The sequence below is a fragment of the Sus scrofa genome, chromosome 4 (genome assembly GCF_054392235.1).
Source record: "Sus scrofa isolate SSC_HxYL_T2T_F1_AM1 chromosome 4, Sscrofa_HxYL_maternal_Yorkshire_Landrace_v2.0, whole genome shotgun sequence".
Classification (NCBI taxonomy): domain Eukaryota; kingdom Metazoa; phylum Chordata; class Mammalia; order Artiodactyla; family Suidae; genus Sus; species Sus scrofa.
The window spans coordinates 17,637,991-17,710,079 of NC_139386.1; the positions used below are offsets into that span (position 1 = coordinate 17,637,991).

Here is a 72,089-nt window from a genome sequence, read left to right on the forward strand (position 1 = left end):
AAAAGAGGGGGAAATGATTTCTGCACCCATTCTGGTGAGTCCTGATTTAGAATTACATGTGTCCACATCTATCTTTCCCCTGGACTACAAGCTCTGAGAGATCCAGCACCCTGTCTTCTTTGCTTCTACAACCCCTGAGAGGGGAACGTTGTACATAGCAGATCTTCAGTATATTTTTGGTGATTGAGATGAAGGTGATGAAGTTCTTGAGGAGGAAGTGTGGGGAGATATGCCAGCTTTGCTAGAACTTTCACTATCCTTCATCTTCATAAAAAAATACCTCAGGCTTTATATCACCAAGGAAGCTTACATTAATAATTCATTCGAACATCTGTAATTCTGTAACCCTTAGAAGGTCTTCTTACTAATGGCTGATCTACTGTTTACTCATCTCAGTGGGCGGAACTTCCCCCTTCCCTCACTTGCACCCTCATTCTCTCCCCAGAGGGCTGAACTTGGCTAAGAACCTAAAAGACAGGCCAACTTTAAAATCAGAGTAGATCATAGGCTTTAAGTAGGTAAGGGCAGTGACTCAGAGTTGGAGAGACTATGACTTGTATCCTTTCACAGGACACAGCTCTTGGAATAGGTATGACTATAAGAACCAGCATTTGGACATGGATCATTGTCATAACTGATTCCCAGATGAATCACATTAGCTATTTCCGGATTTATGGGGTTATCTAAAGTTGAACATGGCAACTGCTACTTTACACCATCTAAAACCCAAACTAAGACAAATCCCAACCACCAGGGGAAATTTAAGAGCAGCTGCTAACACACCTTCTCCTATTTCATTCCATTTGTTTTAACGGGTCTGGGATTATACACCGAAAGCATGCCTCTGTGAGATGACTACTGGTTTACCCAGAAATGAAACCCAGGCTCTAACAGCTAGTTATCTTCCTGTTTGGTTTCGTATTCTCTTACTGAGAAATGACTGTCTGTGCATGCACACGTTAATTAAGGCAAAGCTGATGGAAACTTGGCAGCCATGTGGAGACACTGACTGAGCCTGGATCTGGCTGAAGATCTGGTCTAGCTTGACCCTCGATTATATCTTAGCCTTCTGAATGGCCACTTCCCACTTCCCAATTCCAAGCCGGCCTGATATAGGCATGCCGCCAGTTGCTTCACCTCTGGCATTTCTGCATTATTGGTTGAGTGTGGAGGAGAGAAAGCAGACTGCACCCCCTCAGCTGCTGCCTGGTAGATCTGAAGAGACGTGTTGGAATGCGGATTTCCGAGGCTTCTTAAGATGTGCTCTTAAGTGCTCTTCAATAGATGAGCTTCTTAGAACTTTTTCTTATCTCTTAGGAAAAAGAGATAATTCTCTCTGTTCCGTTTCCAGTTTTCACATGTGATGATTTGTGAGGGAGCTATAAAGCCATGGGCCCAACTTACTGTTAGGACAGTAGACCTATCAAACAGGGGGCACACTGATAATCTCACAAAGTTAGGTAACTTAACGATAACCAGGAGTAGAGTCCCCATTGTGGCTCAGTGGTAATGAACCGGACTAATATCCATGAGGATATGGGTTCAATCTCTGGCCTTGCTCAGTGGGTTAAGGATCCGGCATTGCCATGAACTATGGTGTAGGTCGTAGATGTAGCTTGGATCCAGCATTGCTGTGGCTGTGGTATAGACCGGCAGCTATAGCTCCATTTCCACCCCTAGCCTGGGAACTTCCATATGCTGCAGGTGCAGTCCTAAAAAGAAAAAAAAAAAAAAAGATAACCAAGAGTTTTTCCTGGAGTTCCCGTCATGGCGCAGTGGTTAACGAATCCGACTAGGAACCATGAGGTTGCGGGTTCGGTCCCTGCCCTTGCTCAGTGGGTTAACGATCTGGCGTTGCCGTGAGCTGTGGTGTAGGTTGCAGACGCGGCTCGGATCCCTTGTTGCTGTGGCTCTGGCGTAGGCCGGTGGCTACAGCTCCAATTCAACCCCTAGCCTGGGAATCTCCATATGCCGCGGGAGCGGCCCAAGAAATAGCAACAACAACAACAACAACAACGGAAAAAAAAAAAAAAAAAGAGTTTTTCCTTCATCTCTTCAGCCTGAGAAGCACTGTAAGCACAGCACCTCAGGGATAGAAGGAGAAAAAGTGTACTTGCAAACAGTGAAGTTCTCCTTTATTTACTCAGGTCTTCAGAAATCACAGGTCCAGAACCTAAAATCCAGAGCTTCCAATGGGTTGAGATGTTCAGTCCTGTGGGAAATGGAATATGACAGCCAGGAGTCAAAGCATCACAGAGCTGTCACAAACTTTAGATTTCGAACCCAAATCTCCTGTGTTACAGATGAGGAAACTAAGACAGAGAGAGGTAAAGTCAGAGGTTTAAAACCCAGTTCCAGGTCAACGATGTGTCCACAGATGAGCACAAGGAGAGAGATTGAACACCTATCTCAGTATCTCGGTAAACTCAATTTGTTCCCAACTTCAACAAACATAGAACTGCATGTTAACTGAAACCTAATTTATTTGCTTTTGACTAGAATGACATTAGCTCATTGTGGTTCATTAGTTTCTTACAAACTGAAGTAATAGTATATAATGCATGCAGGTGGCCTGGTGGAAATCTTCAGTTATTTGAACAAGTTACTGAAACTTTCTAAGCCATGGCTCTTTCATCTACAAAACAGAGACAATTCTCACTTTACAGGGTTGACAAAAAAGATTCCAGATAATGTACGGAAAGGATCCAACATGGTGTTTGGCACTGTTTGTGTTCAATACATAGTAATTAGCATTATTTTTGTCATTATTAAATATCAAGAAGACAAATGCCAAGTTGAGTGGGCAACTCATTGAATTGAGTATCTCTACAGGTAGTCGAAATACCCACGGCCAAATTTTGCAGAGAAACTTCTTTTCTGTTTCTAAGAAATCCTAGTTTTTCCATCTGGAAATTCATATTCAAGCCTCCACTTGTACTCTTGGATCCTCTAAGGAAGTACCTCTCAAACCTTCTTGTCCTGAATTATGCTGGGTTCTTGGACACATTTCCATCCCACATACATTCATTGTGTTCTGAATGTTTCCAGGGTTGCCATGGTTTCTAATACGTCATTTCTAATCTGCAGCAGAAATGTTTGAACTGAGAGGTTCCCAGAAAAGGGGAGGGAAGGTGTATGGTCATGTCAGACTTCAAGACTTTGTATAACGTGGTCTCGAATTACCCGTCAAAACCTTGTAATTTCCGTATTTATAAAATGGGGTCATTATACCTACTTCGCAAGTTGGTTGTGAGAATTGCATGGTCTTGTGCATGTCAGAGCATGTAGATGTTTAATGCATGTGTTTATTCTTTATCCCCCAGGATGACCCATCATAAATACGACAATTCAACCCGTCTGGTTAACTTACCCTACCCTTGACACCCAGACATCATTACCTCTTTCTGTTGCTTCCTTTTCCTTCCTTCTTCTCTCTATTAACCACTTAATTACACATAGTTGTTCCAAAGACCAAGGGACTTCTTATAACTGGCTTTTTGCTTATGGCTTTATTACTCCATCTAAACCGTCTGCTGAAATTTTTTGAGAAAGAAGAGGTCCCAGAGAAGATGAACTGTGCCACTCTTGGCTATGCCTGTGATTCCAGTGCTGAGCAACCATCCTGGCATGTAGTGGGCACTCTGTGTATCAGAGGTCAAGCATGTGGCACTGGAATCTGAATTTTTGATCTCAACGTGTCCTGCTACTTTTGGACATCAGGCAATTTACTTAACCTTTTTCAGCTCTGTTTCCTCATCTAGAAAATGGAGATGACAAGAACGCTTTCCTTTGTGCTCTGTTGAGGGTAAAATGAACAATGCATATATTAAGTGAGTACATTTCACATATTCATGGAGTTCCCATGGCTCATGGTTAACCAATCTGACTAGAAACCATGAGGTTGTGGGTTCGATCCCTGCCTTTGCTCAGTGGGTTAAGGATCTGGCGTTGCTGTGAGCTGTGGTGTAGGTCACAGACGTGGCTCAGATCTTGCGCTGCTGTGGCGCAGGCTGGTGGCTATAGCTCCGATTCAACCCCTAGACTGGGAACCTCCATATGCCGCGGGAGCAGCCCTAGAAAAGGCAAAAAACCAAAAAAAAAAAAAAAAAGTCATTAACAGTTATAAGTATAAAATAGCACATGGAGACAAAAACAACCAACCAAAAACGCCTGAGTAATTTGCTCTTATCTCACCTGTAGACTAAGAGCTGAATTAACAAAAGGTCTCAGGACCCTCTGACTCCTATTTAAGGGCACCCCAGTCAAACCACACATATCTATGTCCCCTTGTGTGTCCTTCATGCTGCGATTACAGTACCTTTTCATGTCCTTCCTTCCATTTTGAATGCCTCTTCCTTTTCAGGGTTTAGAAATCATGCATTTCTTTCCAGATACAAACTGAATCCAGAGAGCCCCCCATCCATCTTCTTGGATCCACAACCACCACCCATTTACCTTCCATCGTCCCCTTCCTGTCTTCCTTCCAGATACAATAGGGTGCCTGTCTCCCTAGCCTCCATCACTCCATGGAAGTCTGTTCACACCTTCCTCACAGCACAGCATATAATTGCCTGATTGGTTTTCATGGCTTGTCTCCATTAAGTTATGAACTTCTTGCCAGCAGCGTCATCTTCATTTTTTATCTCCCATTGTAGGGAACATGGCAGGCCTCTGTCCCATTCAATGAGATCCCATGGGATTGATTTAGTAGGAACTGATGGCAGCTCATGAAGTCATTTGCCTCTGCTGCTTCTCGAATCCCAGTGAACTGAACAACTTATTTGATTTACCTTTAACCAGAATTGTATCGTCAGTTTAGTGTCTTGAGATCCTCAGTTAAAACAGAAAACAGGATTAAGAGTTATTATGAGGGATTTAGAAGCAGAATGGTAGAGACATGCAAATCAGTACCGAGAATCTACCTCACCAAAAGCTCTGATTTTGTAAAGTTTCTATCCTTTTCTTTTAGGAGTCAACCTGATGAATTGAACACAAGCAGACTGGTTTAATCAACAAGCTCCTGGAATACATATGAACTCCCTAACTCTCTGGGTGCTTTTAATTCTGTAAGTGTCTTCTGGAAGAGCCTTGCCTTATCCACAAAAGCAAGCAGAATGAAAGAAGGCAGCAATTGCTCATGTGCGCTTAGTTCATGTGCTCTTAACAGTTTTTTTAAAGGGCTTTTTAAAGAGCTTTTAATATGGTAATCCTTTTCTGTAAAAGCATACTTAAAAAGAAAATGCTTAATGATTTTTTAAAAAGGTAGCAAATGGCTCTATCACATTTCTAGAAAGTATTTGTACACTAAAAATATTTCAGTGCAGATTGGTGTCATATTTTTTTCTTTGAAAAGCAGAGTGACCTCTTCATGATTTTTAATTGTCTTTAAAACAAAGAAACACAAAGTGATGTTCCAGACAAAGTAGTACTTTTACAATTGTGGATTCTCGTTAAGATCCATTTTGCATTGGGAAAATGATGAGCCACATTAAAATCATGTAAATAATTGTAAATAAATTCATCACACTATGAAAATGCTCCAGGTTTGGAAGGCAGGGGGACTTCATGGACTCTGTGCCTTTCCTTCCCTGTGGGTCCTTGGAAATACTTGTCTCACTAGGCTTCCGGTTCTCTGGGCCGGTCTTGGTTACTCTCAAGGGTGGATGTGAAGATTAAAACAGAAAATGCACATACAATCCTGAGTATAGTGCCTGATACCTAGAAATGCACAGTAAACATTTCTATTTATCGGTAAATATATACACATATAGTTCTGTTTCAGGTACTGTATCAGGCCATAATGACAAAAAAAGATAAGAAAAAGGATCCTGAGAGTTCTCTGATACCTCAGGCGGTTAAGAATCAGGTGTTGTCACTGCTGTGGCTCTATCTATGGCTGTGGTGCAGATTTGATCCCTAGCTGGGGAACTTTCATATACTGTGGGCACAGCCGAGAGAGAGAGAGAGAGAGAGAGAGAGAAAAGGAAGGAAGGAAGGAAGGAAGGAAGGAAGGAAGGAAGGAAGGAAGGAAGAAAGGAAGGAAAGGAAGAAAGAAAGGAAGAAAAGAAAGAAAGAAAGAAAGAAAGGAAGAAAGAAAGAAAGGAAGAAAAGAAAGAAAGAAAGAAAGAAAGAAAGAAAGAAAGAAAGAAAGAAAGAAAGAAAGAAAGAAAGAAAGAAAGGAAAGAAAAGAAAGAAAGGAAGGAAGAAAAATGAGGGAGGGAGGGAGGAAGGGAGAGAGAGAAAGAGAGAGAGAAAGAGGGAGGAAGGAAGGAAAAAGTATCCTGTCCTTACCCCTACTTTGTTTAGAGGAGGTCAAGAAAAGAATTAAAAGTATCTTCCAATGACTGGCAGCCAGGAAATGTAGACACTGGAAGCAAATATAAATCTTCATGACTCTGAAACTCCAGTTGATCAGAATACTCTCTTGATACTTAAAAAGCTGGAGATTCTAATTGCCAAAAGACGTTTGCAGCCTTATGCTAATCACCTAATTTCCAGTTTGGAGCTTCAGGTGGCCTGAAGTTTACCAACAAGGGAAGTGGATGCCTAATTTCTTTGACTGTGCTGTCCTGGATTGGTGACCTGAACAAACGTTTTTCTCAGGCCTCAGTGGGCTTTCTTCTTTGTCGTCAAAGCAACTCCTCTTTACTCTTTCAGAGTCAGTTCAAAAGTTACCTCCTCTCTGTTTTTCACTATTTACCCACACACGCTCAGCAGCATTAACTATACTGTTGTTAGTTTTTTCTTTTTTTTTTTTTCTTTTTGCTTTTTAGGGTCACACCCACGGCATATGGAAGTTCTCAGGCTAGGGGTACAATTGGAGCTGCAGCTGCCAGCCTACACCACAGCCACAGCAACACCAGATCCAAGCCACATCTGTGACCTACACCACAGCTCATAGCAATACTGCATCCCCACCAAGCGAGGCCAGGGATCAAACCCACATCCTCATGAATACTAGTCGGATTCATTTCTGCTTCCCCAAAATGGGAACTGTTGGAGGCATGAATATGCGACGTGTCAAAGAATGGAAAGAAAAGACTGGCTCCATAGCGTGGCTGTAGAGGTCAGTCTATACTTTACAAAGTCTTGTGACTGTCTCATGACCCTTGAGGCAAAACAAATGAGAACAACATCAAAGGATGGCATCTTGAAAACAAGATTGCGGGAGCATTGATGTTGCTGATGGAAAACCATCAGCTCTGACATTCTCAGGACTGGAGCCTTGGGGGATTTATGGGAGAGGCCTTAGAAGGCTTGAAGCAAACAATAAATTATGGCCTGAGAGGGCTGAAACATTTATGATTACTTTATGTGCTTAAGAATGACTGTCCTAGCATATCTTGCTTCCAATAAGTTTGAAGTAAAATAACTATGTATCCCCTGCACGTACAAGGAAGGAGAAAATAGTAAAGAAAAACCATGATTGGCTCAGAGGGTTGCTGTTGCCTCTTGAAGGCAGCAGCCCCCTGATCCCCACTCTATTTCTGTGTCTCTTTCTTCTTATTTCTGCGTCAGGCACCGCTGACTTTGGGACCTAGGTTAACGAGCAGGCCTCGTCAGGGAACTCCATTTTTGTTTTTGTTTTCAAATGGCACTCTATCATACACTTCCACTTAGTACGAATGGCAAATAGTGATAAACTAATGTGTGTATTATATATTCTCAAAACATGAAACATAGGCTACCATGTCCAACAGTATTGATAGGTGAATCCTCATTAGATACATGTTTTTTGTTTTTTCGTGTTTTTTTGTTTGTTTGGACATTCAGTAAGGATTTTCTCATGGGACCAGGTTTAAGTCTGTCACTCATTGTGTGAGCCTAAATTTCTAGAACTTTCTTTAGCTACAAATTGTTAATTGGGGCTATGTAACTAAATTCTGTGAATCCAGAACATCAAGTCAATTAAAATGTGCGGTTTTATGCTCCTTTTATTTCAAACATTAGAAAACCAGAGCTCAGAGAGTTTACAGGTTGTTAATAAGTGTTGAGGAGAAAGACCTTGGTGTTTCAGAGAACAGGCTTCAGGGACCAGGTGCTCAGGTTCGAATCTGGCCTCCACTGCTTGCTTGCTTGCTCTGCGCCTTAATGCAAGTTGTTTAAACTTTCTGCACTTTTAAAATCATCTACAATAATAATGTCTATGCATAACGTTGATATAAATATTCAATTCCTTAATATACATAAAGTGCTAAGGACAGTGCCGGATTCATAAGCTGCATTAACTGTCAGCTCCCATTCTTACAAATCACCTTAACACCAGTTAACAAGACAGAAGGTCCTGGCCACATAAACAGTGCTTTTAAAACTGTACCACCTGTCCTCTAATATAGTGGGTTATTAACAATCAACATACATGGATATATATACAGACATATTGGGTCTGCCATGTATTCTGTACTGTGCTAAGCACCCTACTACCTTTTCTCTTCAAGTGTCACAATGATCCTATAAGGTGAGTATTACAGCATGACCTTCCTGCAATTTCAAAATTAAAGAAGCTCTGAACACTGTGTCTCATAATTCAGTGGATAACTTAACTTGAACTCCTCCAGAGGCAGAATCTGACTTGAATTGACATAAGGCTATTTATAGGCTTTATTCCATTTAGTGTGAACATTTTTGTGACTCACTAGAGAAATTTAATATTTTTTATAATGGAATGCTGTTCCAGGTCCCCTCAGGATGCTAACAGTTAATATACATTATTAGGCTTTTAGTTAATATATAGTGATTTCACTTCATTGCCTTTTATCACTTGAAACTGCTGAATTCTATCAATTTTGGATGATGTAAATATTTTATACTTTTTTTTTTGTCTTTTTGTCTTTTTCTAGGGCCACACCTGCAGCATATGGAGGTTCCCAGGCTAGGGGTGTAATCAGAGCTATAGCCACCGGCCCATGCCAGAGCCACAGCAACGCAGGATCCCAGCCACGTCTGCAACCTACACCACAGCTCACGGCAATGCCGGATCCTTAACCCACAGAGCGAGGCCAGGGATCGAACCCCACAACCTCATGGTTCCTAGTCAGATTTGTTAACCACCGAGTAACGACGGGAACTCCCTATTTTATACCGATTGTGGTAACAGTTGTACAAACACTGTCAATTTACTAAAAATCATTGATTAATACACTTAAAACAGATCAATGTTACAGTATATAAATCATATCTTAATACAGCTATGCTCAAAAGGCCAGTTAAAGAAAAAAGAAAAGTTCCCATTGTGGTGAGTGGGTTAAGAGTCAAACATAGTGTCTGTGAATACGCAGTTTTGATCCCTGGCCTCTCTCAGTGGGTTAAGTATCCTGAGTTGGAGTTTCCATTGCAGCTCAGCAGGTTAAGAACCTGACAAGCATCCATGAGGATGCAGGTTTGATCCCTGGCCTCGCACAGTGTGTTAAGGATCTGGCCTTGCCATAAGTTGTGGTGTAGGTCATAGAGGTGGTTCAGATCTGGAATTGCTGTGGCTGTAGCATAGGCTGGCAGCTGTAGCTCCAATTCGTCCCCTGGCCTACGAACTTCTATATGCTACAGGTACAGCCCTAAAAACGAAAAAGAAAAAATATATCTCATTATCAGAAATAATAAAGTTAATAAAGAAACATCCATAATCTTTCAAGTTTAATATTGCCATTGACATGGTGTTCAGTGTTTTACTTGTGTGCTATCTTTATATGGTTTTATTTTATTTTATTTTATTTATTTTTTGTCTTTTGTCTTTTTTTAGGGCTGCAGCCTTGGCATATGGAGGTTCCCAAGCTAAGGGTCCAATTAGAGCTACAGCTGCTGGCCTTCACCACAGCAACAGCAACGTGGGAGCCAAGCCGCATCTGCAACCTACACCATAGCTCATGGCAACGCTGGATCCTTAACCCACTGAACGAGGCTAGGGATCGAACCCGCAACCTCATGGTTACTAGTTGGGTTTGTTAACCACTTAGCCACTATGGGAACTCCAGGGTTTTAGTTTATAATGATGTATTAAGGAGTTCTGCAACAGTTTTCACAAAAAAGGAAAGGAAACAACAAAAATGTACTGAAAAGAATAGTAAAGGGAATTCATGAAAAATCAATAAAATTGAAAAATAAGTCCAAATACCACCTTTTTAATAATTTTCCTGAGTTATCCCACTCCATCAGAATTTATTTTCTCCCTTTACGTTTCCATACTTTATGACTTTATAATAAAATTTAATAATATGTTCTAGTCATCTGCACCTGTCATATAGCATAGTCAGCCCTTTGACAGCAAAGACAGTTTTATTCATTTTTGTATTACTTGTGGCACATAAAGAATGCTTAAGTAGTGGTCAACTGAGTAACTGAATTATATTGAACTACTTCCTCAATAAAACTTATATACATAATTTTTTTTTCAAAATTCCAAAATACATCTGATCCTGGGTTTTGATTAAGGGATTATTGGTCATTATTGTCATACCAGTTTTATAAAAATAGAAACCAAAGGTTGGAAATGTTAAATTACTGCCTCAAGATGACACCACTATTAAATGGTGGAGCTGGTATTCCAATTCGCGTCTGGCAGATTTAGAACCCAAATCCTAGTCTGCTCCTTTTGAAGATCTTCAAAATTGTGGGTATATGGAGTTCCCATCGTGGCGCAGTGGGAGTTCCCATCGTGGCACAGTGGTTAACGAATCCCTGACTAGGAACCATGAGGTTGAGCGTTCGATCCCTGGCCTTGCTCAGTGGGTTGAGGATCTGGCGTTGCCTTGAGCTGTGGTGTAGGTTGCAGACACAGCTCCACAGCTCCGATTAGACCCCTAGCCTGGGAACCTCCACATGCCACGGGAGTGGCTCAAGAAATGGCAAAAAGACAAAAAAAAGAAAAAGAAAAGAAATTGTGGGTATAATATTAACAAATAAGTGATGTTGAGAAAGAAAATATATCCTGTAATTTACCTGTCAATGCTACAGAAATTAAACTTTTTCTAACAGAGTTGGGAATTTTCGTAATGTGGGGGGATTAGAACATTAATCAATCTCGCTTCTTCTCTTCAGAGTCTACTTGCTCTATAAGAATACTCACAACTCTGGTCTGTATTCCTCTCTTTGTCTATTCTTTTTAAATTGTAAGAATCACCCGGACTAAACTCAACAGCCAGAATCAGATAAGACAGTAAAGAACCAAAATGAAAACATTTATCACCAATTGGATTTTCTTTTTATCATCAAGCTCGTTAACAAATTATCTCCCAAAGCTCATCTTCTCCTGGTTGAATCGGAATATGATGAGGCCATGAGATGATCTGTCAGAGTTAAAAAGCAATAAATATAGTGCTGTTCAGTTTCCTGGGAAAGATCAAATATTTTGAGTTTGACTTCCTTTCTATCCCTAAAAAACATTTCAGAAGGAAAAGACTGATGGATTCCTCATTGGTCTTTTTCCTTTGTATGTTTTGTTAGTTTTTTTTTTTTTTTTTTTTTTTTTTTTAAGCCGGGCTGTGAAAAGTTGTTGTTCATTAATGAAACTCAGAAAGTAGTCAGATCCCTTTGAAGTTTAAGGCAGCATCTGTTCCACTGTCCAAAGACAGTAGAGAAATTAAAATCTCCATCACATGGGTTTCAATGTAATTCAAGATATTGCCACCCAGAAGCTGCAGGTGCAAGGATATAGTTAGAGTTTATCTTAGCAAGGAGGTCCTGCTGTGTAGCACTGGGGACCCCATCTAGTCACTTATGATGGAGCATGATAATGTGAGAAAAAAGAATGTATACATGTATGTGTGATGGGATCACCTTGCTGTACAGTAGAAAATGGCCAGAACGCTGTAAACCAGCCATAATAAAAAAATAAATAAATAAAACTCTTAAAAAAAAAAAAAAAAGGATAGAGTTTAGTCAATAATAATAAGGGCTTTTTTTTTTTTTTTTTTTTTTTTTTTTTGGTCTTCTTAGGGCCACAGTTGTGGCATATGGCAGTTCCCAAGCTAAGGGTTGAATCAGAGCTGTATCCACAACAGCCACAGCAATGCCAGATCCTTAACCCACCGAGCGAGGTCAGGGATCAAACCTGCGTCCTCATAGTTTCTAGTCAGATTCATTTCCACTGAGCCACAAGGGGAACTCTGAAATAGAAATACTCACATTTATAGTGAAAAACTTCAACATCTTTCAACAATTGAGAGAAACAGATAGAAAATCAGCAAACTAATAGCCCTCAATAACATCAACCAACAGAATCTAAGGAACATTTATAGAACATTACACCCACCAAGGAGTTCCTGTTGTTGCTCAGCAGAAACAAATCTGACTAGGAACCACGAGGTTGTGGGTTTGATCCCTGGCCTCGCCCAGTGGGTTAAGGATCCAGCTTTGCCTTGAGCTGTGGTGTAGTTCGCAGACAAGGCTCGGATCCTGTGTTGCTGTGACATAGGCTGGCATCCACAGCTCTGATTCAACCCCTAGCTTGGGAACATCCATGTGCCTCAGGTGCAGCCCTAGAAAGCAAAAAAACACCATAAAATTACACCCACCAAGAGCTTCAAGTACCCATAGAACACATTCCTGGATGGAATATACCATGAACCATAAAACAAATCTCAACAAAATGTAAAGAAGTGAAATCATAGAGTGTATTTTCTGGCCACGAAATACTCAAAACCAGAAGTTGATAACAGAAAGGGAAGAAAACCTCTAAATATGTGAAAACTAAACAACACGCTTTTATTTTTTTAAATTTTTTTTTTTTTTTTTTTTTGTCTTTTTGCTATTTCTTGGGCCGCTCTCGCGGCATATGGAGGTTCCCAGGCTAGGGGTCCAATTGGAGCTGTAGCCACCGGCCTACGCCAGAGCCACAGCAACGCGGGATCCGAGCCGCGTCTGCAACCTACACCACAGCCCACGGCAACGCCGGATCGTCAACCCACTGAGCAAGGGCAGGGACCGAACCCGCAACCTCATGGTTCCTAGTCGGATTCGTTAACCACTGCGCCACGACGGGAACTCCAACAACATGCTTTTAAACAATGCATGAGTCAAAGGGGTACTTTCAAGGTAAGTCAAAAAGTATACTTTAAAGAATGAAGAAAGTACAGTGTATCAAAATATGTGGGATATAATTAAAACAGTGCTGAGAGGGAAACACAGTTCTACATTCTTACATTAAAAAAGAAGAACAATCTTAACAATTATGAGAATTTTAAAAAACTCTAGCTATTAATTTTGATTAATCCATGTATTCTTATAATCATATCTGTTGTAATTCTTTTCTACAACTACTGTTATAAATTCATGTGACAAAGAGATCAAAAAGGGTTAATTGCCAAAACGAGTAACGCATCAAAAATGTAAGAAATATAGAAATACCTACAACTTAGCAGTAGTAAAATAGCAACATATTAAATTGGCTTTCATTTGCTGTATATTATTCATCATTTCCAAATTTCTATTAGTTTTTTTTTATTTCTTTTTTTGGTTTGGCTTTCTTTTTTGTTGAAAAATTGTTTAAGAAAAAAATATAGAATCTTGTATGTGTGCACGTATATTAGTCAGCATGGACATCTGTCTCTTTTTTTTGCTTTTTAGGGCCACATTGGCAGCACATGAAGGCTCCCAGGCTAGGGCTCAAATTGGAGCTACAGCTGCCAGTCTATGTCACATCCACAGCAACGTAGGAACCAAGCCACGTCTGCGACCTACACCACAGTTCACAGGCAATGCTGGATCCTTACCCCACTGAGTGAGGCCAGGGATCAAACCTGCAACCTCATGGTTACTAGTCGGATTCATTTCCGATGTGCCACAATGGGAACTCCAAAATCTGTCTTTTTTTATTCAAGTAAGCTGAATACTCTTATATCTGTTATATTGTCATTATAATTAGACTTATTTTTACCTCTGATTTCATATAGTCTCTCTCTCATACAATTATATTTGTGGAAAGAAAAATGACATTTTATATTCGTGCCCTTCGCCTATCTCACATTGGGTGGTTATATACGGAATTCATTTATGATTGAAAGACCTATTTATAAATACCGAGGGCCTGAAAGAGGAAATGGTAGGTGAGATAAAGAGGGGAGAATAAACTTGAGAAATAATTAGAAGGTAAAATTAAAACAATCTGAATGTTGGAGTTCCCGTTGAGGCTCAGCGATAACGAACCTGACTAGGGTATCCATGAGGATGAGGATTCGATCCATGGCCTCGCTCTGTGGGTTAAGCATCCAGCATTGCTGTGAGCTGTGGTGTAGGTCAAAGACGTGGCTCAGATCTGGCGTCGCTGTGGCTGTGGTGTAGACTGGCAGCTCCAGCTCCAATTCAACCCCTAGTGCAGCCCTGAAAAAACAAAAAAAGAACAACAACAAAGTATAATAATAATATTTTATAGCTATATTAACCTTTTTTATGTTTGCCTCTACAAAGGAAAGTAATATTTGTAAAAGTTCGACTAAGCACAATTTATGCCAATTTGTTTACACTCTTATTGTTACACCACAATTACTTTCCCCCACTGATTTTTACTGCTGCCATTTCAAAAAATAAAAAACAAAACCTCTTAGCCTTTTAGAATTTCAAAATATAAATAGGACAATTTGAAGAGAGGAAAAAGAACAAGGAAACTTTGAAGGCTGGTTTAACCTTAATTGTGTTCATTACTTGCAGAGGTTCTAGGATGGTTAAAATTTCATCTATCAAAATTTTAAAAAGGCCGTGACAGTCATTGTTAAAAAATAATATATTGTAGATGATATTAAACTCCCTTTCTCATTTCCTCCTCCCCCTTTTTGATTTTTTAAAAATTTTTAAAATGTATTTAATTGTTTATCTTTTTGGCCATGCCAGTGGCATGCAAAAGTTTCCTGGCCAGGAATCAAACCTGCGACACAGCTGTGGTTAGAGCCACAGCAGTGACAGTACTAGACCTTTAAGCCACTGAGCCACCAGGGAACTCCTCCTCTCCTCTCTTTGTGTACATATATATATACACAGAATCAAGCATGATTCAGGCAGTATACTTGGTGCTAAGGATTAATCCCAAAAATGGGGTAGGAGTTCCTACTGTGGCTCAGAAGGTTAAGAACCTAATGTTGTCTCTCTGAGGATGCAGGATCCCTGGCCTCCGTCAGTGGGTTAAGTACCCGGCATTGACACTAACTGTTGCGCAGGTTGTAGAAGCAGCTCAGATCTGTTCTTGCCATGGCTGTGACATAGGCCACAGCTGCAGCTTCAACTTGAGCCCTAGCCCTGGAGCTTCCATGTGCCACATTCTACAGGTGTGGCAATAAAAGAAACAAAAGTTGGGGTGGGTAGAATCTGTTCCCAAAGTGAACCACATGTGTTAGAGTAGGCAAGATATATTCCTTCCTCATCTAAACAAGGCAAAAATTTTTTAACAAATTTGCAATCTTCACCAACTGGGAAAAGGCAAAGCAGGTTTCTTAGAAAAATGCCTAGTCATGCTCAGGTGTAGCTGGTCAGTTAGAGGTCACTGCAGAAACAGAAGGTGTTAGTCTTCTCCAGTTTGTGTTTTCTGGTAAGAGGAGGGTCCTTCTGTACAAACAGCTATTCTAGGAAACCAATTCCTGACGCAGAGTTCTTTATTAAGATGAAATGGTGGAAAACAGTTATTTAGCTAATAGAGTGGCGTGTTTAAGAAAACACTGGACTTGTGGCAAGACAAAGTAGGAGGCACCTCCCCCAGGAGGAAGGAGGTCACAAGGTCACATGGCCTTGGCCTTGGGCAAGTATTTTTTCTGATTCTAAGATTCCCCATCTGCCAAATGGATGCAGTGATATCCGTTTTATCTTCTCAAAGCATTTCCAGGAAGGAAGAACAACTAAACACAGGTAATCTTCACTGCAAATGTCTCGAACTCTGTGTATTTCATGCCTTACCATTTCCTTTTTTTAAAAAATTTTTGTCTGTGTAAAGAAGTAGGCTAAATAGGGATTGCCTCCTCTGAGAACGTCCAACCACAGCACTGCATTAGGTCAGTTATGTAAATAAATACTAACTAACCAATCATAAATTTACTCTTGAATTTATTCATTCAGCCAATATTTATGACATAGCTGTTGTTTTTAAGGCTTTTAATCAGGTGCTCCAAGAGATATAAAAATCAGTGACAATTCCTTTGATATCACAGAAATTTTAGTTTTAAGAATTTATCTCAAGGGGGCAATTGTACATACCTAAAAAGACTTAAAATGAAGGTCATGTCTTCAGCACTTTTATAATAGGTAAGAAAGAACAAAATAAACTATCACGCAAAAGGGATTGGTTAGATACATTCTAAAGTATTCCTACTACAAAATAATAGGCAGTTTTTAAAAGGACTATGATGATCTCTGTATCATTAACAGAAAATATATAAAATATTCAGTTAAAGGAAGAAAAAAGTTACGAAAAGTAAAGGGTTCCTCTTTATGTAACTTCTGTATATCAATCCATGTGTTTTAATGAAAACATTGGCAACGTTTCTGAGTTTTTACTGTTTTTATACTCTTGTGGAGTGACTCATTTACAATGAATAAACACATCTTCTACAAAAACAATAAAGCTGAAAGAATGGAAAGGAAATAAATGGCACAAGCCTAGCTTTCAAAGATGCCGCAACCAAAACTAGAGAGATTGCATATGTAAACATGGCTATAAAATTAGCAAAGGATAAGTAGGATGGGAAAGATAGGCATGGGGTATCATGAGAAATAAGAAGACAGAGAGGGAGTTCCCGCTGTGGCACAGCGAAAAGGAATCTGACTAGCATCCCTGAGGATCCAGTTTAGATCCCTGGCCTCGCTCAGTGGGTTAAGGACCTGGCATTGCCATGAGCTGTGGTGTAGGTTGCAGACACGGCTCAGATCTGGTGTTGCTGTGGCTGTGGTGTAGGCCAGTGGTTACAGCTCTGATTTGACCCCTAGCCTGGGAATCTCCATATGCCATGAGTGTGGCCCTAAAAAAAAGAGACCAAAAAAAAAAAAAAAAAAAAGGAGGAGGGAGAGAGAAGAATACTGTTGCAGGCAGAGATGGGAAAAGCGTTTTTAAGCAGAAAGGACACAGGGATTAGGAGGTATGGAGATGGAAATGTGCTCTAAGTTGCTTAATAGTAAGTGTACTTTACATGGAAAGGTTTGCTATCAGGTTGGAATGTTTAGAGTCAGATCAAACTAAAGAACTGGGCCTTTGCTGCATTGACAATAAAAAGTGGTGATTTTTTAGAATTGAAGGACCACATGCTCGGGTTGCACAGTGGAACAATAGATGCCCTGGTACGGTGACTGGCAGTACCATCCTTGACCCAGGCATAAGGGGCCCCAGTTCTGAGTCTATTTTCAGGGGCAGCATAAGCTTCTACCCTGGGTTTGAAGGTCAGGGGTCCAAAGTATGGTACACTGGGTGACTGATTTGGGGAACTATGGATGTGCTTGGATGTGTAAATTGGTGTATTCAATGCATGTGTGTAGGGCTCATCACATTATGGGATATAGTCAGAGATGGGAAAAAAATATGGGTGGTATCAGGACCAGAGACAGGAGATTGGCAGCAGGAGATTGGTGGCAGGTGTTGGAACTCAAGCCACCACATATTTGCTCAAACACAAAACCTGAAGCTGATGCTTGTGGGGCCTAGCTCTCTTCCAAAAAAGAAGTAACCTGCCTTAGAAAGCTCTCCTTTTCTCCATAAAGGGATGGCTTACCCATGCAGGCGCTTATCAGGGATGAGGAGACTTTCAGATCCCCGGCAAAACCCCCCCACCCTTTCCCTGAATCTCTGGCCATAAAAAGAAGCGGCCAATTTCCACTGGAGTCACTCTCCCTGACCACCAGGAAGCTGTCCCGCTGTGCTAGCAGCACTTCTTATCTCAATAAACTCCTCTCTCTTCTCACTTTGCTCTGTGGCAGGAAATTCTAACCCACTCTAGGACCACAACAGCAGGTAATGTGTTTTTGCACTGTTATTCTGAGGCAGAATGCTGAGGTGTTTTTAGAATTCTAAAAACTGGCCCTGAAAGTTTGTATGAAGGTAAATTTTTTCAAGGCAGGAGGTGGAAATAACTTTATTGAATACTTTGCCAGCTTGATTTATAAATATTAAGCCTTTAGACATATGGCAGGTGAGCCTCTAGTAGTACTCTTGTGCTGAGTCCTGCAAGTGTTACCGGTAAGACTAGAATGGCCCATTCAATAAACATTTGGTGAATAGATACTGGCAATGATGAACACAATGACTCCAGACGAAGCAAGATGACAGAGAGTAGACCAAACTGCCTAGAATTTCTTTTCTTTTCTTTTTTTTCTTTCTTTTGTCTTTTTAGGGCTACACCTGTGGCATATGGAGGGTTCCCAGGCTAGGGATTGAATCAGAGTTGTAGCCGCTGGCCTTCAGTACAAGCCATGTCTATGACCTACACCACAGCTCACAGTTACGCCAGATCCTTAATTCACTGAGCGAGGCCAGGGATCCAACCCACGTCCTCATGGATACGAGTCGGATTCACTTCCCCACGCCACATGGGAACTCCCAGAATTTCTGAGATAAGCTCGTTTGCTATACTTTCAATTCGGTCAGTTAAACAGCATAATTGAACCAAATTCAGTTATTTGGAAAAGAATTGGGAAGTCATGTCCAAGTTGTTCTATTTAGAAATATCTTTTATTTTATTTAGAAATTTAAATTAAATAAAAGCATGAAAAAATAGCAAATACGTCCCTTCTCTTTGCTCTAAAAACAGAGGCATAAGGATTTATTTTCAGTTAACCATTTATTTTTGGACACTCCTACCAAAGAAGCTTGCTGCCAGAAGCCCCGGTAAAGAAATCCTTGATTCGATCTGGCCTGAATCACTGACTCATTGTGTATGACCTGGGGCAATTCCTTGACCTCTCTTCACCTCAGAGCTTTGAGCTGGAAACATAGATGTAAAGCAAGAATGTACTAAAAACCAGATGCTCCATCTAAGTGAGCTTCCCTGGGTAAATACATTTTGCAAGAAAAGGAACATTCGACTCTTTTCAAAGAAGTATTTTAAATTTGGCTTTGAATTCCTAAACATGGGCTTTTTATAATTCAGGTAAACTTAGTAAATGCCCATATATCAATAAAATAACTTCAGAACTATATATTTACTCCTGGTACCTGATGAGTACTCTGAAAGGATTTTCTTGAGGAACTGAAAAATCTCGGACCAGTTTTTAAAGTTTTTGAATTTGGAGCCTATTCTAGAAATACAGTAGCAGGAAGCCTACCAGAACAGGAGAAACTGAACATCCCAATGACAAGGGAGGAACAAGTTCTCAGGCACTTTCTTTTCCACACCACCAGTAATTATGGTTAATATTCATTGCACACTTATCATGGATAATTTTATTAGCGTCCAACATGAACTTCCAAGGTAAAGTTTTCCTACTATCATACCGTATAAACTGGGATAGTAGTGGTTTTACTACTATCCCAGGTTACATAGAAAATGAAACTTAGATAAGGCAATCTGCCCGAGACCACACAGGTCATAATTGTGTGGGTGCCCAAAACAGGTGGTTTGGGTCTAGAGCCCCAACTTGTACACTTTATAGCGCCTTACTTATGCTAGCAATTCCTAGATTGATGTGCCAGCTGATAACTTATTGGTTAAATTAACCTTGTTATGCTCAAGACAAACATCATTATTAAACAGAGAAATTATTTGTAATTCACAATTTATTTACATTTTGCAAGAGTTTTTACTCTTTTGTTTTCCAAGTCGAGACCAAAAATCTAACTTTAAAGAGCTATGTGTAAAAAGCCCAAGGAACTGATGTCTTCGTCTACAACATCGTTAAAGCAGAAGTTCCCAAGCTTCATGGAATTACCTGAGGGAGCTTTCAAGACAGGTATATTCCCAACACTCATCACTATAAATTCTGGTGAACTAGATCTGGGGTTTGGTCTAGGAATCCATATTTTTAAAAGCAGTCAGGTTTTGAGAAGTCTTTAAGTTTTTCATCTCTGACTCTTGGAGCTACATGGATTTTCATGATAAACAAAGAGGCAACTTCCCAAATTGCTTAATTAGGTGCAAACAAACAACAGGTGCTATCTGAAAGAGGTGACTCAGTATCAAAATATGTCCTGGTTCTTGACTGAAGCATAATATACAGATGGCACCATTGCTTACTAAGTTCTCAAATCCACGCAGATCTGCCTTGAACTTTGAAACTTTCAAATAATAGAAAGCAAGGCTAAAGGAGAGAACCTTGCTATAATCCAGGAGAATGTAAATTCCTTTGACTAGTGTGACAATGGCTTGCTTTCATCTTCAGGTTATCCTGAAGTTGACAGTAGGCAGGATGTGACTAAGGCAATGCAGGCAGTCACACTTCATAATGGCATTTTGAAGACAGAGAGCAGTGGTACCAGCCCTCAGGTGCCTTTGGAATGGTAATTCTGCTAATCGGGTTTTGGAGCTAACACCTCGCTTGGACAAAGGTAGGAAGTCTCACTTTACTGAACTGGTTCAGGATTTTCCTCCCAAGGATTTCAGCCACCTGTATTTGAAGTCAGGCTTCTTATCCAGAAAGCTTGAAGTAGAGTTTGGATTTTCTTGTTCTCCTGAAAGTATAAAACCAAGTGTCCACGCCCGAGGAAAGGGAAACGGATGGATTCTTTAAAAACCTTCTAATTTGAAAGCAATCTGTGAACCTCCTGAAATTGAAGGACATTTTTAATTGTGCTTTTCTGAGAACAGAGTCATTTTCTCCCTAACTATCAAAAAAAGTTCCTCTACCTAGAAAAATTCCAACTACCTGCGCTAATAAGAAATACATTAGTTTCCAGAAATTAATACATCTTTAAGGTCCTTAAGAGCGAGAAATCTTGTTAGGCTTTGCAGGTAAAAGGTTAAATGCCACCTAATCTTCAAAGGAGATGATTTAAATAATATATTTTTATTTTCACAATTACAGCTATTAGCAATTGCTTGTGGGCACTTCCACTTCAAAATTTTCTTCTTAGTCATTACAATTAAGACTATTAAAATATCAAAGGACAATTAGATTTCAGATTTCCCCTCTAGTAGCACCTTCTGCTTTTATTGATTTGTCATGTAAAATATAAACCCTTACTGACAGAAAATGTTGGCTTTTAAACCGAGAATAAGTAGTTCTGTCTTTTTCTATAATCTGGATCAGAAAAATGCAAATGACAAACTTATTATTTAAGCTATGTGAAATAATTTTGTCCCTCACTAATCTGAAACATCTATAAGCTTGGGGATTATTCTTAAAAGTTAAATAGTGCAATAATATGAAAGCAAAGCTCTCACGTATTCAGTGCTTTAAGGTAAAGTTTTAAAGTATAAGGTTTTCTTTCTGCTTCTTTTTAAAAAATAAATAATTCATTCAGATGGTTGTATTTGGGGATTTTAATGTCAATCAAATTACAATCATTAGTCTCAGATAATTTAAAGTATCCATCTTTTAGGGTTTAGACGAAGTCATATACTTTTTTTAAAGCTAGTTTTCTCACCCATGGAAAGGGATTTTGAAAGACTATTGTAAGAATTTGTGTGGTGGCTCAGGGGGTTAAGAACTCAACACTGTCTCTCTGATGGTGAGGGTTCAATCCCTGGCCTTGCTCAGTGGGTTAAGGATCCAGCTTTGCAGCAAGCTGTGGCATAGGTCACAGATGCGCCTTGGACCCTGCATTGCTGCAGTGGTAGCTCCGATTCGCCTGCTAGCCTGGGAACTTCCACATGCTGCAGGTATGGCCATAATAGAAAAAAAGTTGATTATAAAGCACCTGATGAGGAAAAGAATTTTTTGTCCCTTTCATTTGGGTAATCATGAAAGCACAGCTCTAATAATGTTCAGAATCTAATTCAAAATCATCGACAATTGATACATTATCTTCAAAAGCTATAATGAGATATAAAATCATCCTCTTTCTACCATATCAGTGAATCAATATATAAGTATTTGGATTGCTCCCAACCTGTTCATTCTCATTTCTTGGGTGTCTGATAGAGGCTTCATGACCTCCTTCTACCCATAAATGAAAAACACAGCCATACCTTCTTCAAAATTTGGTCTGAATTAACCCTAAAGTGTCAAGAGTTCAGCCTTGGAATTAACATTAAAAACAAGGAGTCCAAGTTCTATGTGCTCCTGGAAACCTGCACATCATCCAAACTGCGAACTGGGAGAGTAAACGCCAGAGCAACGTCTTTCCATTGTTGCACAACTCAGACTCTTACAAAATGCTTCCTTTTGTGAAGCTGAGATATAGTCTGTTTGAATCCCCACTGCATACGATCTGAGGCTCACTGAGACTATGTTAAATCTCACATGTCTGTGCCAGCACTGTAAAAGGTTTCCAATGTCTGTTAGGGTCTATGAATTTTTTACGTCATTCTAAGCATTTCTATTTCCTATAGTCAGGCTTCATACGACAGGATTTCTATCAATATTCCTCTTCCCCCTGTTAGACCCCATCTCAGTGTGAAACCGTTTGTCTGTCTTAGAGTAAAACACACAGATCTGTACACTGCTACACTTGGTTTTGCTTAATACAAACCGGTATTTTCCAAAGTGTGGTTCTAGACACTTGGGGATCCCAAGACGCTATCAGGAGACCAGCAAGATCAGCACTATTTTTGTAAGAAGATTAAGAAATTAGAGTTCTGTGGTGGCTCAGTGGCTTAAGGATCTGACATTACTGCACTGGCTCCAGTCACTACTGTGGTATATGTTCCATCCTTGGCCTGGGAACTTCCGCCAGCCTGGGGCATGGCCAAAAAAAAAAAAAAAAAAAAAAAAAAAAAAAAAAAAGACTAAGAAATTATTTGTATCGATTAGAGAACAAATCAAAACATCTTTCATGTTGTTGACATTTACACTGATGGTGCAAAAATAATGGTGAATAAAGCAGCTAATAACTTAGCATTTAACAGGGCACAGTGGCATTAAACTGTACTATCGTCTTTGTATTCTTTACCCCATTCACTGCACTTACAGGAAATAAAAGGCACATTTTGAAAAAGAATGTGCTTGATTGGAATTCCCTTGGAGCTTAGAGGTTAAGGATTTGGCATAGTCACTGCTGTGGCTCAGGTTTGATCCCTGGCATGCCACAGACACAGCCAAAAGAAAAAAGAAAAGAAAAGAAGAAGAAAATCCTTGATAAAGCAGTGACAATTACTAATTTCATTAAATGTCAATCCCTGAGTCTTTTTAATGTTCTGTGTGAAGAAATGGAAAACTCAGCTTGCTATACAATAAATTGCCATGTTTGTCTGGAGGAAAGCTTTCATGTGATTGAGTCATGAGTCGAGCTGTCCACTTTTATCCTGGAATACTATTTTGGGTTTTTTTGACTGCACCTCTGGCATTGGATGTTCCTGGGCCAGGGACAGAACCTGCACCTCAGCAGTGACCCTAGCCACCTGACGAGACACTAGTCCTTAACCACTATGCCAGAGCAGGAACTCCTAATAATTGTGATTTAAAAATATGAAGTAATGAAATATACCAACAGTTGGAAAATCTGCATAACTTAGTGAACGAGTATCTTTTAAATGGTTGATACATGATATCAAAAATTCATGAAGAGTTGTAAAAGATATATTTAAAGTATAAGATAAATCAACAGATTGTAATATGACAGAGCACACAAAGTTCATTCCTATTGTTTTAGATTCAACATTGCAACTTACCTTTAAAAACTAGTATTTGTCATGTTGATGTAGCATCAGGGAATAAAATCTAAAAAAGCTATTAAAATACTTCTCCATTTCCCAATTACATATCTGTTTGAAGCCAGATATATATTTTTAAATATACTTCTATCAAAACAGCAATTGGGAGTTCCTGGTTTGTTTGGTTTTATTGTTGTTTCTAGGGCCATACCCGCGGCATATGGAGGTTCCCAGGCTAGGGGTCTAATCAAAGCTGTAGCCACCAGCCTATGCCAGAGCCACAACAACACCAGATCTGAGCCACATCTGCCGAACTACACCACAGCTCACAGCGATGCCGGATCCCCAACACACTGAGCGAGGCCAGGAATCGAACCCGAAAACCTCATGCTTCCTAGTCAGATTCGTTAACCACTAAGCCATAACAGGAACTCCAGGGGTTCCTGTTTTTGAGGATCCAATGTTTTCTCTGTGAGCAAGTGGCTTCAATCCCTGTCCTTGCTCAGTGGGTTAAGGATCCAGTGTTTCCACAAGCTGTGGCATAGGTCACAAATGCAGCTTGTATTCCAGTGTTGCTACGGCCGTGGCATAGGCCTCAGCTTCAGCTCCAATTCAACCCCTGGCCTGGGAACGACCAAGCAATTGAACAATGAAGTAGATATGAGCATCCTTCTTCTTTCTATTAAGTCAGATAGTAGAGATTTGAAGACAAGGGAAGCAATGCCTCATTTCACAAGAATATGTTATTAAGTGGATAAGTCATTGTGTGTATTATTATTTTGAATGAATTAATAAATATTTTAAACTTTTATTTTTATTATGCTAAATATTGATGCCTATAAGCCACATACACAAGTTTTTTGAAGTCCTCAATAATTTTTAAGAGTGTATAGAGATCCAGAATTCCCCTCATGGTAGAACACAAACGAAGCCGACTAGGAACCATGAGGTGCAGGTTCAATCCCTGGCCTTGCTCAGTGGGTTAAGGATCCGGCATTGCCGTGAGCTGTGGTGTAGGTCGCAGACGCCGCTCGGATCTGGCGTTGCTGTGGCTGAGGCTGTGGTGTAGGCTGGTGGCTACAGCTCTGATTCGACCCCTAGCCTGGGAACTTCCATATGCTCCAGGTGTGGCCCTAAAAAAAGAAAAAGAAAAAAAAAAAAGAGTGTACAGAGATCCTTTACACCAAATAGTTCAAAAACCACTTATGCAGAGAATTAGGAAGGTACTAACTACTTGTTCTGGAAACTTTGTCTCTCAGACACATACACACTCTGTGTTGTGGTAGCGGGACCAGCCACAGCTCACACTGACTCCTCTAAATCTGCTTCTGAGGTTCTTTGCTACATGTCTTGAAATAGTTGAAAACATAAGAGATACAGGTTGGATAAGATAGGTCTTAGAATGTCAAAACCTGAAATATCTGTCATCTTCTGTTCCAAACAGCCCATGTTTGAAATACAAAGTTAAATTTTCAATTAATGATCACATGTTATTCAGTTGGTTGGTGCCCTAGCTTGTTTGTGAAATTGGACCTCACGTCTCTTACGGCTTACGAATCAGGGCTAGACGGCTGGTAGCCATAATTCAGGCTTGGGACTCAGAAAACGATTTCAGTTAAATGTGACGTTGCGGCGTGTATCCATGGGCACAGGGGATCATTTAATCTATGAGAGTCAGTGACGGGGACAGATGAAAGCCGAAATATGTCAAATAAGTGAGCATAGGATGACACTTTAGTTCATGCTTCTCAAGAAGAACCGAAAGACTAGAAAGCCAGGAGAAGGACACTAATGTTTTTTGAATGCCTACAGTGGTCATATTGGGAACCATTGGGTAACATTAGGAAGCTCTACTTAAAGTAGAGTTCAGGCACCACAATAACATCTTAATATAATTTTACATATGATGTTACATCATACAAACTCTGTAAAGCAAGTATTTTCTCCATTTATCAACTAGGAAATAAAGGTCTAGAGACCTGAAATACGATTCCAGGATAACCCAGATGGATCCCACATCATACAATTTCGCATCAAAGGCGGGATTTGTGACTTCCCACTGTGGCGCAGTGGGTTAAGGATCTGACATTGACATAGCTGTGGCTTGGATTTGATCCCTGGCCTGGGAATTTCTATATGCCGTGGGTGTGGCCTCTGCCACAGCCACGGCCATCCCAGACCTGAGCCACATCTGGGTAGCTTCAAGGCAACACCCAGAGAGGCCAGGGTTCGTAACCGTATCCTCATGGAGACGAGGTCTGGGTTCTTAACCCACTGAGCCACAATGGGAATTCCAAAAGATGGGATTTGTGACTTCAAGGCTTTCGTTATTATGAATCCTCTCCCTAAGAAAATCCAGTAGATAAAATATTCTGCTATCCAGGAACTTTCACCTCTGGCTTTAAATTGTGCTAGCTTCTTCCCCTCTTCTTTAAGGGAGTGGAGGTGGTGAGAAGAAACAGATGGAAATGTATGGATGTGTAGCTTTGACACTCATCTATAGTCAGGGGATTTTTTTGCTTTATGCACATGCACTAGGAGACAATACATGTGTTTTTGTTTAATAAAGACACCCAGCTTTGCAAAACAATTTCATTGCTTGAACTGTTAGCACAGAAAGAGTTAAATGCTGCCAAGCAAAAAGGCAATCCTGCATTACATACAGTATCCCTGGAAATTTAGAGCTGAGGTTAAGTGTCCCTGAGAGGTCCCACAGCTAGGCACTTGACATACCCCCATTTCCACCCTTGTCCACATTTAGTTTAATTCACACGTTAGGTAATATATTTTAAGTTATGACGTAGCATTTAAAAACCGTCATACCACTGAAAATCAAGAAGCAGGAATCTGATTCAGTTGGATGAAACCAGACTCTGAAATTTAAGCCATTTTCTCAAGAGTTGACCACCTAAGGCAGGGTTCAAACAAAGGCTGAAGGCTTCAAGGAGAAAATGAGTAAGTGGGTTTCCCCAGAGCGGTGTGAAGTCATCAGGCCAAGGTAATACTTCCCAGAGGTGTAACCGCTGTGGGGGGGAGGGCGATGGGGAGACAGAAATGCATGGTACTTTGCAGGTCGGCCCCTGGGGGCTGGGTTGGCTGACGCCTGATATTGCAGTAAAATTCTTGACCTCGAATCGCAGCCCCTAACACCGCTTTCTGTGCAACGTGTTGAAAAGCATCGCTCCCAGTTTACTGACGTTTCTGTTTTGACTTGTTTCTTATTGTACAAGATACATGATAAGGAGTAAGAACCCAGTTTTCAAGGCCTAGTCGAGTTCGAAGGAAGGCCACACCTCAGAGGAAGCTTGGAAGGGAAAGAAAAAGAGAAAAGAAAAGAAAAGAAAAGAAAAGAAAAGAAAAGAAAAGAAAAGAAAAGAAAGGAAATTTCTTTCGTCCTAACTTTGGCAGAATCTCCAAAAGCCGAAATAGTTAATTTGTAAGCTCTTTCATTTTTTCCTAAACAGTGCCACCTACTGTCCATTTGAAGTCATCGGGAGGCTTGTTGGCAAGGACCAAAGAAAAAGGGGAAAAAGGAACAGAGAAAACTAACAAGGGAAGAAAGATGAGAACGGGCCATCATGAAGCAACAAGTATTTTGACTCGTTATCTTCTTAAAAGGCTCGCAAGAAGCCGAAGCCACTTAATCCATTCCCTTAGAAATTGCTTTTCTTGAGCGCGCTATTTTGGAGTTCTCTAGAGGATGATTTTTATTTTGTTATATTTTATAATGCTCGCTATTTGAATATTTTTATGTTAGAGGATCAGGTTAAGCAAAAAACTTCTGAGTAAAGGGGACTTTTGACATGTGCCATCAGCTCCAAAACTTTCGAGTTGGCGGGAAGAAAGGGTTAACAAGTGAGAGACCAGTTGCTGATTTTTTTTGTTTCAGCCGACTTTTCGGAGGCTCCAGGTGTACACACACACACACACACACACACAGCCTAAGGGCACCATTTGGTCTTAAAGCAAATTATTTAAATAGTACTGGCAGTTCATCGCGAAGAGGGAATCCTTGTAACTCGGACGAGTCAGGGATGTCTACAAAGCTTGGCCTCCCGGCTGCACCGCGGGAGGAAGGGGGTAATCAGGTGGTGGCCAGCATGCGTGCACTTCTCTGCACACGTTAGCAATCAAGTTAATTGAATTCATTGGAGTTCAGAAGCGGCCTCTAGCTCAGAGAGAGCTTTGAATGGCCAATTTCTCTCTCCCTCTCCCCCTCCCCGCCTCCCGCCCGCCCGGCCGCCCGCGCTCCCAGTTCCCTCCCCTCCGGGTTCCCCAGTCCGCACCTCCCTTCTCCACTCCCCTCACCCCCCACTCCCTCCTCCGCCCTATTAAAACACCCACCAGCTCACTTATTAAGACCCCCTTAAGTTAGAGGAGGCAGAAAGGCAACAACCGCGAGGAAGGAGAAGTCAAGACGTCTGGAAAGAATTACCCAGTCCTGGCTTCCAGCAGCCCATTGAACCAGGGACTTGAACCAGCCCCAGCCAAAGACTTTCTCTCGATTCTACGCTTCCTGGGTTCTGCTGAGTTTTCACCAGGCCTTTTTTTTCCCCCTCTTTCTTCTGCTTTTTTTTTTTTTTTTAAATACAAAAAAGACTTTCCGATATTAGAAGAGGGGAACAAGAGCAAAAAATAAAGTTCATTTATTTTTAAAGCACAGACAAAATTTTCTTTTAAGAGTTAGAAGATTGAAGTGCAACGGAAATATTAAGAAAACATACCAGTGATTTTTTTTTTTAATTGGGGGGAACCTAAAGATTTAAGATTCCCCTATTCATTTTAAATGTTGTTTTTAAATTTTTTATTTTTTTTGGCCGGTCGCCTCAAATTCATCTGATCTCCTATTACCTCAGTTTTGGAAACTGCCCGCCACCGACCCTCCGGGACCACACAGACAGGCTGAGGACAACTTTATGACCAAGAACTGAACAAGGTACGTTGCACTGGCGCGATTCGGTGAACGCTGAGGGTCCTCGAACAGGCCAGGGACAGGGAGGACATTATTCACATAAGTGTTAAAAACAGTTAAGTCAGCTTTCGACAGAAAAGTTTGAGGTCTGAAAATTTCCATCACCCTGAAAACCAGACGACATTTCACATCGCTGTCAGCCTTAGCAACATAGCCGCTGTCTTCTCCCAGCCCTGCGCGCTCGCCAGAAATCCGTTGCCTTTCTGGGAACACAGGTAACTTCTTTGCCTGGGAAAGGCTGCCCGGCCCGGGATGTACTTTTCCATCCCACATCTTCCGGAGCTGCAGAGAGGCTCACGCGTTGGGAGACAAGAATTTCCACTGTGAAAAGAAAATGCATTCCACACAGCCGCCCCCTTACCCCTTCCAATCCCATCATTATTCTCCCCCCCCCCCATACACAGAGTGGGGAGGAAAACCCTGGACAGCCTAGAGAGTTTTCCTTCTCTTTGGGAAGCCCCTTTCTTACTTGGAATGCAAAGGGTTAAGGCGATCCGGGGTCCCAACTCCGGCCCTAGGGAAGGAGGGTCCTTCGCCACCTCCTTGCAGCTACCGGCCTCGCTCCGCCACTCCTCTTCTTTCCCTGGCCTCCCCTTCTTTGCACTCCTTGCACCCCATTAAAGTGTCAGCTGGGTCTGTCCCGGCTCAGCCCAGCTCGGGAAGCCTTACTGTGGCCAGGGGTCCCTGCCCTTGGAGACCCGAGCGGGAGGGAGGGCGCGCATCCCTGCTCTTGGCTCCTCCGCGGCTCGCGGGCCGCCCGGGGGCAGGGCGTGCGTGGGGACCACGAGGTCGCGCAGGCAGCTGCAGCGTCCCAGGAGCCAATTCCGACGTGGCACCGAGCACGCTGGCGCCTCTTTTCTGCAGCTGCAGAGCCGGGCATCAGTGGCGGGGGATTTGGGGGTGCCGTCCCAAGCGCCCTGCGGGGAATGGGGATGTGTGTGTTGGGGGGGCGCTGCAGGAGCCAGGGTGACTGCGGGAGGCGAGCCAGAGGCTAGGTTGGGATGGATAATCAACACCTTGGGCGGAATTCGTCACGGTGGTTCCCGCCCTGCGTGAGCGAGGGCTACGAAATGGGTCCCTGTGAACTGGAGGGCGGGTCTGAAAGGAGGGTCTGTGTGAGGGCGAGGACTGGGAGGCGAGAGGCTTTTCCTCCGGCCAAGGATACGCAGCCGAGGGGAAATGGCTCTGAAGGGATAATTAAGTCTGGAAAGAGGGGCTGGGAGCTGAGAGGCGGTGCCTGGGAAGGAGGGTTTACAAGACCCGGGTCCTATTACAGAGCTTTAGGTGCCAGCTTCCCGCGGCCACTCCCTCCATCCGCCAAACCCCCGCGCTAAGTACTTGAGAGTCACCGACCTCACGCGCCTCTGGCTCTAGCGAGCTGCTACAGCCCTGATCCCAGAAGGTGGGTGTAGGAGCTCTGTTGGCTCCACCCTGCCGGGTTCCACGCCCTTGGGGACCCTTGCTGCTGGGTGTCTCCCGTACACGCCTCCAACCCACGTGGTTGGCCTGGGATTGCCTTTGACGTCACACCCAGGGGGGAGTAGTGACGCAATAGATCGGGGAGTCCTGATTGGCCACCGAGGGCTTTCCCAACTGGAGGCTTTAGTATATATAAACTTTCAGCTCAGCCTTAAAACCAAGGAAGCTGGTAGCTGAGCTTTGGTGGAAAAGGGAGGCGACAGAGGAGAACAACTTAACTGCTCATTGTAGATTTCAAGGTTTCTCCGGCAGGGCAGGTTTCTTTTGAGTGAAGGCATGTGATAATGTACTTTTGGAGGTTTAAAACAGGATTATGATCTTTTTAAAAGGTCATTTTTAACAATGTAGTGTAAAGATCAGCACACAAACATGCCAATAATGAAAGGCTTAAAATTAAACTGTGTATTTTTATGGAATTGGCTAGAACAAATAGTTATGCCCATCAAGCTATTTGTAAATACAATTTAAAGTTTTACAGAATAGGGTTGTAAAGAACTCTTAAATTCTAAACTTTTTTTCCTTTCATTCCAATACGTGCAAGTGGACCATTCATTAAATTCGTTTTCAGTGCATTTTTCTAGAGGTTAGATAAGTTTACTGAGCCAGCTGAGATACTGATTTGGGGGGTTGGTTGTTTTTAATACTTATCGTATTCCACCAAAGGTCTTCCTAGTATTTTCGGCTATTCTATGCAATAGTTTTAAACTCTTTAAAGTACCTATTTTACTATGCGTATTATGCATGAAGGAATATTGGGACAAATAATTTAGAATTCTAGGTACTGACAAGTCTAGATTACAGCATTCTAATAAGGATAGCATTTTTACTGCTTTCTTTTTCTCATGTAATACCTGAGTTGGGTCAATAGAAAAACATAATGTGCAAGTACTGACAAATGTAAATTACTGGAGTTGCTTGTATCGTACCTAGAACTGAATCGTTACTTTCCAAACAAAAGCTATGGTGCTTATAAAAATTCAAGGTCTTAAGTCGGTGACTAGCATCAAATATGAGTGTCATGCTCAATGAAACAAAGATGATATTTAGTCAGCTACCTTCCTGGAAAACAAGAATTGTGCAACAAATGGGTAAGAGTCTTACTAGAAAGTAGGTTATATTGAAGCTAATCATTACGGTTAAGTCCGTGGAAAAGTTCCATGCTTTTGGATTTCATATATATTTTTTCACACAGGGTTTCCTTCTCAGCTAAGATTTTTTTGAAGCAATATTTCGTGAATTTTTAAACTCATACCTTTCACCGATTCATTTATTTTCTATTAGTGGCGCTGTGGGGAAAGGCCTTATCTATAGAACAATGTGGCGATCCCCTTTGGCAAAGCTCTATTACACAGTTACATTTTTAATCTAAGAATGAGTAGCCTGTTACTAACTTCTTGACTTTTATATAATGTGGGAGCTATGAGTTAAGGTAACTGGAGAATTAGAGCCTAGCCCCCTGTCACTTTTCTCTTTGTCCTTGCATGCCCATGCTTTGTTCCCTAAGAGGCTGTAAGGACAGAAGCTTTGTTCTCTAAGAGGCTGGTATGACAGCTGAAAGGGGGGACAGCTCCCTGCAGAAATATCATTACTATCACCCCAACTTGGTTTCAGTTCTTTCCTCTGTAGCAGCAATCTAAGTATCATCCCACTGTATATACCTTAAATTTTTCAATAATACTTGAGTGTCATCTGTGGGATTCATATATATACTGCATTGCCCTCAATCTAGAAAGGTATCACTGATATGTCAAAATCAACCCAACAAGGTTACACTCGTCAATATTTCTTTAATTTAAATAAATAGGATATTTATAAATGAATGTCTCCTAAATGCCTAGGTCTGTACTGCAATTTATTTAAAAAATGAAGATGTAGTGCATTTCTTAGTGGAATTCATCATACAAAAAGCATATCCAAGAGGTGTGTGTTTGTCTGTCTAATGGCTGTACCCATGGCATATGGAAGTTGCTGTGCCAGGGATCAAATCTGAGCCAAAGCTGTGGCTTCCGCAGCTACCTGAGCTGCTGCAGTCAGATTCCTAACCCACTGTGCCACAGTGGGAACTCCAGGAAGTCTTTGACCATAGGATAAGGCAAAATGTAATTTGGCCCATAAAAAAGTAAAAGAATTGGTATTATTTATCACATGTCTAATATGTCCCAGGCACTGAGGTGCATACCGGACATGCACCATGTGTAGTACCCCACCCCCCTCAACAAGGAAAACTGTGGAAAAAAAAAAAAAGAACCTTGTCTCAGAAAGGATAAGCAACCTACTCAAAGTCACAGTGTGAATAAGGAGAGTGGATGGAATGTAACCCAAGATTTCTTCGCTTTCTAATACCCTTGAGCCTAGACTATGCTGGGCTGTGCTGCAGCTGGATTAGTCAAGTTTTCTGAAGGCTCAAATTGAGGAGAAATCCCATCTGATGGAGAGAGATCAAGAAAGATTTCATGAAGAAACCTGGCCTTGTGGTTCCTATGGCCACCCAGGACATGACCTATAGAGACAGTGCCCCAAAGCTAATGGGGGAACATGTAAAACTCTGATGTCACGCCCAGTCTTTCCGTAATTCCCCCCTTTGGTGCAGTGAACTTTAGGATGAAGTTTAGGATAGCAACTTCTGGAACTGATAAGGCACTTGGGCATTTTAGGAAGTCACTGATCAATATTGATGGTGCAAGGGAAGAGAAATCTGAACCCGGAGGCTCTGCATCCTGACAGAGCTCCAGTTTCGAGGTCTTTGAGTGAAAGGCATAATACCCAACCCTGCAAACTTCACTTCAGGGTCTCTGCTAGAACAATTGCTGTGGGACTGGAAAGAAAAAGGCCACCTTCAAGCCAGAGAGGTAGAGAAGGTCAGAAAGAGAGAAGAGGAGGGTCAGGTGCTCCAAAGTGAAACCCACTGGGAGTCTTCATTTGGGTACTTCTGCTTGGATTTCCAGTTGAGGATGGTAGCAGAGGTAATACACGTAAGGACTCTGCAACCATGCAAACCAGATCATGAATGTTTTGTTAGACTTCATCCCAGTAATTGTGGAAATTTGTTGTAATTAGAATAGCTTAAGAAGAGTTTAAGCCTGATACTCTTGTAGCACTCCATCGCAAATAACTCAGAGCGTTGTAGGAACCACGCATCAGTAATTTGTACAGATTTCCTGGTGTTTGGATGTACATCAGTTTTTGTGAACCAACGCTTTTGGACCCTTTGTTCACCGTGCTTTCTAATCCACTGTTAGCAGGCAAATAGCCACAAGTAGAATGGATGTATCTTATTATGAAGAAGCAGTCTCCTTATACCTTGCATATGTCACCTGCCTAAGTTATTATTCCTAATTCTACTCATTCTACATATGATCTGAGCCCTAGAATCCCTCCTCCAAAACAATACCTGTTTAGGGATTAAAAAAAATCCTATTTTCTAATATTTCTGCCACTTATCAGGTGTGATCTAGAGCAATGCATTCACTAAACCAACATTTAAAACATATCTCTTATTGTCCTTTGTGTCTTTGTGGGTTTAAATATTGGCTATAAGTAAAAGGACACTGACTTGATCTTTATTAGATCTTGGACTCTAATGGCACACATCTTGTGTGATTAGTAGATCAATAGATCAATTTATTCCTTCAGTACAGCTGACTCAAAATATGTCTTCTAACACTTTGGCCTGTACTGAGAGGTCGTGTGTCATACTAGTCAAAAATCCAATGCCTTGCAGAAATAGGAAGTACAAATGCTCTTTATAACTTAAGCTACTATTCCTTTCTCTTAAGACACTGAAGCCATTAATGTCCATTGAAGCGGAAATTAATATATGTATTCCTTGGAGTTCCTGTTGTGGCTCAGCAGTAAAGAACCCAACTAGTATCCATGAGGATGCAGGTTCGATCCCTGGCCCTGCTCAAGGGGTTAAGGATCTGGCATTGCCTTCAGCTATGGTGAAAGTCTCAGACAAGGCTTGGATCTGGAGTTGCTGTGGCTGTGTCATAGGCCAGCAGCTGCAGCTACTATTTGACCCCTGGCTTGGGAACTTGCATATGTTGCAGGTGTGGCCTTAAAAAGCAAAGATACAGATAGATAGGTAAGTAGATAGATAGATTAGATAGATAGATAGACAGACAGACAGATTCCTTACCTACTTATGGTGAGCCTGCAAGAAGGTATCATTCCCACTTTGTAGACAGGCATGGAGACACAGACAAAATGAAGCTCAGAGAGTAGATACCAAAAGGAATTTGCTTTTTGTACTCCTCCTTCTTCAGGTGACTATGATGAGGAGCCTGCCCAGAGTGTGACCCACATCGGTCCTTCTTCTAGACCCCAGCTATGCGTGGTAGAAATAATAAAATGAATAAAGTCTCAATCCTCCTCCTAAAGTTCAGAGATATTAATTGTCCAAGGACACATGCTCATTCATAGAACACTTAAGTGATTTGTCTGAAGTCAGAGAGCTAATGGGAAACATAGCTTGAGCTTGAACCCACTGCTTCCCTGCCCTGCTATTCTTTCCGCTATGCCAGAATTATCCCTTGTTAAATAATGAATGACAGATTGAGGGGAAGCAAAGTCGGGCTGATTAGGTGGTTACTGGCAGGATGGTAACTGGCAGAGAGCTAACATCACTGAGCTCTAATTGTTGATAATTTCCTTTTAGGTATTCAAATGAGTTCCATCTTTTAATCTCATAATTAGGGGAAGTCAATATAATTAGCTCAATTTTATAGCTGAAAAAACCAAAGAAGGCAAATAGTATACAACTTGTTCAAAGTGGCTCAACCATTTAAAGAGACTATAGTCAAGATTCTTTCCCAATTCGGACTGGTTCCTGAGACCAATATATGTGGGTGTGCGCACACACACACACACACACACACACACACACACTCACAAGTCATTAGTTCTCAAACCACAAAGCAGTGTGTGATTAATAGACAATAAATATTGAAAGACTACTAGAGTTTAAATTGAAAAAAGTTCATCTCATTACCCCTCATGTCCCAACCTTGACCTCTGATTGCAACTGACATTTTCAGGAACCACTGTGGGGAACCATTTGTTCTTTCTAACTTTGATATGCAAAGATTTCTAGAGCTGGTATGATGCTCTCACAACTATTACCTTTAGATAGCTGGGCAGGAAATTATGGAACTGGTTTGTTTAAAAAAAAGAAAAAAGGAAAAAAAAACCCTGCTTCTTGAGGAATACCCTTACGGGTTCAGCATAAAGTCACTGCCCCTGCAGCAAAGAGGGGAGGGACCTGTGCTCTGTCACTCTGCATTGATTACTTGAGTCCACAGGCATATATTCACTTATTTAAAAGGTAAATACCTACTATGTGCCAGGCCCCGTCATTTGGTACAAGAATGGACAACTGATTGAGACACACAAGCCCCTATAGCCATAGAAGGTACTTAGTGCTGCTTAGGAAATCAAGCAGAGTGAGTGGAGACAGAGTGACAGGGAGTCAAGAGAAGGCAGGGTGGAGAGTGCTTTTAGAAGGAGTCGTAAGCAAAGGCCTCTCCAAAGATGTCTCCTGTGGCCCGTGTCTACAGCCTGTCCCAGAGGCTGACCTGACTCATTTGCGTTCACTTGAGCTTCTCCCAGATCCCAACAGAAGGACCCCTTCACGAAGGCTGTGGGAACTCAGTTCTTACCACTGCACCAGGGCTGGGAGAGCAGCTGTAATTCTCTCTCATGCCCAACATTTGCTCTCTGATTAATACAGGAGGGACAAGGGGGAGGAAAAGGCTCTGATGCCCAACGACCTGAATCCCGTTTTGGAGACACAAGCTAAGAGCAAGGCTTCTATCTGTTCTACTGGTAGAACTAGTGGAAAGTGAAGTGCCTTTTTAGTTGTTCAACAGGATTTTGGCTGTTGGCATTAAGAGCAGCACCACCGTTGTGTAGATGGAACCACCAGTCGGATCCCTTAGAGACAACACCACTTCAGGTCCCTTTCAGCTGTACTCACATGGAATGTATGTGAGCCCAGAAATCTCTGAGTAATGGCTAGTGTTGTATCTGTATATCATATCCATTTTTCTGTAACAGCAGGAAAATAGTCTTCCTTCAAAGTTTTTTTTTGTTTTTTGTTTTTTTTTTTTTGCTTTTTAGGGCCGCACCCATGGCATATGAAGATTCCTAGGCTAGGGGTCCAATCTGAGCTACAGGATCTGTAACCCACTGAACAAGGCCAGGGATTGAACCCACAACCTCATGGTTCCTAGTCGGATTCGTTTCCACCACACCATGATGGGAACTCCTCAAAGTTCTTTTCTTATCTTTCCTTACACATTATGTGTTATTAGCCAGACACAAAAGATGCTATTTATTTGTCATATATAATCTACTGACTTTGTGGAGTTTACATTCTGATGCACCGAGCTATTTTAACTCTTGGTTTGGCCCAGAAGTCTGTGAAGACTAGAACTTAGTGAATAAATGGCATCAGGGTCAATAGCAACTTAAAAATCAATGGGCAAAAAACCTAAGTTTTATGTTTTAAATACTTATGGAAGGCAGACTTCTAAATCATCATTCTATCTAGTAGTAAGTGCTTAGGGTCTGGGATGAAACAAAACATATTTTCCTCCAGTTTAACAGTGAACAAGGAGAGTTTGCTCATGAAGAAGAGTAGCTGAATTGGGGATTGTCTCAGAAGTTCTCACACATATGGCGCCCATATCTCTGAAATTATAAAGAAACCTATCCTGTGTGTCAGTCCCCAAGATCAATCCAGTCCCTCAGTAAAGCTGGTTCTGCATGTACCTTACCCTTTGGCCTGTGCTGAGATGCTGCATGTGTCGTGCTAAGCAACAGTGCAATACCTCGCAGAATTAGAAAACTTCTACAGCTACAGTTTCCTAGCAATTTTTCCCAGGCTTCAGAAGGACCTTCTGTAGACTCTTATGATGTAAGAGGGTGTTCCCACTTCAGCAGCGGCCAGCAGATGCTGTGCAAGCACCCTCTGTGTCCACATATGCTGATAAAAGCAAGGAAAATGTGAATAATGGAAAGGAATGGCAGGCCCTTCTTTTGCTGGCTATGGTGATTTGAAACACACTTTTAAGCTTCTCCCAGGCAGAGTGCTTTAGTCCCCTTGAAATTTTTCACTCCTGTGAGAATGACTCATGTCTTGGAAAGGACAAGCTCCAAGTCTGGTGCTCCCAGCAGCTTTAGGAATTGGTTTATGTACAATTTGGGAGTTCACAGCATCCGGTCAGCAATTTTAATTAACAAGGGATGTTGTTGTTTCTTGCCTTTCACTGAAAACTCAGTATATCACTACTATCCAGCACCTTGACCTTGTCATTTGTGTCATGTTTTGATGCTCACATGACACATACACACTACTGTGTCCCATAAAGTGCTAGAAGTGGAACACACGTTTGTTTTTTGTTTGCTTGTTTGTTTTAGCTTCTATGTTAGCTAATACTTTCAACTGTATTATGTTTCTGGTTTTTTAAAATACTTTTGGAAACAATTTGATTTTGTTCCTCCCTATGGTCCTGTCAAGAGTCATTGACAAGTACTATCATCTGCATTTAACAAGGAAAATAATATCCACAACCTAAAGTCCTGGTGTCCAGCCTGCATTGCATTGATTAGATTGTGAGTTAGATAAACTAAACCCCAAATGCATAATGGGCACACAAACACAAACTCAGAAATTACTTCTTGGGAGTTCCCTTCCTGGCTTAGCAGTTAATGAACCTGCCTAGTATCCATGAGGACGCAGGTTCCATCCCTGGCCTCACTCAGTGGGTTAAGGATCTGGCGTTGCCTGAGCTGTGGTATATAGGTCGCAGATGTGGCTCAGATCCTGTGTTGCTGTGGCTGTAGTGTAAGCTAGCAGCTGTGGCTCTGATTCAACCCCTAGCCTGAGAATTTCTATATGCCATGGGTGAGGCCCTAAAAAGCCAAAAAATATATATATATTTCTTGTTAACTTAAGAATCCAGGGCAGGTATCCTGATGGGTTGCATTGGTGGCTGGCTGCCTTCCATGTAGGAGTTTAAGCATAAATTTCCCTCCGTTTTTGGGTTTTGCAATCCCCAAGGACCTGTTGATATATACATCAAGACTGTGGAGAGAAGAGTTCCCTGGTGGCTCATCAGGTTAAGGATCGGACGCTGTCACTGCTGTGGCTCAGGTCACTCCTGTGGTGAAGGTTTGCTCCCCAGCCCTGGGAACTTCTGTATGCTGCAGACATGGCTGTAATAACAACCAAGATATTAATAGGTGTCCAGTGAACATTCAATTTTAAGTCTTCCTGTGGAATAGAAAAATAAAAACGTCCAGCAAGAGATTTTGCAGAGATAATTGCTTAGCTCAAGTTACCGTTTAAAATACACGAAATACATGTACTGGAGCTCCCATCATGGGTCAGCAGAAACGAATCCGACTAGTATCCATGAGGACGTAGGTTCCATCCCTGGCCTCGCTCAGTGGGTTAAGGATCCCGCATTGTCATGAACTGTGGTGTAGGTTGCATTTGGATCCCTCATGGCTGTGGCTGTCAAGTAGGCTGGTGATTATAGCTCCGATTCAACCCCTAGCCTGGGAACCTCCATATGCCACAGGTGTGGCCCTAAAAAGGGAAAAAAAAATGTTTACATCATTTTCAAAAGCTAGTTGAATTTAAGGTAAAGGTTAAGTATTAATTACATGTAAATGTGACAAATCCCCTCAAGTTGATATGAATGAAGATGGGGAGACTGCCACTCTACCAATTATGTTCCTTATTAGAGTTCATTCTTAGACGGGGAAGGAAAAAAACTTTAGAGCAGAAAAACTGTGACTTTGTGATTAATTATAATAAGAAATATGTGTTTGGTCTTTGGCTCTCAAAACCCTTAGAATCTCCTATAAGTTTAGGGATGTCTTTCATTGTGTTCATGAGGTGGCTTTTAGAACACACCTCAAGTTGAGACTGGTTGTCAGTGGAGCCAACCATGCGATTGGAGGGTTGGAACTTCCGTTTCCCTGCCAACTTCCATTTCCAGACAGGCTGGAGATGGAGTTCAACTGCCAATGGTCAATGATACAACAATTGTGTCTCGGTAATGAGTCTCCATAAAAAGCCCCAAGGAGAGGGTTCAAAGAGCTTAAGGATTAAGGACCATGTGGAGTTAATGGGGAGAGTAGTTGCCCTCGGAGAGAGCATGCAACTCATGCTCTTCCACCATTCCTTGCCCTTTGCATCTGCATCTGTTTCGTCTGGCTGTTCCTGAGTAACATTCTTTGATAACAAACCAGTAATCTTGGGAGTAGACATGTTCCTTGGCCCTGTGAGCCATTCTAGCAAATTTATTGAATACAGGAGGGGATCTTTCGAACCTCCCATTTTTAACCAGTGTGTCAGAATTACAGATAACAACCTGGGCTTGCAACTGGCATCTGAAAATTATGTGTGTGGAGGGGGGAGTAGGGGACAGTGTTTTAGGACTGAACTCTTAACCTGACGCTGTCAGGTATATGATGTCAAAATTTGATTTAATTCTAGGACACCCAGTAGGTGTCCAGAGAATTGTTTGTGGCATGGGTAGGAAATCCTCTGCCCTGCACATGTTGGAATTGGATCCAGGAAACCGAAAAGAAAACAAAATTAAAAGCTCTACCAAGGCACCTCTACTGTGCTCACATTTGGAGATACTTTGGGAAACAGAAAAATTATGATCCTCCTATACTTAGTTTAAAATATTTTTAGGGGATTCACGAACTGTATGGAGGAGTACAGAACTGGCCATTGTTAAGAACTGAAATATGTTTTATGTTTAATATGTTAAGCTCTTAAGACAATGGAAAACTTACCTGTTGAAATTAAGCATGATGCTATTTCATCCTTAAATTTTTTTTTCTTTTTAGGGCCACATCCATGGTATATAGAAATTCTCAGGCTAGGGGTCGAATCGGAGCTGTAGCTGCTGAAGTAAGTCCCAGCCACAGCAACGCGGGATCCAAGCCGTGTCTGCAACCTACATCACACTTCATGGCATCGCCAGATCCTTAACCCATTGAGCAAGGCCAGAGATCGAACCCACATCCTCGCAAGATACTAGTCAGATTCATTTCCACTGAGCCACAACAAGAACTCCCTCATCTTTAATTATGATTTATTTCTGCAAGCATCTATTGTGTCCTTACTGTGTTCCAATAAAGTTCCTGGTCACCAGGTTCTTCCTGGTGGTCACCAGGTTCTTCCTGGCTGCTGTTACTGGTGGTGAATGAGGGAGACGGCCAGATGAGCAAAGGAATGCAGTTGAGCATTTCAAGGGCTTTGATACATGTTTGTGTAGAATATTTATGTACAAAGAAGTTTTAATGGCAACAGAGACTTAGGAAACAATTGAGTCTACACACCCTCATTTAACAGATTTTTAAAACTGCAGCCCAGAGAGGGAAATGTGACTGGCTCAAGGTCCCACAGCTCACTGATGGAAGAGCTAGAGGAGTAGAATCTATGTGTCCTTATGTTCGATCTCAGCTAGCTGCATGGGAAAGGTGTGAGGTGAGGGATTTGCATTGGAGATGAGATAAAATTACACCTAAGAAATTTAGCAAAACCTGCAGATTTTTCACTGGCATTGGGGTTCTGGTGCAAAAAAACCCAGTGCATTGCTCACCAAAAAATTTAGATTCTATGCTTAGCCATGATCACGTATATAGAGTACATCCTTAGACATGATCTAACACACTAAAAAGAATGCACGTGTGTATTTGTTTGATGCCTTATGCTTTTCAGTGATACTGTTGCACCATCTCATTTGATTCTTGAGTCTTCAGAAGTGTGTCCAAAGGGCACCCTTGAAGTTCTTGTCTTGGCTCAGCCTTTAAAGAACCTGACTAGCATCCATGAGGACTTGGGTTTGATCCCTGGCCTCACGCAGTGGGTTAAGGATCTGGCGTTGCCATGAGCTGTGGTGTAGGTCACAGATACGGCTCAAATCTCACATTGCTGTGGCTGTGGCATAGGCTGGTGGCCACAGCTCCATTTGAACCCCTAGCCTGGGAACCTCCATATGCCGTGGGGCAGCCCTAAAGAGACAAAAAGATGAAAAAAAAAAGGGGGAAAAAATGGGTCCTTATTTATCTCTCTTTTGCATATGAACCAACCGAGGTGCAGAAGCTCACACAGCTATTTAAGTGAGAAGCTCAGGGTTAGAGCTACTGGAATGCTTCTAGTCCAGTGCTCTCCCTGTGATACTGTGAGTATGACAAGTATGGGACAAGAGTGATTAACCGAGTGTGTCGTGTGATTACTTTACAGATGCATTGTGAGAGGTTTCTATGTATCCTGAGAATAATTGGAACCACACTTTTTGGAGTTTCTCTCCTCCTTGGAATTACCGCTGCTTATATCGTTGGCTACCAATTTATCCAAACAGATAATTACTATTTCTCTTTTGGGCTATATGGTGCCTTTTTAGCATCACACCTCATCATCCAAAGCTTGTTTGCCTTTTTGGAGCACCGGAAAATGAAAAAATCTCTAGAAACCCCCATTAAATTGAACAAAACTGTCGCTCTTTGCATCGCGGCCTATCAAGAAGATCCAGACTACTTGCGAAAGTGTTTGCAATCTGTGAAAAGGCTAACCTACCCTGGAATTAAAGTGGTCATGGTCATAGATGGGAACTCGGAAGATGACCTTTACATGATGGACATCTTCAGTGAAGTCATGGGCAGGGACAATTCAGCCACTTATATCTGGAAGAACAACTTCCACGAAAAGGGCCCTGGTGAGACGGATGAGTCACATAAAGAAAGCTCCCAACATGTCACCCAACTGGTCTTGTCCAACAAAAGTATTTGCATCATGCAAAAATGGGGTGGAAAAAGAGAAGTCATGTACACGGCCTTCAGAGCTCTGGGACGAAGTGTGGATTATGTACAGGTAGGTTTCCAAATCTGCCAGGACAAACATACATTTAAATAAAGAACCTTTTGTATCTCTCCAGTCATATGCTATGGCCCATCCTTGTCCCTTCTGGACACAGTACTCCTTTCAGTTCATTTGAAAACAGTACGACTGTTGAAAGCACATTCTGAAAGAGAGGGAAAAAAAAATCTTGTAAAACGGTCTAAACTGTCTATGAAAATGCTTAACGTGTACAGTGTTACTGGTTGGGAATTAAGGTCATTTTGAACTGGAGACCCTTCTTTTCCCCTCCCTTACCTCCTCTGCCCCCTTGGTTCTGCCAAATCAATTCCAACGTCATTTTCCACACTCAAAATCTCCAGCGTTGTATGAAAATAGTATCTGCCCCAGCAGAAGGCGCTTGAGAAAATCTGCAGGACTGAGAGAAGCCTACAAAATATTTTTCACAGAGACTGGGCAAAATCAGGGTGGTGAAAACAATTTTGATTTAAAAGTGTAGGAATTCAAACCTGAGACACAAAGAAAAAGAAAAAAAGGGAAACAAAAACAAAAACTACAAAAACAAGGAAAAAAACCTCCCCAGAACAAAATCTAAGTAATGTTTATTTCATTCCCCAAACAGCATTACCTCACTCCCTGCAACTTGACCTTTGAAAGCATTTGTGATGCTGTTTGCTTGCATGAAAATTTGACAGGCTATGTCTCTCATTAGTTCCCTGACAGCTAACGCTAGGGTTTCTCCTCTTCTAGTGCTCACTGCTGCTTTTCTTTCTCCCTTCCTTCCTTCCTTCTCTTTTTGCTGCCCCTGCATCATATAGAGGTTTCCAGGTCAGGGATTGAATCTGAGCCACAGCAGAGACAATGACAGATCCCTAACTCATGATGCCACAGCAGGAACTTCCAGGAGGCTTTCTTCTTTAGAACTTGGGTTCCCGTGAGTTTGCTAGTTGTAATTTTCTGCAGATACTTTAGTTAGATTTTGTTCATGAAATATCAAGAAGGGAGAAATGTCTCTATCTTTGTATATCTGCTGGGCTCTCTTCCTCTTAAATGTGACGTCATTGTTCAGAAGACCCATTGTATGTTTTAGGGGCATTTATCAACACAGTGATGCCCAGTGGGTCTTTGTGTAATGGCACAGGAATAGACACTGGCTTCACAGTCAGTTGACTGAGGCTCTAATCACAGGTATTACTAGCTGGTGGACCTTGAGCATGACTACCTTCCAAACTTTGGTTACCTGGTTAGAAGAAACAAAGCTCACAAGGAGTTTGAGATAGTTATTTCAAATTATGTATCCAAAGGGACTTAACCAAAAGATGTTGATAATGATGTCACTGTTAATATTTTGAAAGTGATTGCTGTTAATAGTATGATTTTTTAAAAATATAATTATCTGGTTCTTGCTTAAAAACTAGTACCTGTCAATTGCCGCCACAGGGTAATTTAGCTAATATCTGCAGAATTTTGACATTTCTTCGGTTTATACCATATGCCTACTAATCTTTCTTTTAGGGAGTTGATTAGAGTTTTGCCCCCCAAGTGTCTCCTCATTTCTAGAACTTCCACGAAGAAGGTTGTTTCAGTTAACTCAGGATACTTTTACATATTTACATAGGCCCTGATGAGAGGATAAAATGAAACTTTTAAAGGGATGGATAGGGAACTTACAAAGGATTGAAGAATGAAGTTCTGGGTCTGAAATGAGAAAACATCTGTTTTCATGTTTTGCCTTTAATTCCAATTAAAACAATTGCTATGTTTGTCATTTCTAATCAAGACGTCATTGTGTGGTTTTTCTTCCTTTTTTTCTAACCCAATTCTCCCAAAGCCCCTTCTCCCATCATCTTGTTTTGAATTTTGTTTGTTTCCTTGACAACTTGGCTTGTGCCTATCCAGGAAAAAAATTAATACAAAATATGAAATGTTGGAGTAGGCTTTTTGCTAGTGCTCTAATGAGGCTTGAGAACTTTCTTTCCTTCAGGATGAAGCCTCCAGATAGAGGGACCCTAGTAATAGCTGTTAACTGGGCCCCGAATACTCTTGAGACTCTCAGCCCATTCAGAGCACCCAAAGCAAGGGTAGAAAAAAAAATCTTTTGGCATTCCAAAACCAGTAAATACTTTCCTGCAACGTCTTATTACACCCCTTGATATCTAACCATTCGTGTCATATATAAAAACAAATTTCATAAGGTCCAATCTAATATAGTATTCTCATCATTCTGACTGACACAGGGTCCAACAGAAAGACGGGGGGAGGTGGTTGAGGATACTGGCTCCTGAGCATTACAAGTGATTCGACATGGAGTTCAAGTCGATTAGGGATAGAAAGAAGCAAAATTCAGCTGCTAATACCCAAGACAGTGGGGGATGGGGATGAAATTAACCATCTGCTCATCCTTGCTAACCTGGTTGGAGACCACTGCTTAACTGTTCACAAAGATAGCCAGAATGATGGTTTCCAGTTGCAGCTGGGTCCTCTGCGATGGTCAGTGCTTTTTTCACTTGATCTTTTTTTTTCTATTTGTCTTTTTAGAGCCATACACATGGCACATGAAGGTTCCCAGGCCTACACCACAGCCACAGCAACGCAAGATCCAAGCCTCGTCTGCAACCTACACCACAGCTCCCGGAAATGCCGTATCCTTAACCCACTGAGCAAAGCCGGGGATCGAACCTGCAACATCATGGTTACTAGTCAGGTTCATTAACTGCTGAGCCACGACGGGAACTCCTCACTTGATCTTGAATAGATATCTTGCTTATTCCTCTCATGTCTATTATTTCATATCTTCACCACTCTCCTGGGACCTTAACCCCAAATCTTCCCTGCTTAACTGCTAACAGATGACCTTGCATCTCATAAAAGAGAACAGCAAAAGTAGAGCTCTGAAGGCTGTCATGATCTGACTCTTCTGCTTACAGTTTCAAGGGAACCCAACCTCACTTCCCATCTCAAGGTTTTAGCCTTTCTACGTACACTTCTTTTTTTTTAATGATTTTTTTCCCAGTATAGTTGGTTTGCAGTGTTCTGTCAATTTCTACTGTACAGCAAAGTGACCAAGTCACACACACACATATATATATATACATTCTTTTTCTCATGTTATCCTCCATCATGTTGCATCATAAGTGACTAGATATAGTTCACTGTGCTATACAGCAGGATCTCACTGCTTATCTACTCCAAATGCAACAGTTTGCATCTATGGCTACACACACTTCTGTGCTTTCTGGGATGGCTCCCTCTGATCTCTTGCTGAACAAGCCTTTATCAATTACCACCTCTCTCTCCCCTCTCATCCCTAGTCTTCTTTAGTAACTACTATTTCAACCTTGTAGCCACTCAATAAATGCTGACACAGACTCTGGAGGGAAGCTTTAGTCTAAGACAAAGCTAGTGTAGGAAATTCATACATGATGTGAGTGGCTGCTTCTAGAAATAAAGATGTAAAAACAGAAGAAAGATAAAGTGAGAAAATATGATATAGGGAATGAGAAGAAAGAAGGGGGGAGGATGAGGAAGATTTTCTTCATTGTGAATCAAAGTTTTTCTGGAGAAACTTTTTAAAGATGTACAAAATAAATGAGCGAAATTAAAATCATCTGCAGCAGAAGTGGGATGGATAAACTAGGAATCTGAGGTTAACAGATACAAACTACTATATATAAAATAGCACAGGGAACTATAGTCAATATCTTGTTTTTGTTTTTGTTTTTCTGTGCCCACAGCATGTGCAAGTTCCTGGGCCAGAAATAGAATCTGCACCATAGCCACAACCCAAGCAACTGCAGTAACAATGCTGCATCCTTAACCTGCTGTGCCACAAGGGAACTCTAGTCAATATCGTATAATAATCTATAACAGAAGATAATCTGAAAAAGAATAGAAGCATCGGTATAACTGAGTCACTTTGCTGTACATCTGAAACATTGTAGATCAATTATACTTCAATTAAAAAAAACCATCTGGGAGTTCCCCTTGTGGCTCAGTGGGTTAAGAACCTAATAGTGTCATGAGGATATGGATTCAATACCTGGCCTTACTCGGTGGGTTAAAGATCTGGCATTGCCACAAGCTGCAGTGTAGGTTGCAGATGTGGCTCGAATCCTGCTTTGCTTGGTTGTGGTATAGGCTGGCAGCTCTAGCTCCAGTATGACCCCTAGCTCGGGGAGTTTCCACATGCTGCAAGCACAGCCATAAAAAGAAAAAAAAAAATTTAAATCATCTGAGGAGTTCCACTGTGGTGCAGTGGGTTAAGAACCTGACTGTAGAGCATCTTGGGTCGCTTTGGAGGAGGAGAGGGTTAAAGGATCCAGCGTTGCTGCAGCTGCAGCATAGGTGACAGCTGTGGCTTGGATTCCATCCCTGGCTCAGGAACTAGTATCTTTTAATATGTAGATTACATAATTGCTTTATTCATATCTCTTCATTGAATGTTGATATTACAAGGGAAAAAAACAGTATTGTCTGATGTGTGCATTAAAAATTCCCCAGGTAAAAAATATAAATAAGTATGAATATTTTAGAAATGGTAATATTATAGGAGGCAAATTTATTGTGAATTTAAACTAGCAGTACTGTAGCTATCATTGAGCAGGAGAAATAAATGTAAGACTGAGTCATTCATAATAATAGATTTGACCCTCATTCATGGAATCTGTATTTGCAAATTAACCTACTGACTAAAATGCATTTAATAATCCAAAATCTATAATTGCAGTGCTTTTGCGATTATTTGCAGACATGTACAGAGTTGCCTGATGTGCATGTTCCCAGTTGAGGTCAAAGAAGATTTATGCTTTGCCTTTTTGTTCTAGCTTTTATATTGTAAATAAGTAACTCCTCATGTTTTTCATGTTTTTGTGCCTTTTGTTGCTGATGTACCTTTTTAAATGGTCTACAAGTGTAGCACTGAAGTGCTACATATTGTTTCTTAATACAAAAAGGCTGTGATTGCGTTATGGCAGAGTTTATTAGATGAGGCATGAGTTGCAGGGCTGTTGTATATGAATTCAGTGTTAATGAATTAACAATATCTGTTAAATAGGAGTTCCCGTCATGGAGCAGTGGTTAACGAATCCGACTAGGAACCATGAGGTTGCGGGTTCGGTCCCTGCCCTTGCTCAGTGGGTTAACAATCCGGCGTTGCCGTGAGCTGTGGTGTAGGTTGCAGACGCGGCTCGGATCCCGCGTTGCTGTGGCTCTGGCGTAGGCCGGTGGCTACAGCTCCGATTGGACCCCTAGCCTGGGAACCTCCATATGCCGCGGGAGCGGCCCAAGAAATAGCAACAACAACAACAAAAAGACAAAAAAACAAAAAAAAACAATATCTGTTAAATAAGTAAACACAAATAAAACAAGGTAAAGCCTTGATCACTAGACAAAAATGTGACCAGAGGCTTTGAGGAAGCTAACTCCATATTTCTGCTCGAAGCAATTTTTTGATATTTGCTAATTCCTGGTTTACGGAAACTTTAGTGCTACCATGAATAATGAGAATTGACTATGTAACATTTGATTGGTTTTTATTTTCTGAAAATTTCTGAAGTGTCATGTTGAGAATGGTAATGTGACTTCTTATCCTTCATTTCAGAGGATGAAATTAAGAGCATTTTTTAGAGGATTGAAATAAGAATGAGGAAATCAAATTTCTTGATTTAACTCTGTTTATTTGCCATGGGCCTCCACCGGTAGAACAGATGATTTTTGAGATCACTTCTAGCTCAAGACCTTAATTGAGTACTGTTTCCATTTCTTTCTAGCAACATACCTATGCTTTGCAAGAGTGGGATCAAAACAAGCAAACCAAAAAGGAGTATATCATCAGAATCTTCTTTTCATTTTTATCTCTCCTTTCCCCAAAAGTTGGGGTCTTGAAAGTAAACCTTGATTCAAGGCCACCATAAGGCAATTTCCTTATTCCCTTCTCTAGTATGAGAACTCTAATAATTGGAATAAGAGCGTTTCCTGGCTTAAACTTTAGAGGAGACAACATTTGTTTTCTCATTTTTCCAGCTGCCTTGTCACCTTTGCTTTGCACCTTCTATAACTCTCATTCATGTATAAGCCTCCCTGAAAAAGAACGAAGACTAAACAACTGACTCCTTTTTCACCCTAATGTCTCAAAAGAATTCTAGGTTGCCTGAAGGAAAACAATATTTTTTAACCATTTGGGTAACACAGTCTACTAAGGAAGGCATATATCTTCCTAATTCTCTTTAGAGTGACAACAAAGGGCTACCTTGTTTCGATGTCTGTGATTTACAGGCTTTCTATTGGCTAGATTTGAGATCCTATGTCATCATAAACCAAATTACTATAAGAGAGGACCATCCTCCCCATCCCCCATCTCCCCAAAGTTTCTTGTTTTTTATTTGAGGGCATTTGATTTTTCCTGTGATGGTTTTACTGATAAACTTCAAAAGATTTTTTTTAATCCAATTAAATTCTTAGATTTTATTATTTTGTTTTTACCACTCAATCTCTGAAAAACCATTCTCTAATATTTTTCCCTGGTAGAGAGCCCAAATGAAGAACTTTTACAGTGCATGCTTAATAATTCAACTTTTTAATTTAACTTTGTTGGGCATTGGACTAGGCATTAGTTTCTGTTGAATGAGTCATAGTTCATTTACAGTAATGAGAGAAAGGACCCCTTTCTTCATTGGACTAGTGTTCTTAGTTTGTACCTCTGGTTTTCATTGATCACTTCTTAGTATATTTGTCTTCCTTTAGTTGAGCATTTACTACAAGCTAGCTCTCATAAGTGCTATACATACATTGTCTAATTAATTTCTCAGACAATAAACTTATGAGGGAGATATAATTATCCTCATTTTCACCTGAGAGATGGAGATCTAGAAAGGTGAGATAAGGAGTCTAAGATTAAGAAGTTAGTTCAAGTGAACATAACTGGTCAGTGGTAGACTGGGGCTCAGATCTGTCTGACTCCAAGGCTTAGCATGATACTCTCTTTCCTTTCAGTAGTGTGTTTACTGGCATGGTACTGTGAGGAGTTTACGGGGCTTGCACCATCCTATGTTTGCTAGTAAATAACTATTGGTGAATTTTTAAATTCTGGCCAACCTCTTTTCACAAAGGAAATATCTTGGGGGAAGGAAGAGTTAGGGGGGAATTTCCATTTACTATGTAATTAAGTTGTGGAAGGGAAATCAGGTAGTGGGATCATGACTAAAAGTAAATTTCAAACATAGAAGGAAGAGTCTTACTAGGTTAAGAGGAAAGGTCAAGGTTAAGAAAGGGTTGAGGTTTACAAGCCAGCAAAGGATGAAGGCAGTAGCAACAGAAGGGGTCATGATTTATTTTCAACCTGTTTGTGCCCTGAAGGCATTCAGAGTAATTAAGATTTCCTCTTGTTGTGTAGCTCTCCATGCCCTTTGAAGCAGTGTGGGGAAGGCAGAGATGAAGAAGCTACCAGTCGGTCTGAAAGGAAATATGTTTTAAAAAAGTGAAATATGGAGAACTTGGCATTTTAGATTTGGGTCTTAGAATTTGAAAGGCATTTGGTAGAGTAAGTAATGGGAGATTTTTATTTAAACTACGGTAAGGTAGATTAACTTGATGAGTGAGGTAAGTTGGAGTGAATTTAGTCTAATAAGTTATGTAATAGGCAATGATAGTCTATATTTAACTGTCATAGATAGTTCCAGACATATTTGAATTTTTTCATTGTGGTAAGAGATTCTTTTTCTTTTCTTTTTTTTTTTTAGGGCCACACCCACAGCATATGGAAGGCTAGGGGTAGAATTGGAGTTATAGCTGCGGGCTTACACTATAGCCATAGTAACACACAGATCTGCGCCACATCAGCGAATTACACCACAGCTCACAGCAAGACCAGATCCTTAACCCACTGAGATAGGCCAGGGATTGAACTCGATTCCTTATGGGTACTAGTTGGGTTCGTTACTGCTCCGCCACAATGGGAAATCCAAGAGATTCTTTTCTTTTCTTGTCTTTTTCCTAGGGCCGCTCCCGCGGCATATGGAGGTTCCCAGGCTAGGGGTCTAATCAGAGCTGTAGCCACCGGCCTACGCCAGAGCCACAGCAATGCCAGATCCAAGCCGCATCTGTGACCTGACACCACAGCTCATGGCAACGCCGGAGCCTTAACCCACTGAGCAAGGCCAGGGATCGAACCCGCAACCTCATGGTTCCTAGTCAGATTCCTTAACCACTGAGCCACGACGGGAACTCCAAGAGATTCTTGATATATAATCAATTCCCATATTCCTTTTAGTAATTCTCTCTACTGTGTCATCTATTTGTGGTAATGATCGTCATTATCTTTTACGTGTGGGCTTTTACTTACAGTATAAAAATCTAAAGATTATTACCCTATACTAATGGTGGACTTCCCTATGATCCTTTGTAATTACAAAGGACTTTTATATTCCATGTCTCACTCCAGTATCATGGTGATAGTAAATGACTTATTCAAGGTCATAGAAGTAGTGAGATACTGGACTCATGACTTGAGTCTTGGATTCTGAGGATTATAATAAGCAAATCTTGGCGAAAGAAAAAAAAATCTAGTTCGTTAATGTTTTATACTTTTAATGCAATAACTCTTACTTATAACCCATGGAGAAAGAGGGAATCTTTTTAAAAATCTGCTTGAATTAAAATTGGGGCTTAGAAGATATTTTAACTTTTTAATTAAATTTTATAAAAGAGAACCCTCCTCCCCACAATCAGTAATTTTAGACCCAGCCCAGGGTTGGTAAACTTTGCTTGCAAAATCCCTGATAGTAAATGTAGGCTTTGCAGGGCATATGGCCTTTGTTGCAGCTATTGAACTTTACTGTTTTCAGTGTGGAAGCAGCCATAGATAATATCGAAATGAATTTTCACGGCTGGGTTCCAATAAAGCTTTATTTTTGGACTCAGAAATTTGAATGTCCTATAATTTCCATGTGCCACTTCTTTGATTTTTTTTTTCAACTATTTTAATAGGTAAAAGCCATGTTTAGTCTGCAGGCTATATCAACGGGTAGCAGGCTGAAATTGGCGTGTAGACCTTAGTTTGCTAACTCCTGTTTTAGGGAGAAAGGGGTGAGCATTAAATCTTGCCTAGAATAGGGAAGAAGGAAGAGCCATGGTCATTTGCACTTTAGTTGATGATTCTGTGGTTAAGACGGAGCAGGCTGGTTCCTCCCATGAACATCTTTTTGTCTTTACATTTTGCATTCATGTTAATCAAAATTTGATGAGTTTGCTTCCCTTATATCTCCCAGTGAGAAGTCCTACGACCAGCGATCATGTAGTTTAAACAAATTAGAGTGATACATTCAGTGTGGACAGAAAGATGTTTTGATTTGTTCTCTAATCGTTTCCTGTGCAAATCATGTCCTGTGGTTTTTCTCAGTGTGAGGTTAAGCTCTTTGTGAACTGGTCTATGTCTCCCACAGCTTCTAGCCTAGAGCTAAATAGCCAACATTTATGAAGTTACACACTTGTCATTAATTGGGGAGGAGAGAACTAGAAATCCTGTTTTACCAGGATGATTTTCAGAAGGGCTAAAGTTACACTTTTTAACACACTCATAAATCAATACCGTTCTGTCCATGAACTAGACACTTTCACAGACTGTCATAGAGGGCGACTTTCTAGTTGGCATTCTATCACCAAATAACATCCAGAAACTGAACTTCTTGAAAACGCATGAATCCCACTACAACCAACCCCTCCCAGGAGGTTCCTGAGAGCTTTCTCTTCTGACAGTTAAACTCTCCATGTGAACAATCTCTCTCAGAGAAGTTCTGGCACTTTGCTGTTGGAAACTGGGAGGGGTGGCACCAATTTACATATGTAGAAGTTTGGTTTGAGTTTAGTCCTTTCAAAGAGGCTGTTCCCTTGGCCTGCTTCTGCTGGCTAGCAGGCGGAGTTACTTGAACATTAATTCTAGATTGCCCCCTTCCTGTTGTTTTTAGTCTTATTTTAGCTTGCTGGTTTTCCCTTTTCCAGCTTGAGTCAATAGAGGTGGGTGTGGCCATAACTTCTCAGGATGCTGAGAGGTTGAAAGGTGGGTTGAACTTCTGCCTTCACTTTTTACTGTGCTAGTTACTGGGCTGCCAGGCTTGTGCCGTGTACACAAAACAGTGATCGACAAGGCAAGAGAGGCAAAACATGCTACTGGGGGAATCTGTTTAGGTTTCTGAGGCTTTGGGATTGCTCAGGCACAAATCCTAGTACTAGTAAAATTCTATTTTGCTGAATGGAATACTAATCCCTAGCGGCTCTCTAATTTTCTTCCTCTAAAGTAAGACCATGCTAGGCCAAAACAGAATGCTCCCCCCAAAGGGCCAGGAAGTTATTTAGAAAATACGTGTTTCTAAATAAGCAAAATAAACAATTCAGAAATTAATTTTAAAATTATAAGTTCAGGTTCAGGGAGGTGATGAATTCATTTTTTAATTGGATACCCTATATACTTTTTTATAAGATTTTTATTTTTTCTATTATAGTTGATTTACAAAGTTATGTCAGTTTCTGCTGTATAGCAAAGTGACCAAGTCATACATATATCATACATATATATATATATGCACGCATTCTTTTTCTCACATTATCCTCCATCATGTTCCAGCACAAGTGGTTAGATATAGTTCCCTGTGCTAGATGCACAGTAGGATCTCATTGCTTATCCACTCCAAATGCAAGAGTTTGCACCTACTAACCCCCAAATCCCAGTCCATCCCACTTCCTCCCCCTCTCCCTTGGCAACCGTAAGTCTGTTCTCCAAGTCCGTGAGTTTGTTTCTTTTCTGTAGATAGGTTCATTAGTGCCGTACCCTATATACTTTTTAAGTCATAAGTTGTAGGAATGCACTTGAATTACTGTTTTCATCAACATTCCTCCTTAATATATATTAATTAATAGCTTTTCAGAAAAAAGAACTATTAATAAAATTAAGACAGACACATTTTTTAAGACAGGACTTTTTTTTTTAAATGTTGGGATGTCCTACAATATATGTGAGGGACTCACGCCATATACATATATAAAGCTCCCATCAACTCTGAGTTCATGCTTCTAAACATTATTTTCATATTTTTTTCATTCCAAACTGATATATCAAATCTCTATTTTTATAAAGTCATTTGGAGAAATGTAAAAATATTTACTCGTGATATAAATAGACTAAATGTTGATTAAATTCATACATATAGCCAGACTACACAGGAAAATAATGGAATTGGAGATAACGCTCCTATCTCTACTGATCATATCACTTTTTGCTTGCATGTGGCTGTGAACCTGTTTCATTACATGTCAGCTTTGATCAGTTTCTATCTATTAGGGCCTGGCTGCATTCTCCAGAAAAGAATACAATGCTATTAGCATTAGTCAGGATAATGAGGTGGCTGTTCTTTTCCCACTTCTGATTTTCTTTGATTAAACTCCATCCATAGGTATAACCTACCTAATTTCTCCTTAAAAGAAGTGACTTAATCTGATTGGTAGAGCTCCCATTGTGGCTCAGTGGAAACGAATCTGACTAGCATCCATGAGGCTGTAGGTTCGAGCCCAGGCTCATTCAGTGGGTTAAGGATCCAGCATTGCCCTGAGCTGTGGTGCAGGTCACAGACACTGCTCCGCTCCTGCATTGCTGAGGCTGAGGCTGTGGCTGTGGCATAGGTTGGCAACTGCAGCTCTGATTTGAACCCTAGCCTGGAAACTTCCATATGCCTCAGGTGCAGCCCTAAAAAGCAAAAAAAAAAAAAAAAAAAAAAAAAAAAAATCTGATTGTTGAATGTGGAAGGAGTAAGGGGTAACCCAGCCCCTCCTTCCCCCTTCTGCCTACCACCAAGGAGTAGGCATCTGCATACCTTTTAAAGGTGTCCTTAGGAGGAGGCTGGCCCACTTAAATGCTATTTGGAACTGATGCATCTGACTCATTCTGGGGGACATAATTACAAAGGCTGCTACTCCACAGATTTAAGCCCTATTCTCCACGTAAGCTTTATGAATACACAGTAATATCTTGGTTTCTCATCTCCTTTATTCTTTTTCATTTTCCAGTAAGTTTATAAATCAGCGTGGAAGGAAAACTACAATTTATAACCCTGCACCTTTGGCCTCTAGTAGAAATTTCTGTGAGCAGTTCATGGGTATAGACAAATCCTAATAGTCGAAGTTGTAGCTGGTTTGGTTTCCAGATTGCCTTTTTGGCCTATATAAAGTTTATTTTTAAGAATAACAAGTAGCATTTCTGGAATAGTTTAAGGTAACTTACATGTGCTTTTGTTTATAAAGAGCTAGGTGAATATTGAACATGCTAGAATAAAAAAGTGGTCTGACCATCAAGCTAATTTTCATTCTGATAGAATGTCATCAGCTAAGCCTAGGTCATATGGACATCTTGCTTCAGAATTACGCAACCAGCTGTAGAAGAAGTATATTCACCACATTAAAATATAATCACTGTTAAAAGTGCTTCCTTTTCTGTATTATCATAGGAATTTCTGATCATCATTCAGACCTGAGGGATAAGATATTTGAAAGCTTTATCTTAGTCAATTAAAAAAGGAGAGACATCTGTGGTGATCAGTGAACACATTTTCACATCCTGGAAACCTAGGATATTACTTGGGAACATCCTTGGCAAACTGGGCAACGCTGGTCATCAACATGACACGCCTACCTCATCACTTCAGCTCTTCTGAAGTGTTGTTAACTGAACTACTGAGCTTGCAAGCTCTCTGTATGGGCTGTAATATAACAAACTCTATCGTCCCCATTATAGTCCCCATTATACTTGCTTGTTGAGGCCTTGTGACATTAAGGCTGAAAACATAATGAATATGCCCCGTTTTGACTGTATGGAACACACTCATCATCTTCTTTCCTTTAACTCATTTCTTACCTTCCATGCAGGTTTGTGATTCAGACACCATGCTTGACCCTGCCTCATCTGTGGAGATGGTGAAAGTTTTAGAAGAAGACCCCATGGTTGGAGGTGTCGGAGGAGATGTCCAGGTGCGTATGGCTTCCCTTTTTCGCAGGAGTCGTTTTTAGGAACCCCCTCACTCACTGCCTCCTCGAACATACATTTATTATCACACACTAAACTCTATGCCAGGTATTATTTCTGGTGCTGGAGAAACACTAGAATGTGCCTTTGATCTGCTTTGCTTTCTCTTCTGCCATCTAAATTGAAATAATCTAGGATTTCTTTGCTTAATCCTATAACACATGTATGTAGTGGCTGAAAAGCTATATAAAATATGATATAAATATGTAATGATATCTCCCATATCTTCTTGAGCTACAACTTAACGTTCTGATAAAAAGATGTCGGAACTCATTTAGTATGAGGGTTAAAAAAATGGAAGTATGGTAGAGAATGGATTCTATATTGTGTACCTATGTATTTAAAAGCTGAGCAATGTGTGGTTGGTCAAAAATCCAAATTAGAAAACAAAGGAAAAAAGGGAAGTGGCAACTCAGATTTGCAATTGTGAAAAAGTCAAAGAGGAGCTCCCATTGTGGCTCCACCAGTTAAAAACCCAACATAGTCTCCGTGAGGATGGGGGTTCTATCCCTGGCCTCATGCAGTGGGTTAAGGATCTGCAATGCTGTGAGCTGTGGTATAGGTTGCAGATGTGGCTCGGATCCAGTTTTGCCACTGTGGTGTAGGTTGGCAGCTGCAGCTGTGATTTGACCCCTAGCCCAGGAACTTCCATATGCTACAGGTGCAGCCCTAAAAAGAAAGTTAAAGAAACAATTAATTAACCTGAGTTTTCCAATTATTACTTATTTCCCATTATTTGCCCTCAATGGAGAAAAAAAATTAGTGAAGTAAATAGCAATGAAAGTGATTTGAACTTTGTGGAATAGGACAACAAATATATGAATAATAAAGTGAGTCTTGTGCAAAAGTGCAATTAAATTTTAGTAAAAGGTGAGAAGCACATGGAATTTAGGCATCGTGCTGCTGTATGACCCCTTTTGTAAATGCATGGTACGAGTAAAGGCAAAGAAAATGCACTAGATGGACAAAGGAATACTTGGGTGACGAACAAGAAGCATGCAAAACCCAGATAAAAACTGAACAAAATTGAAACAGGGGAGAGAATTAAGAAATACTGCCCTGAAAGCTGATGATTTTTAATAGCCTTTATATAGAACATTATTTCGGGATTTTCAAGTTTTGGGGTGAAGCCATAGCAAACCCTTTTATCACTGGCATTGCTAAAGATGGGGATGAAGGAGATGAAGGAGAACAATAGTGTTTTTACTCATTACTAATTTTTTACTCATTCCAAATTTCATAGCATAAAATTATGAGAAAAATTTTAACTCTGGATGAGTAAAAAATTAACAGAGCAGAAGAGAATAGGACTTAAAATTTTTCAAATATTGGATGGTAAGAGAGAGTGGGAGAAGAATGTAAGGGCTGAGAACTAATGCCTAAAAAGACTCAATATTTTAACGTAACGACAAACGCAAGAAGTAAAACACACAGCAAAAAGAGTACAGAGTGATGAAATGGAAAAAACATTGTCAGTGAGTCTTAACATATAACACACAGCTTAACAAATTAATCCAGTGGTACATAAAGTAAAGTAAAATCATGTGAAAAAGAAGAAAGAAGCCACATTGAAGGCTAAAGAAACATCATTCCAGGCGCTAAACTCACAATGGAGCCGATTTGGGTGGCATTTTTAGCTGAGGTTGACCTTCATTTACTTATTTTTTTCTTCCTGCAGATTTTAAACAAGTATGATTCCTGGATCTCCTTCCTCAGCAGTGTGAGATACTGGATGGCTTTTAACATAGAAAGGGCCTGCCAGTCTTATTTTGGATGTGTCCAGTGCATTAGTGGACCTCTGGGGATGTACAGAAACTCCTTACTGCATGAATTTGTGGAAGACTGGTACAATCAAGAGTTTATGGGCAGCCAATGTAGTTTTGGAGATGACAGGCATCTAACGAACCGAGTGCTGAGTCTGGGCTATGCAACAAAATACACAGCTCGGTCCAAGTGCCTTACTGAGACGCCTATAGAATATCTCAGATGGTTAAACCAGCAGACCCGTTGGAGCAAGTCCTACTTCCGAGAGTGGCTGTACAATGCGATGTGGTTTCATAAGCATCACTTGTGGATGACCTATGAGGCAGTTATCACCGGGTTCTTCCCTTTCTTTCTCATTGCCACAGTAATCCAGCTCTTCTACAGGGGTAAAATTTGGAACATCCTCCTCTTCTTGTTAACTGTCCAGTTAGTAGGTCTCATAAAATCATCCTTTGCCAGCTGCCTTAGAGGAAATATCGTCATGGTCTTCATGTCCCTCTACTCGGTGTTGTACATGTCAAGTTTACTTCCCGCCAAGATGTTTGCCATTGCAACGATAAACAAAGCTGGCTGGGGCACATCTGGAAGGAAAACCATCGTTGTGAATTTCATAGGACTCATTCCAGTGTCAGTTTGGTTTACAATCCTCCTGGGTGGTGTGATTTTCACCATTTATAAGGAATCTAAAAAGCCATTCTCAGAATCCAAACAGACAGTTTTAATTGTTGGAACGTTGCTCTATGCATGCTATTGGGTCATGCTTTTGACACTGTATGTGGTTCTCATCAATAAATGTGGCCGGCGGAAGAAGGGACAACAGTACGACATGGTGCTTGATGTATGATCTTACATTGTTTGATGTTTGCAGTTACACTTGCAGACACACACAAAACCTTAGTTCCTCTAGGGACTGTACAGTATTGTGGCATCAGATAATGCCACCCAAGGAGACATATCACTGCTGCTGGGACTTGAACAAAGACATTTTATGGGTTTATTTTAATTCTGCCAAAGTCAAATGATACATCAAGAAGAACTCAGATTTAACCTGTTATTTCTAGGAAAATGGGAAGAATTCTTTGTTTATGCACTTTTTCCTTACTGTACATCCGCCTAACAGTGTTTTGCCCTATATACCTCACTAGTCATGCTTTATGTGGGTTATCATGGAAGAAAAGGATTTCGGAAACTCAAGGAAAAGTTCTTTCAACATATACAACCTAACTTATGGACTGTGTCGATAGCTAATTTTTTTTTTTTTTTAAAGAAAGGTTTTTCTGTTTAACTCTACCAAATGAAATGCCAAAGGAAATTTTACAGGCCATTGGCTGTGCTGTATTTTTATATAATTGTACTGTGTTTTAAAATTTTGTATGCCAATTTTAAAACAAATTTTGCATATTTTATATTTTACTTCTCTGCCAAAATACACCTGTTCTTCCTTTTTTTAAAAAAAAAAGAAATAAAATAGGTTCTGAAAAAATTCATACTTAAAAAAATCCTGCCCAAAATGTGAAGCTTGGTTGACTGATGTTGTTCATGATAGAAAGAATAAAATGTGTCTCTCTCTCTCTCTACCTTTAAAATGGAATAGTTTATTTCTGTGAAAAAGTATTTAAACTTTCAATATTTTACCTTTTTCATTTCTTTTAGAGAAGGTCAATATACCTGTCACCCTTCAGGAGTAGAAATTCATACTTTTGTGTACAAAAAAAGAAACCATTGAAAAATCAAGGCCAAAGGGGTAGAAAAGTGCAATTTTTTCATAATAGTAAGAAAAGGGAATGCTAGTTCTAATCACTAAGCATCCAGCACTGGACAAAACCTGAGTATTGAAAATAAGTAAGATTTGCAGATTCACACAGTGTGTTCTCACACCGTTTTCTCAGGCTGAGTAAAATCGGAGAGTGGAAAAATTATCTGTATAATTTCGACAGATACAATGCAGTTCATCATTTTGTTCCATGACCTGTATTCACGGAATCCTGCCCTGTAGGTATATGTTACCTACTTTTTTTTTTCCAGCTTGTCAAGTCACTTTACTTGTTAGTATGAGGTTTATACGGGTGAATGGGATACATTATAATCTGGATAAAGCATACAGATTCAGAATTGGCAGAATCAAGCTCTAAGCATCCTCTTTTACTTTCTAGGGAACATTTTTTTCTGAATTACACAGACAATTGCTTCCCCTCTCCTGTTCTTGGCCGACATAAGTGTGTTTACCTAGATGATGTGATATCAAGGATTTAAGAGTTGTATCCAGTATTGGCACATAAAAAAAAAAAACTGATAGACAGGTACCATGAGTCTGGTTAATTTAGATACGCCAAGGCCTCAGTTATTCATTTTTGATTTTTGACATGACCCATCTTGCCTTGTAGCTGGTGCTGTGTAGACCTGTGTTAAAAACAATTGAACACATGAATAGTTGCATAAAAAGTATTGTGATGAAGCAGAAATGGGGAGAGGTGTTCAACCATGTGCTCCCTGCCTTTCTGCTTTCTTTTTATGCAGACATCTATGTTCCATCTATTCTGCCTAAGAAAAAACTGCACGTTCTACCTTCAGAGTACAAAAAGGTACATCACATTCTTCAGCTTGGACTCTTCACTGATTGGAGAGCTTGTGGAAAACACATCATGCCATTTAATGAGACTAAAACTTGAGTTTGCCTTTTTAACTATTTATGTTCTAAGTTAAGCTTTGATAACATTCAAATGTCAAAATTCTCTCATTCTTATAAAAGATTGAATTAATTGCCTGTATTTATTTTAGCAATTATTCAATGTATTTCCAGTATAGGATGTATAGTATAATTGAATTTTTTGTAAATAAAATATTTTTGATAAGATTATTGCCTTTCTTTCTAAGGGAAGGGGGAATTAACAAAACAAAAAAAATGTTTTATTTTGATTGTAAGGGTATGGATTTAAGAGTGGGGTGTAGAGAAAAATAAATAAACATAGTTGGTCAAAGATAAGAGAAGTTGTTTAATGTTACTGGTCTTCATGTGGAAATCTCGGTATGGTTAGAAATCTGGAAAAATGAGAGAGAGACTGTCCTGATTAACAACCCATGTCTCCAATCTTCTCTTTCTTTTCCTGGAAAGCAGCCCAAATTTAGGCAGAAGTTGTTTTATTATAATACTTTGTCATTGTGGGAAAAAAATCATAGATTTTTTTTTTCAGAAGTCATAGGCAAGTTTGCTGTAGCATTATTTACAAACCATCACACAGTCTTAAGACCCAATAAGGAGGCGATAATTAAATGAGCTATGACATTTCCAAACAATGGAATATCATTGCCCATCAGACAGTGTTGAGAGAATATGAGGATGTTGGAGAAATGTTACATTAGAAATATATAACCATTTTGTACAGTAACACCCCAGTTTTGTAAAAAATGTCTAAGCATGGTTATCTCTACTCTTGGGAATATGACCGATTTATATTCTGTGTACATTTTTTTGTATTTTCCAAATACCGTAATCATGTATTGCGTTTATAATCAGAAAAGGACAATAAATATTGCTTTCTTTAAAAAGTGGGTTGGGACATCTGATAGCATTTCCTGGGTTGAGGAGCTTTAATGGTAATTATTTCATTTTACCACTTCTCCCTCAAATTCATCCTATCTCCCAATTCTCTTTATTCGGTTCCTCAGAATTCTTCATTACCTTGGTACAACTATATTAAAGAACAAAACACTACAGCCACTGAATATTATTGCCACTTTAGAGACCAGAAACAGTGATGATTCTAGCCTCAATAATTTACTGATAAAGTCACTTTGTGCCATATTAGAGACTGGCAACCTTTTAATGTAAAGAGCCAGAGAGTGAGTATACAATGCAGGCTTTCCTGGCCATATGGTTTCCGTCATGTAACTACTCAACTCCATTACTGTAGCACAAAAGCCCCCATAGGCAATATGTAAACAAATTTGTGGGGCTGTGTTCAATAACACGTTATTTATGGGCACTAAAATTGAATTTTGTATAATTTCCCATGTTAGAAAATATTTTTCTTTTGGTATTTTTCAATCATTTAAAAAATTTAAAACTATTCATGGAATTTCCATGGTGGCTCAGCAGGTTAAGAATCCTACCAGCATCCACGAGGATGCAGGTTCAATCCCTGGCCTTGCTCAGCAGGTTAAAGGATCCAGTGCTGCTGCAAGCTGTGGTGTTAGGTCACAGATGTGGCTCAGATCTGGCGTTGCTGTGGCTGTGGCAAGGGCCAGCAACTGCAGTTCCGATTCGACCCCTAGCCCAGGAACCTCCAAGTGCCACAGGTGCAACCCTGAAAACAACAACAACAACAACAATAATAATAATAAATAATAAATTCAAAACTATTCTTAGTTCGCTAGCATTACCAAAACAGATAGATCTAACTTCAGGCCACAGTTTAATAACCCCTGCTCTCTAGGAATCTGTTGGCTTTTTTGTATCATTAAGTATTCTTACCAACACCTAATTTTTGAGCCTATGCCATGTATCAGATACTCCAAGAAGCACATTTTATAGATGGGCTATTTTATTTATTTTTATTTTTATTTTTTTGTCTGGTGCATATGGAGGTTCCCAGGTTAGGAGTCTAATCGGAGCTGTTGCTGCCAGCCGATTGACACAGCCACAGCAACGCCAGATCCGAGTTGCGTCTGTGACCTACACCACGGCTCATGGCAACGCCAGATCCTTAACCCACTGAGCGAGGCCAGGGATCAAACCCGAAACCTCATGGTTCTTAGTCAGATTCGTTTCCATTTTGCCACTACGGGAACTCCAGATGGGCTATTTTAGTTCTCACATCAGTCCCAAGGGGGTCCATTACTATTGCCATTTTAGAGGTAAGGAATCTGTGGCTTAAGGAGATTTGACACCTTAAAACCGTAAAGCCACTGAATTGTGGTGATGGAATTTAAGTCCAGGCATTCTGACGTCAGACTGACTCTTGAAACCAGTGCTCCTCAGTACACCTTCCTCTGTCTAGCAGCATCAGCATCACATGTGAATTTGTTAGAAATGTAAATTCATGGCCCCGCCCCAGGTCTATTGAATCAAAATCTCAAGCTGGGCCCTAGAACCTGATGATTTTTACTCATGTTCAAGCTGAGAAGCTCTGCTTTAACTTAGTGTCTGATATTGTTTCCTTTAGACTAAATATAACCTATGAGAATTCAAATATTTGTATTTTCCTACTGAATTTTACTACTTTTAGTATCATGAATGTATGTTGGCAGAAATCTGGTTTTAATTAAGTTTTCTGAACACTTGTCATCATCAAGAAATCGAGGTGTACATTTCTCTATATCAAAAAAAACCACTTATAATTAAGTAAGAGGGATACAATCACACATGCATTTGATGAAAAATGAAACAATAGGTGTATAAACAGTTGGGTGGGGATACAAAAAAAAGAAAGAATGAAATGGACAATTAGTTCTGTGAAGATAGGCTTCAAAATAGTATAGTCCTGGGGTGATTCCTAAAAAATTGGGTGGGAACAAAAATTTTCAGATGAAAGCAATAATATGGAAAATAATATGGGCAATAGAGATGTGATTTTGATATGTGACTTTAATCGTTTTATTTATTTATTTATTTATTTATTTATTTTTTATTTTTATTTTTTGCCATTTCTTGGGCCACTCCTGTGGCATATGGAGGTTCCCAGGCTAGGGGTCGAATCGGAGCTGTAGCTGCCAGCCTATGCCAGAGCCACAGCAACACGGGATCCGAGCCGAGTCTGCGACCTACACCACAGCTCACGGCAACGCCGGATCGTTAACCCACTGAGCAAGGGCAGGGACCGAACCCGCAACCTCATGGTTCCTAGTCGGATTCGTTAACCACTGCGCCACGACGGGAACTCCTGATATGTGACTTTAAAACAATTAGCAAGTTTAAGGTGTAGGCTGTGTTGAAGTAAGAGTTGAGACAACTACAGAAAGTAAATTTCAAGGTGGGTCTTCGAAGACAATAATCCAACTGGGAGAAAAACTAGAGGGTGGTATTAGACTAAATTTGAAAGATCCTAGTCCATGCAGATCGTTTTTGAATGGGATGCTAACATTATTGTAAAGTGAGCTACTTTATGGTGGTTTGGATTTGAATATCCCACGTAAACTGTTATGCTTAGACTCCTAGTTGGTTCAAACGTGCATTACATAAATGGGTATTTTTCTTCGGGGCCCTGGGCTACTTTCATCATATTCCCTCCAAATCTGCCTCTTGTTTCACATCCTTAGTTAATGAGCGGCATCACCTCCCACCAGTTGCTGAAATGCTATCTTCCACTTCTTTTACATGCCCTGTGGCCAGCAGTCGCCACAACTGTTTGATTCCACCTTTGCTGTATTGCTCAAATTCATCTCACGCTGATAAAGATGTTCTGTATCTCCTATCTGAACTGTTAAAAACACTTCCTGGAGTTCCTGTGGTGGCTCTGTGGTTAACGAAGCCGACTGGTATCCATGAGGACGCAGGTTCCATTCTTAGCCTTGCTCAGTGGGTTAAGGGTCTGGCGTGTCGTGAGCTGTGGTGTAGGTTGCAGATCTGGAGTTGCTGTGTCTGTGGGATAGGCTGGCAGGTATAGCTCCAATTGACCCCTAGTCTGGGAACCTCCGTATGCCGTGGGGTGCAGCCCTAAACAGACAAAAGCCAAAATAAATAAACAAATAAACAAACCCACCTCTGAACTACTTCATTTTTCCTCGCTTCAGTTTCCTCCAATGGATTCTCTACATTTCTATCAAAATTATCTTTGTAAGACTTAACTCTGAACACAAAGCTTGAACTTCATCGCAAAGTCAAAAAGATAAAAATATTAAATGTTTAAGAAAGATTCAGGATTGATGATGACTTACTTATATCCTCTCGTGTACGTCTTCCTTCTTCTATTTTCATGGTTCAACAAAACTAGGTTTTTTTTCCTCCCTCTTGCACACACTTTGCCCTTTGACTTTATCTTTGCATTTTGCTCTCAACCTGAAATGGCTTTTCCCTTCTCTCCTATCTACTTGTGAACATTCTTCTACATCCTTTTTTCAGTGCCTACTGCCATCTTGCTCCCCAAATATCTCAGTGTAAAGGGGGCTCTCATCCCCCTCCCTCTCATAATATTTCATCTTATCTCTGTCATGCAGCCCGGGCTTTTTCTTCTGCCTGTGTTCTGAACGTTGGTGCATATCATACTATCTGGGCAGACGAAAACGTTTTTGAGGCTGAGGCTACATTTTCATCTTTTTTTAATCTTCTTTGCTAACTGGCAGAGTCAGGTGCTTGATAAAACTTGGTGAATAAGCAAATGAATACATGAAAGGAAAAGCAAAGAAGAATGGATTCAAGTAATGGATCTTGAACGAAAATCGGCAGCATTCTTCTCACTTTGCTTACAGGAAAAACTTTGTGAGGTGAGGGCTGCACTTTTTTTTTTTTTCTTTTTCAGGTGCACCATAGAATTTTAGGGCCAGGTATTGAGTCCAAGCCACAGCTGGATCCTTAACCCATTGCACCTGGCCCGGGATCAAACCCATGCTGTCTCATGAACAACACTGGATCCTTAGCTGTGCCACAAGGGGAAATCCTGCACTTTCTTTTTGATTGAGGCAGGGGGTTGATGTCTCTGTGAACAGACAGAATTATTTTGGTATTATCTACCAAGTTAAGGTATTCATTCAACAAACATATTTTGGGTGTGATTACATGCTAGACTTTGCTGGGATTTCAAAAATAATAAATTATTCCTGCCTTTAAGGAATTCTTTGAGTTTCTCTAATAAGCCAGGCTCCTACCCTCCTGGGCATTTTCAAAAGCTCTTCCTAACCCAGCATCCTTCCCATTATCACTTTTGTTTGATTAATTTTTTCTTTTTTCTTTTGGCCGTGCCTGAAACATGTAGAAGTTCCCTAGCCAGGGGTCAGACCCACAGAACAGCAGCGATCCAAGCTGTTGCAGTGACAATATGAGGTGGGCTCCTTAACCCACTGAGCCACAAGGGAACTATTTAATTAACTTCTACTCTATACTTCAGCCCCAGTTCAATCATCACGTCTTAAAGGAAACCTTCCACAACTACCATGAACAAGTCCATTCCCCTATTATTTTACTTTATAGAACATTTTAGTGCTTATTTTTTAATTTTCATCTCTATGATTAGACAGTTAACTCAATGGAGGAAAAAAACAGTGTGAGGCTATATAAGCAGTCCATCTTCTGATCTCAGCATATAGTTTGTCACTTGGTAGGAACTCAGTAAAAAGCTGTGGACTGAATAAATGAGTGAGCGAATGAAACTCCCAGTACAGCTTGAGAAACAGCCATAGGATCCAAGTCCTATAAAATAGTCAAGCCTCTAACTTTTCCACTTACAAAGGACTCCTGCAGCCCTGGCTAGACTTATAGGTTATGGCAGAAAGAAAAGACAGAGTTTCATCATTTTAGGCAAAGGAACATTTATGGGTAGGGGGCTCTTTTTTATTTTATTATTATTATTATTATTATTATTTGTCTTTTTGCTATTTCTTTGGGCCGCTTCCGCGACATATGGAGGTTCCCAGGATAGGGGTCGAATCGGAGCTGTAGCCACCGGCCTACGCCAGAGCCACAGCAACGCAGGATCCGAGCCGCGTCTGCGACCTACACCGAAGCTCACGGCAACGCCGGATCCTTAACCCACTGAGCAAGGGCAGGGACTGAACCCGCAACCTCATGGTTCCTAGTCGGATTTGTTAACCACTGCGCCACGACGGGAACTCCTCTTTTTCAGTTGTGAGAAAGGTGGAGTGGCAATTTACTAGAATTCCTATAATGAGGATGCGCAGACACTGACAAAAGTTACAGTCTTAACAAGTTAAGTGTTAAATGCTGCACTTCCTATTTTGAGTTTGTGGTTTCTGTTTTCCTTGATGTGTTTGGGATAAGTATTTTTGACACATGTTCCTGGGTTATCTGGTCTCCTCGCATATAAAGCTAGTCCACTTACCCAATAAAAGCATTTCTGATAGTAAGTTTTGTCTTCAAAACATAAAACGTATGATTAATAATTACTTAAATACAGCACATGTGACTACTTTCCTATGCATACACATCAGATATATTCGTGGTCATCTCTTTGCATGGCTAACTCTCATTTGTCATTTAAGACTCAACTCAGTCTCTTCTCCAGAAATCTTCCTCGCACACTTGCCACCTATATTCCCTAGGCCACATATTTACTATCACTCTTTCACTTATGATAGTATGGTACCATCATCTTGCTCTAGAATCTGCAGTCCTCAACACCTAACATAAAGCTTCTTAACCAGCAGGAACCCAATAAACATGGGTTAAGTGGTGTTAAATGTATTTCTGTCAGCAAGAACATACTGCCAGGACAAGTCTGTGCCTAGAAATATATGTCCTCACTTTATTGGATTTCACCCATTCATGTACTTCTTGGACTTTCTACACACATTTATTAGGTGTCTACTATATGCTAGGAAGACTTTTAATGGAGTAAGTGCTTGCTTGCTACACCCGTGCTCTGAGATCTTGAAAAATCTCCCATGGAGGAAAAGGGTGTTATCTTCAGGTGTGTTTAGGAAACACTGAGAACATCGAGTCTTCACTGCAGAAATTCTCACATTCTGATGAGCTTTACAAATCTGCAAGGCAGGCCAATCACATACAGAAATCTTTACACTTTGACATCTAGGGTATTCTTTCCACAAGGATGGTGGTTAACCTCTGAATTGATACAATTATCCTGCAGTACATAGTTTAGACAATACTGGTATAGAATGCCTGGCATCCCAAGTTGGGTTGGTTTTCACTCAAGATCCAGAAATCGCACTCAGAGCTGACCCTGCTCAGACTGGAGTTATCAGCTCCAGGTGTGGAACCACGGAGGGAAGGGGGAGGAGCTGGCAGGTGCCTGTGGCTCAGCCTCTGAGCCACACAAACAGACTCCCCCCAAAAGCGTTGGGTTGACCCATCTGCTGTCAGAAAGCTCTCCATGATGTAGCTAAGACAAACCTACGTGACTTGTTTTAGCTCTGCTATTCAGGGCAACATGGCTTTCCATCCTGAGATGGGGGGAGAAATTATAGTGAGTGGGTGAGCCTGATCTTTGAAACAAATTTGGCAGTGTTTGAGAGCAGTGACTCAAAAAAGGGACAGTTGCTTTATAAACTAAGGGAAAGGGTGCACTTGATTGTCTGGCTTGGATTGAGCTGAGTGTTGAGTCACAAAATCAAATGCAGTCATTTTTAACCAGATCAAGGAAAGATCACAGTATATATATGTTCTGTCTTAGAACAAAGTCAGTGGAATGCTGTATAATCACACAATCTCCCCCAGTCAATATGTAGTTTCCCTTTAATTAAAAAACAAGAATAACAAAAAACATAGGAAAAATTTAGGGAAACAAAAATCCTGGAAGAAGGATAGTTTGGAATCAGAATGGAATGGCCAGTTTTATGAAGCTGGTAGCAAAATCATTGTAGAAAGGAAATGTCAAGTTCATTTAGTACAATGCAGCTGCCTCAAATCTTTGTTGGAATGAATCTTTGTTGGTATAAAGAAAGAAAGGGAAAGTGGAGAAAGTACAGGATCCTTCTCTCAAAAGAATAAACTACGTTTCAGGTGATTTTAGCACCTTGGTCAAGACTTCACAGCTGGCTATAACCCCTGAGGCTAACATCTGGGTCTCTTTCACCAGATGTTTTAGGCCTGCTTTATAATGCAGAAAACCTCAAATCTGCAGTTTCTGAGCAGCTACTCTACTCTTAAACTTGACACACTGAGACCCTGCTGAAACCCATTCCTGCCAAAAGGAATTGTAAATTATAAGCTCTAAGGCTTATGAGTCTTTGATATTTAGACTTTAAAGAAAAAGCCACCCTGGGTCATCTACCAGAGTACCTGAAATTCTTAGCACCATTAAGAAACATCAGGAGTTCCTGTCGTGGCTCAGTGGAAACAAATCTGACTAGTAACTATGAGGATTCAGGTTCGATCCCTGGCCTTGCTCAGTGGGTTAAGGATCCGGTGTTGCCATGATCTGTGGTATAGGTCGCAAAGGGGGCTCAGATGTGGCATTGCTGTGGCTGTGACATAGGCCAGTGGCTACAGCTCCAAATGGACCTCTAGCCTGGGAACTTCCATGTGCCACGGGATCGGAGATAAAAAGACAAAAACAAACAAACAAACAACCCCCCCCCAAAAAAAGAAAAGAAACAGCATAACATGTCCCAAAGGGAGATTTAAAATTCTTGCACCCAAACAAATGGTTACCTTATTACCTACTTTGGAAGTGAACAAGGCCAGAAGAGGTTTGAGCTTCGTCTCATGGTATATGTGAGTTTAGGTTACAGATTTATTGTATTTGATAGCATTGCTACCTAGCAGTTGTAGAAACTTGAGCCTTACTTCCTTATCTAAATGATAATGGTAACGACACTTATATCTCAGATTTATTGTTAATCGAGATAGCATATGAAAAGTACCTAGAGAAAACACTTTCCACATAAATGAGGTTTAACTAAATTTTCTTTTCTCCTTCCTACTTCCTAAACTACTAATTACATTAGGGTTTCTTTTTTTCCTTCACTCAACCATTACTTCCATTCTATTTTTGTTTTGTTTTGTTTTTTCAGGGCCACACCTGCAGGATATGGAGGTTCCCAGGCTAGGGATCTGAGTGGAGCTGTAGCTGCCGACCTACACCACAACCACAGCAATGCCAGAACCAAGCCGCGTCTGTGACCTACACCACAGCTCACGAAGACGCCGGATCCTTGAGTGAGGCCGGGAATGGAACCTGCAACCTCTTGGTTCCTAGTTTGGGTTCATTTCCACTGCGCCACATCGGGAATCTGTTCACTTCCATTCTAAAACTCCCTTACTTACCAAACCACTAGACCAAGGGTTGGAACATTTAGTTCAAACACCAAGGACCTTTACTTCTCAAAAATACATATAAATTCACCCAATTTGGGGCTTCAATACAGCCTTAAGATTTTCTCTAAATATGTGCGTGGTCTCCTTTAGATGCAGAGCAAGTCAATTGCTGAAATTGTGTGTTTTGACTTCCAGAAGAACACTTAATACAGTCAATTCTCATCTGACAAAATAAATGCTTTGGAGTGTCTAAAATGTGGCAGGAAATTCATTATAAAGACATTGAGGGAGAAATTGTGATTGGCTCACCTCAGCCCATTATGTTTTCTCATATATCTGTACAGATACAGCTTGTGAAGCAGGGTCACTCTCTTCTCTTTTTTTTCTTTTGGCTTTTTAGCACCCCACCCTCAGCGTATGGAAGTTCCCAGGCTAGGAATCAGAGCTGTAGCTGCTGGCCTATACCCCAGCCACAGCAACACCAGATCCAAGCCATATCTGCAACCTACACCACAGCTCACAGCAACACCAGATCCTTAATGCACTGAGCAAGGCCGGGAATTGAACCTGAGTCCTCACGGATACCAGTCGGATTCATTAACACTGAGCCACGATGGGAACTCGGGGTCACCCTCTTCTGCATGGAGACCATGGAGAGAATTCGGAAGACGAGGGAGGAAGAGCAGACTATTTTGTGTGTATCGATTACACACATTGTCTCAGATTCTAATAGTAAACCCACAAGTCAGTGATAATGAGTCTCTTGGTGAACTCTGGTGAACGTGACTGCTGGAGTGCTAACTTCCTCTGTCTTCCACTATCTCTGCTTTTTATGGGACACCTGGTCTCTGCAGTTTCTACCCAGTCCTTCCTTCCACGAGAGGGTGCGATGCGCCTCTGCATGTTGGGCACCCCGCCGAGCTACCTCGGAAGCTGTCCTCTTGCTCGGTAGTAGTTTTCTCCTAGCACCACCTCTGTGGCTTTGTTCTTGCTGATGCTTCTTGTGCACATCATTTCTATTGTCCCTTGCACAAACAACATGCTCCCTTTACAGGGGCCCTTTCTAGATGGTCCTCTGCTGCTCCTTTTGAGTGACGTAAGAGTGTAAGTGGCAACCCAAGGAGATTAAAAAAGATTCCTGGACGTTTACACCATCGTCCAGGCCAGGGCTTTTTGTTGTATTTGATTTTCCTTAAAGTCTGGAGATAAGAGCTTGGAAAGTGCCGAGTATTTACAGTGTGTCTTCCATCTAGTTCCTCAGTAAAAAGACCTTGAAATTAAGGCTTTTATATTCCAGATCATTTATTGGGTATACTTTTGGACAAAAAAAAAAAAAAAAAAAATGAAAGGTAAGTGTGAGAAGTAGGAATGGATTGGGGAAAAGCTGTCCTAAGATGTGGCTGCATCTAGGGCCGCAGCCTATCCCTCAGAGCTTCTGGAAATTGAATGGCCTTCCAGATTTGTCCTAAATTTAGGCAAGGAGGCCACATTTTTGTTAATTCCCCTCCTCCTTCCATATCAACCAGCAATTGGGTGAAGAATATTCTGGGATGGGAGACAGGGGAAAGACTCAGCCATGGGCAAGAAGAAGCTCATTTCAGCACTGGGAAAATCCTGGGGAGCAATTCAACTGTGGTTCACCAACAGCCAATACTATCAGTATCTGTGGGCCTAAGTACCTCTGTCCTAAAGCAGAGAAATAAGAATTGCTTCTATTATAGTTTGCTTATTAAGAATGCAGATTCCAGGAGTTCTTGTCGTGGCGCAGTGGTTAACGAATCCGACTAGGAACCATGAGGTTGTGGGTTCGGTCCCTGCCCTTGCTCAGTGGGTTAACGATCCGGTGTTGCCGTGACCTGTGGTGTAGGTCACAGACGCGGCTCGGATCCTGCGTTGCTGTGGCTCTGGCGTAGGCCTGTGGCTACAGCTCCGATTCAACCCCTAGCCCGGGAACCTCCATATGCCATGGGAGAGGCCCAAGAAATAGCAAAAAGACAAAAAAAAAAAAAAAAAAAAAAAAAAAAGAATGCAGATTCCAGAGTTCCCTGATGGCCTAGCATTTAAGGGTCTGGTAATGCCGCTGCTGTGGTTTGGGTCACTGCTGTGGTGTGGGTTTGATTCTTGGCCCAAGAACTTCCACATGTTGCAGGTGTGGCCAAAATAAATAAATAAATTATATCTTTTAAAAAGAAGACAGGAGTTCCCATTGTGGTGCAGCAGAAACAAATCTGGCTAGGAACCATGAGGTTGCGGGTTCGATTCCTGACCTTGCTCAGTGGGTTAAGGATCCGGCATTGCCGTGAGCTGTGAGCTGTGGTATAGGTTGCAGATGCGGCTCGGATCTGGCATTGCTGTGGCTGTGGTGTAGGCTGGCCTTTTAGATGTAGCTGAGACTAGAGAGATTGTCTAATCTTTGTCATTCTTATCTCTACATCCTCTTATATTTCAGAAGAATAAACAAAGAATGCTGAGGAGCCTGGATCTGAACATAGAAGCAAAGCAAGTTTTGGTGACATGGCCTAGACCTAAATTCAGGTTTTCCGAAAATACACGTCCAAGAATCCTTTCTACCAAGCTAGGCAGGCATAGGCAAGGATAACTCACAAGTGCCACAAAGAAAATCTGTGGATGTTCTCTTACTAATGGCAGGAAATCCCTTGTAGAGCAAGACAGCTTAGTCAATTCCAATCCTCACTTAAAAAGTCAAGATAATCATTTCCTAGATAAGATAAATCCTTTTACTAGAGTAATAAAACTCAAATGACCTGCACCTGTCAACCACAATGCATTTCTCTTTCAAGCATTTATTTATTTTTTTATGGCAGTACCCATGGCATTTGAAAGTTCCCAGGCTAGGGATTGGATCTGAACCACACCTGAGGCAATGCTAGATCCTTTAACCCACTGTGCTGGGCCAGGGATCAAATCTGCACTTTTGGAGTTCCCGTCGTGGCGCAGTGGTTAACGAATCCGACTAGGAACCATGAGGTTGCGGGTTCGGTCCCTGCCCTTGCTCAGTGGGTTAACGATCCGGCGTTGCCGTGACCTGTGGTGTAGGTCGCAGACGCGGCTCGGATCCCACGTTGCTGTGGCTCTGGCGTAGGCCAGTGGCTGTGGCTCCGATTCGACCCCTAGCCTGGGAACCTCCATATGCCGCGGGAGCGGCCCAAAGAAATAGCAAAAAAAAGACAAAAAAAAAAAAAAAAAAAAAAAAAAAATCTGCACTTTTGCAGTGACTGAACCACTGCAGTGGGATTCTTAATCCACTGCACTAGTGGGAACTCCAGAGCCAACATTTTTAAATTAAACTTTTCATTTTAAGATGATTGTAGACTTAATGCCGTTGTTAGAAATAGTCAGAGAGGAGTGGCCGAGGTGGCAGAATAGGAAGGTCT

At 40.9% G+C, this 72,089-nt stretch overlaps 1 protein-coding gene and 1 long non-coding RNA gene across 2 annotated transcripts; one reads left to right on the forward strand and one right to left on the reverse strand.

Annotated features, from left to right (window-relative positions):
- Positions 1-28,008: 28,008 nt before the first annotated feature.
- On the forward strand, positions 28,009-58,387 carry HAS2 (hyaluronan synthase 2). Its single transcript, NM_214053.1, is given in 4 exon segments — positions 28,009-28,581; positions 41,369-41,995; positions 54,887-54,988; positions 56,722-58,387. Coding segments are annotated over 3 exon segments (1,659 nt in total). The 5' UTR covers positions 28,009-28,581; the 3' UTR covers positions 57,652-58,387.
- LOC106509979 (uncharacterized) lies at positions 28,205-29,382 on the reverse strand. Its single transcript, XR_001308039.3, has 2 exons — positions 29,087-29,382; positions 28,205-28,938 (listed from the first exon to the last, which is right to left on the reverse strand). It is a non-coding gene; the product is annotated as an uncharacterized LOC106509979 (long non-coding RNA).
- Positions 58,388-72,089: the final 13,702 nt, after the last annotated feature.